Genomic DNA, 71,546 nt, shown 5'->3' on the forward strand with positions numbered 1-71,546 from the left:
GCCAGTAATGGAACAACAGCACATCACCAAATACCTGTACGTCGCGTTTGTTGATTAAGAAGCTGTGCAATGCTAGTACTACAGCACCGCACATCATATCAAAGGTATCCACACATGGTGAGATTTTCCAAATAATAAATTGTTTTACCTAAACTGAGACCACAAATTTACTATAGAGTACCTTGTGGGCACGCACGACTCTCACGCATCCCCCGGTGTTGTTTTCCCTGCACGGCTCTCGCGCCTCCTGTAATCAGGCTTCTCTGCATAGCTAAACGTCGGCGGTGTGGTTGCAGCATATTTAGGAGAGATGGCACGACTGTTGCGCTGCTAGCACCACCTAACGGAGTGGTTACTGGGGCACGAAAGGGAGTAGGCTATTCCTTTTTGTATTGAGGTCAGCCAGCGGCGCGGATGTCTCGCGCGCAAGCCCGCCGTTCGCAGGAACGTCCTGCGGCAGGCTTAGGAGCAGGACACCGGAATGGACGGGGATGATTGCTCGAAAGCGACACCGTTCGCGTGACTGAACCTGTGAACGATTAAGCGTTGGTGTCCAGCATGGGAGCAAACATAATTGCTCGCTATCCGGTCGCGGCGAGTCAGACCTCCTCGATTTGTCGCGGGCCCACTGGCATGTTCTACGTGTAGTAATTTGGCTAGCAAGCATTAGTGTATAAAAGGTGCAACGAATGCCCTTTTGATTGTTTGCACTACTGTGTTGTCGTTCCTTTGTCCCGAGAGCATGCTTGAGACCCCACAACGTAAAAAGCAGAGCATGCTTATGTAATGAATTTAATGACTGGAAACTACTGTACAGGAGTGATATCCATGCATTTGCTTGCAAACTGGTGCAAGCGGGCAACAACAATGGCTTTCCAGCAGTAGTGCAAGCTGAAATGTCCACTTCCATTGGTCCTTCTTCCTATGACAACAAATCCCCCTTATTTATATAGTATTATTTGAACAGAAATGTTCAACTTTGAATTGTGAATTGCTAAATAAAATATTCACACACCCTTTAACTTACAGAGAAAAATTCAACCAGACAATGACTTCAAGGGAAGTGTTTTGCTATGCACCTAACTAACTCTATCAGTGCTGCATAGTGGTTATCTTGCCTCTTGATGTACTAGTTGTATGCGCATGCTGATTTTGGGGCATGGTGTTCTGACAACAACATTGCAGAATAGGAGAGCTGCATGCCGTCTTAGATTGTGTTTTTATTAATACAAGACTGAAAACAGAGGTCTTGTTAGCCACTTCAAACCTTTGGAGCACCATATGCATCTGGCATTCTTTCAATGGAAAACCTGGAACAAAGGGGGAAAGGAAAAAAGCATTACAGTTGTTAAAACAAGGCTGAGGACAGACAGCAGCTGGACTGGTATAGCGTAATGATTAAGTTCACTCAATTCTGTTCCCTTATCATTCGCTGCTCAGGACAAGCTGATTCTGGTAATAATGTAGGGAGAGCGCCATTGTTACTCCTTACAGGATGTCAAAAGGACTAGAACCGGAATGTAACTGTAACGTTATCTCAGCCATGGTTGCTTTGAAACCTCGTGTTATATTTGTCTCACGAGTCCAGCGAGGTGTTTCCTAAAGATCGTAATTAGGCACACCAGACACACAAAAAGGGGTTTGCATTACATCTGTGTGAACACTATAATAAGTACACCGTACTCACCGCCTCTGGTAGATGTACATGATGGGCACACCGGGCACTTTGCGTATCCGCCGTTTCAGGTCTTTGTCGCACGTGGCCACGATGTAGCACTTGTGCTGTTGGAGGAGAAACCATGCCACTGATACCACTACAAATGTAACAGCATTCATAAAGAGGGCAGTGACATACAGGTCTCCCAAATATGATTGTAAGCTTCGTAAAGGTTTTCGGAACGTCCGCCCCCGACTTATTTTCTGCAGTCCATGTGCACACTTGGCATGTAGCGCATGGATTGGGACATGTTTGGTTGGGGTCAGATGAACGAGAAGTGGGGTTACGAGACGGCCTAGCCATGCAGCCCAAATTGTGCAGCTTCACAGAGGTACCTGCTTGTCGAACTACACAATTTGCAATATAGCTACGAAATGTGCGCCAAGACAGAGAGAAAACGAAGTTTTTCTTTTGACAGCAATTACCGTCATTAACTTTTGTCCCTGATTCTGCACGAGCTCCTGATGCAATGAGGGAAAACAATTTCACCGGGATTCCAAGTATGTGCTATGTGGTAGGGCTCAATTCTGGAAATACGGGTATGCACATTTTATGCACAAAATCTAAAATACGAGTTTCCTTCATTGAACCGTGGTTGCTGAGGAAGGGATAAAAAAAAACACACCTGTGTGATTCTTTCCACGAGGCAGTCATCGGCGTATGTACCCCGGTGAAGGCAAGGAAGTCGCACAAACCTTGGGTCCTTGGCTATCCTGTAAGGACGAGAATAAGAGAGGTCCCGGCAGACAACTCTGCTTCAACACATCTGGAGCAATCTTTACGTGAGTGTTCCCCTCAAGGAGGCAGCACAGATGAAGAATTCCGGACAACTAAGGTCGCTCATGGTGAGCTTTACTTGTCCCTGTCTTGCACAAGCTGACTCTGTCCTATGCCCGCAAATTTTCTAATGACATCACAACACTTAATCCTGAAGTTACCATTGATGGCAGCACCGCACCACATAATAGTACAACAAGAAATTTCAGTCGGAAATAGCTGTTGTAATGCAGCCAGCCAGTGTAGGCAAGCATTGTCCGATTGTGTTCTCCCATTTCTCATGCAGCTGCCTCACATAGTGGCCTGCCGAAAGCATGCATTCAATGTACGAAAAAAAAAAAAAAAGCCAGCTATGGTTATGTAGCACCAGAGTTCTAGCCTGCAGTTTTGCTCTCAGAGTTCAAACTGCAGCAATGCCTTGTGCAGCCAGCAACATGTCAAAGGCTCTTACTAGCAAAGCAGTAAATGCTTGTATAAATTGCACGCAGGTAAAAGGCATTTCTTCAGTAGAGTCGACTTCCATTCATTCGACTCCAGTTAATTCAATTCTGACCGGAGGTACCAGCCAGCGCCCATGCATTTCTATCGGCCAAACCTTCATTATTTAGAACCTAAAATTGGCATTCATCGGATAATTAGACCTTGGCCAGTCATGACGCATGCGGCTGACGCCTATAGGAAGCGTGCAACAAGACGGTAGCGCAGCCCTGGCGGCGCGCTATGGAAATGACTCGTATGCTAGCTACAGCGAACAACAGCAATCGACAGCAGCATGCGCGCCGTAACCAAGGCTCTCTTTCAAAGTTCCTGCACAAAACATGGAAATTATTGCAACAGCTAGTTCTGGCCTAAAGTTACAAAACCTTGATTGTTATTGCTGCAGTGACTCAAAAATGACTGAAAGCGAGATTGTGGGCACTGGGCTTTATTTTAGTTGAGAGCCACTTTCGCAGTGTCCAATTGCTTGCAACTCGATCGTTTATTGAATTGATTTGGGATGGGTTTAAATGTTGTGATTTCATGAGGACTAATTAAGTGTGTTTATGTTTTAACACTGAGCTAAAATACTTTTGGAAACACAAGCAAACAAAACTTGTATTTCATTATATCTTTTTCTGCACCCATGTGGTAAGGATAGAAACATATAAAGCTGCCGTGTTCAGATTAAGGCTGGAAAGGTTCAAGCAAATGACCCTTCCAAATATGTATCTTATTATGAGATAAAGGAAGGTCCTAAAATTATGGGAAATATAAGTTTAACAAAATTGTGCGGATCCCATGCACTGTGGGAATCGAAATTATCTGAAGCATATGGCCGGTGCTTGGCTATCCAGCATTGTTTGGCGTTCTGCAAACCGCTGCCAGATGAACCAACATCTTTAGTCTAAATTGAGTAGTTGTGCGAGTGGGTCGTGAGTGAACGCGTGGGTCATGTGATGACAGCAGCACAATGACGACCATGTCAAAAATGACTGTATGGCAGCAAAGACAAATCTACGCGGGCCATTCAATGCGAGCGAGCTGGTGATGTGATGATTGTTGGACTCTACATGGGTAGAGGACGAGAGTTAAGTGTGAGAAACATGCATTGTGATGCCATCAGTAACTGTGTCTTGCATAATTGTACGTACCCATGGCTATGTCACGTGGTGTATGCTAAAACGACAATGGCATTTGTACTCCGGCAAAGAAATGTTAAAACATGATTTGTGTGGTGTGTATTAAGATGATGGCATTTGTACTCCAGCGAAGAAATGTTAAATGATGATTTAATTGGGCGATCATGAAGTAGGTAAAATTTCACAGTTTCCACGCAGCGAAAACTGTGTGTGAAAAAGCACACTTGCAGGCTTTGCATATCTGTACAGGATGAAACCCAGCGTGGCGTGCATGACAGTAGACCCTGAACACAAATGCTTGCGACCTTTCCTCGTAGACTTGTACCACATACCTGAGAGCGACCCTGTACTTGCTGCCCAGCTTCTCAAGTTCACCAATGACACAGTCAGTCACGTATGGGATGCCTGTTAGGATGGACAACATTTAGCTACATTGCACTGTCCTTTGTAAATGTTATCCTTTGCAAGGAACTGACATTAAATGGACACTAAAGAAAAAGTTAGTTTAGACGGACAAAGTATCCATTCAAAACTTTATTGTCACTGATGTGATGGTAACAGGTTAATTACTATAAAACAGAATTAGGCCAAACTTAAAAAAAAAGAGAAGTGTGGCAATACGTGAGCACCGGTACGTCTGTGTTATGTCATGGATTTCAAAGTAGTACTACTCTCTTGTACTCGGGCTCTTGTGGAGCAGTGAACGTTCTCAAAACTTGCCAAGTTTAGTCTTAGCACAATTAGAATCCAATGTAGTCAATCCTTACTGATGAAAACGTTAACTAGGCCCCAGCAGATGCTGCGAAATTCCATGACATCACGGTGAGCTGGTGCATGATCTTCAAGGCAGCGTCACTGCTGGTCTTTTGTTCGTTGCATCTTTTCTGAAGTATCATTCGTCCCCTCAATTGTAAAAGTGTTTTTTTTATTGTATTATTTTTGTATTAATTTACTAACAGAGTTCAACTTATTTTGCTTTTTAGTGCCTCTTCAAAACAGTTAGAAGAAGGACTGACTGGTTATCGGTCACCTTTAACTATGCCGGCAAACAATTTTACTGCTTCAGCAGATTTTGCAGAACATCTAGCAGACTTTAAGGTTGTTACAATGAACAACTCTGTGTTGCAGGCTAGTTGCTAACTTACACTTGGCATAAAGGCAGTCCATCATTGACTGGATGACATCCAGCTTGTTTTTGATGGCAAAGTTGATGAAGTTTGTGTCAATCAGGATCCGGAATGGGGGCCCCAGCTGTGTGTTGTACTTGAAGAACAGCGCCGAGGAGTAGTGTGGCCTTCAGACACAAGAAACAAGGAAATGTATCAGGCGTGCAGTACACCTGTGCAAGCAATCCAATTATTTCGCCCTGAATATCGAACAGCGTAGCGCAGGACAGTGACAGAAAAAGATGTACACAGCATCGTATGTGTCCTAGTCTTGCATTACGCTGTTCAAAATTCAGGTTGATCAACCAACAAGCCCGAACTCTGACAATATTTCATTCTACTTTGTTTGCAGCAACTTTTCTTTACCTTTGGCACTTTGCTGCTTCAATTTCGTTTGTTTACACTGCAGCTGTCAGCAGCAATACGTGTACAATAGATGCAGAGCTCAATGCATTATATTGAATGCCGGCCATGGCGGCCGCATTTCGATGGGGGCGAAATGCGAAAACACCCGTGTACTTAGATGTAGGTGCACGTTAAAGAACCCCAGGTGGTCTAAATTTCCGGAGTCTTCCACTACGGCGTGCCTCATAATCAGAAAGTGGTTTTGGCACGTAAAACCCCATAATTTTTTTCAATGCATTATACCCTCACATAAGTTATGCAGACTACGTCACAGAAAGCATCTCACGATCGAGCTCAGATGGCACGTAAACAATGTCTACATGATGTCTCAATACACAGATTGGCAACCTGTACTTAATTTGATACAACTCCAAAAAATCCCTGCGAAGTGCTTCAAGCACTCTCCTATCAGATATGATACTACAAACACTGCTTTGTGGTCATTGAGAAACTATGCATGAAAGCTTTCACTATGAACAGCAGGTGATACTAGTTATAGAGGCACAACTATGCTAATGCACAGAACTGCAGTATACTGCACTGTTAGAAGCCTAAAATATCAACCCGGCAGTGCCACAGAATATTGCAGTCTTTTGTTCAGGTGCTGACGATGACAAACCTCTGTCTGACCCTCCAGGCCTTCCACAGTCTGCGCAAAGCGTGTTGTATGCTGCATTTTCTTGCTCAACAACAGACCTTTTTCATAATTGTAAAGCTAGCTTTGTGAGGCAGTTTATCCAACTAATGGCGGCATAGTCATTTTTGCACAGAACTTGCGCAAGCACAGTTTGCTTGTATCGTGACATGGAAAATGTAGACATGGTACTCATCATGAAACCATGCACAAGACACAAGCACCAGCACGCAGAGTTAACACTTCGTTTTTATTTGAACAATGTGCCGATTTTGCCACCAGTCGGGCAAATGTGCATCAGAGAGAAGTGCACTTGTGAATTATGAAAAGCGTCTATATAGTTACCCAACTTTCCTTTAGGTCAACTATGTTCACAAGTCCAAAGATGCCAGTGCTTATTAAATATACTCGATCTAACTCAATATAATTTTTTAGATGGTGTGGAAGTAAATTAATTGAAATCAACACGATCTGAAATCCCTGTCTCTGCTTCAGAAATGTATTTTGTGGCCCCATGGCTGACTAATGTGCAGCTTTCTTCTTTTTTCTTGTTTTATTTCGAACAAAGTTGAATGCAACATTTCTGCATTTCACACATGCTATTTTAGAGTTTCAGGCATAGGGGGAAAAAAAGGCTCTATTTGGCCAGAAAGGTGAGTCACCAATGTGCATATTTTTTCATGAATGCATGCTACAAAGCCTTCTTTCACGCTGCCCAAAGTGAAGCAGGTGCAATGTGTTTAAATAAGTAGTAAATTTCAAAGACTTTTAATGAACAATATACAATAGGCATTTAGAAAGGGTGTAGTTTCATGTAACCAGATTCCATCAATTACACAAATTCTGAAACTCTGCTTCAAACTGTATTTATCAATCTGCATGGTTTGGTTTTCTGACACACCACCAGTCAACAACAGAAACTTGACTTCAATATCTTGTCACATACCACCCACACAGGAGTGCTCAAATTTGAAAATAAAGGTTTCAAGTGAAGATGCTGTTTACATGGTTTTACTTACTGCACATTTGTATATCTACTTCCTTATTTATTATTGTGGCGAAAGTGGAACTTCGTGGTCAGTTTTATTGGCTTTGGGTAATGCTACAATCCCGTACCTGCCAACCTGTGAACTTCAAGGTTTGTAAAAATTTCTGTGGGCACGACACTGGATGGGGGAGGCGGGAATAGCACAATTTGCTTTTTGAAAGTTTGCCCTTGACACATACCTCTTGCAGGATACATACACACTTTATCAACAATGATTTACTTCTGGACGCAGCACACAACCAGCAATGAACTTGACACAGCAAATGTACTGACAAGTACCCCTCTGTTTTCAGATCACAGTGACTCTTTCAGTCACTTTACGGTAGCCAATGTCACCTACTTTAGGAAATGTCTGCTCAAAGCAGGTACACAATCGGAAGGAAAACTGTGAAGGGAATGGTCAGACTGGTGTGCTAACTCTTTTTCAAACAAAACTTATTTTTCCTAATACTTGATAAAACATTCATAAAATGATAGACCTAACCCGAATTTGTAAACTTCTCAGAAAATTGTGGAGAGTTGGGAGGTATGCAATCAACAGACTCTCATGCTTTTCGCCAATCACTGCACCCTAAATATGAAGCCTATGGTTAGTCGACAAACTGGTATGAACAATGGCCTTCGCTACTCAGAAGGGTTTGGGTGCGAGCTAGTTGCTACGGGCCATTCACACTTAAAACAGCGCCAAAAAACACGGACAAGGGAGGACACAGGACGAGCGCTGATTCGTATATACATGGTGTGTTCCATCGCATCAAGAAAGCCGCAGGCCGAGTCTGTGTAAAGGTGGTGTTTACCGCGCCTAACAAGTTGGGAAGGTTGTGCAAAAAAAGTCAACGAAAGCCGTAGAACACCTGGACTGTGCAATAAGCAACATGTTGCCAAGCCTGTAGATTGCAGTACCAAAAAATAGTGTATTCCATTCCCACCTCTTGCGGCTGCACTTACATAGGGCAAACAGGACGTTGTACCAATGATCGTTTGCGCGAGCATGTGCACTATGTCAAGATTAAGACTGGCAGTAATCTGGCTGTTCATTGTGCAAAGTGTGGCTGTTCACCACTCCTGGACGACACACGTGCGTTGAAAAGGTACAGCAATCAGATGGCGAGCAAAATCTTTGAGGCATTTTCAATGTGTCAGTTAGGAGCCACCTGTGTTAGTTTCCCTTCCATATCTCTTTGTGATAAAGAACTGAAGTTCCTTAGAAGTTAATCAGTTTGGCCGGTGTCCACTGTGTGTATGGTTACATTTGTACTGTTTCACGTTACTGACGCACGCGCAGCAGAAGTTGACCGACGATGACTCTCCTTCCCTTTCTTCTTTCACTCTCTTTACACCCGTTGCGAATTGTATATATTTGTGCAGGCTTCAATAAAGGTGTTGGGGACAGCACTCATCCTGTGTCCTCCCTTGTCCGTGTTTTTTTGGTGCTGTTTTAAATATGAATGAGCTTCGCTACAGTAACAAGGAGTACACAAGTGAAAAAGGTTAAACAATGAACAAGTCGTGCTGCCAGCTCACACATTGAATTACACATAGTGAGCGAGACTATTTAAATGAACAGGCTTTGTGCTTTAGCACGCTGTGAACGATCTGGATCACCAGATATCATTACACACACACAAACACATGTGCACACACACACAAAAAGAAAAGCCAACACTTACGCCTCTGAAACTTTGATGGCGTGAGGGTCTTCCTTTTTCTTCTTTTTTGGTGGCAGACGATCCTTTGCTTTCCTGCAAGAGTAAAAGCAAAGCAAGCGGCCAAACTGGTGAAATGATGAGAATTGAGCATGCCTTCAAAAAGTCATGCAACATTCCTTCTTAGAAACTAAGTTTAACTGCACAAGGACAAAATTGAAAACTCCATACACAAGAGAAATAAGCAAGTGCAACAAGGGGCATGAAGGAACAAGCATCAGCCAATACAATGCAACAGATCCTTTCACTCCATTCTATTGCATTCTTTATGCCTACTAGACAAGCATAAAGCAATGGTTCCTTTAACTCGGGAACATAAAGAATTGGGGTAGTCAGTTTTCCATGACTTAAAAAAACTACACCGCCAAGGACAGGGCAGATGAGGGCAAAGATGGGTGATGAAGAAGCAATGCGGTCTGTTACACCCATCTTGATCCTTATCTGCTTGTGCGCTGTAGTCCAAGTTATTTCACTTGGTTCCATTTTATTGTATCCACCACATGTGACTGGCCCATTCTGGCAATAACGAAGTTGGGATGATAGTCGAGCCAATGGTGATTCACAAAAAAGAATACCCATCAATCAAAATTTTATTCGTCTGAAGAAGAGAAAGGGGGTGGTGGGAAAAAGCCGCTTAACTGCAGCTTGACTAAGCCTGTTGCCCTGTTCTAAAATAAAATCACTGTGTTACTCTGGCCCTGGCACTTTTCTATGCTGATTTAACGAGCACAGTGTTACCAGTGGCAATTATCAGGCGGGCTGCCTTCGCCATGCGTGCACAGAAAACGTGCAAACAGCTCGGTGTGCGAGGTAGTGTTGGCGGATGGACGGATGCTATGAACGACTCATTTGGAACCGGAGAGTGACTGTGGCTTGTACATTTTATTCATTTAGAATTGTTCATTTTCACAATTTTTGTTCCCACCCTTTATTAAACTACGCCTCATGCCTGACAAAAGCGCCTCACGTCTGACAGAAGGAGGCACGGAAGCACACCTACCTGTGTAACAGGCATTTACTTTAAAGGCGATGCGGAAAAGTTCGTCCCAAAAGGATCGATGACACGCCTTCCTACTCGCCTGGCGGATTCGCAACTTTCGACGCAGAATTTATTGTGCGCGCAATAAATAAGACAACTGTGAGCTAAGCTGCTCGGTTGATGCCCGTATGCACTGGAATATGTTTCGCCTGATGATCGAATGTTGGCATCAGCGAGAACTACGTAACGCTACTGCCTACCCGTTCAAATAGCGTCATTATTTGCTACAACGCGAACTCAATGTCACAAATCAGCATTCTGCGACCTCAAATAGTTTCGAGTAATAGTGAATGCCGATGAGAGAGAGGTGCCTCTAAATGTGTCAGAATGACAGCTGACGCGCGCCACCACTGACAGTCGCCACTCACAGCCTTTGGTCTCGCAGGCTGATCATCCGCTTCATTTTGGCGGCCTTCTGCGTCGCCTTCACCTTTGCCTGCGCACAAGAAAAAGTAGTGATAGACACACGCACCATCACAAACCTACGTTGCAAGAGCGACGGCCTCCACTTTTGGATTGTACGACTACCCCGCTGAGGATAGTTACAGATTAAAACGTCTCTACCCCAGTTTTACTGCTGTTGTAGTTATGAATTACTCAGACTGGAGCGCTTATGAACAACATACCATATTCTTGGTTTAAGTGATGGATTGAGAACACGGCACACCTGCACACTAAGAACTCTTTCTTACACGTGCCAGAGAAAACACACGCCGCAAAAGCGAAAACAGAAGCACACTGTTGGTAGACAGTGAGTGTGACCCGCACAACTCGCGCCAAAACAAGGCAATGTTGTTTCCTTTTACACATTTGTTGTCAGCTCAAAAGTAAAAACAGTCTTTATATCGGCTTTCAAAATTGCGTATACAATTTTCGCGTAGTAATTTGCTGAAAATATGACCAGAGCGAGTGTTTTTTGGTTTTGGCGTGCGCAATCTGGAGTCTCGGAGGCTCGCCGGAATCGTTAGTTTCCGCGCCTGAAAGACGTTGCGACGTGCATTGTGTGCCGAAGTGGGAAGCTTTAAAACCAGTTCAGCCCGTTCGCCACTGCGAGCAGTTTGCATAGACGTCCGGTTCGAAATACAGGCCGTGGTTTGAATTAAGAGAGTTCAGTGGACCGACTGTAAAGCCATGGTGCTATTCCAGCAGCTGACGGAGGCGTCGCAGCTCCCGACGCCGGGCCGCAGCGACATGCACAACCGTGAGGCCGTCAACCGAAGCCCGATGTCGACGGCCACCCAATGCGCAAGCAAGCTGCAAGCGCTCTTGACCGGCCACAGAAATGCACCGAGCGAGGAGCTGAGGGCTCTGTTAAGGTGTGCGACGCTGTGCGTGCATGCGACGTTTTTGACTGTGACGCAGTTAGCTTGCGACAAGGGAGGCTTTGGTTTCGAAGGAGAGGGCGTGGCCCATTTAGGTGATGCGGCTTCTGCGCGACCCGTGCTGCTTACTACTTGGCGGTACCGATGCTTGTAATGAGCAAGACGTACTTGGTTATAAGTGTACACTTCTAAGGGTTTTCATGGGCACGAATGAGCATCAACCGGTGGCTTGCTGGGTGGAGAAGCGGCATTGTAGGCGTGGGTGGTTGGGAGCCGCGTTACCGTTGGCTAAAAAACATTCAGTGATGTATCTTGCATGGCATTATGCTTCAAGGCGCTGTACGAAGTACTGGCAGTACGGGCAGATGGACTAGGGCTAGTATGACTACTTTATGATAGCGTTATATGTATGAGGAAACGAAATTAGCCTCCCTGCAGTGCACCACTGGCTTAAATATGGATGGTTTGCACATGACATAGCAGATGCCATAATTCTGAGAACCTTCTGAAGCGTAACAAAAAAGACGAGACACAGAGAAACGACAGGACAAGGCACTTTCTTTGTGTCTCATCTTTTCGCTGTGCCCCAAAAAACTCCTCAAGATGAACGTCGAACAACCACCCCGTTTGCCCACCTTACTGACATAATGCTGAATCATGGACAGTTGCCACTACAATGCTAATGTCAACTGAAGAATTAACATGCAGCTTATTAGCAGTTTCCTGGTGTACTGCCTGCATACAGATGTTCATGCAAGACACATCGTGCCTTCCACTTGTGTGCTGCTGCAACAGGATCGTCCTCCTGGCATTGGACTCAACCTGTGTACTATTGGATATTGTGCATTGATACATATAGTACAGCCTCCAGCACACTTGTGTAGAGCACTAGAGAGATGTGCTTCGGTGTGTGTCAGCTCCTTGTACTGCAGGCACCGCTCATTCGAGGCTACTTTGTGCATGCACTGCCAAATGAGCTGACTCTGCATGTTTGATGGTCGTAGTGATAGGTGACAGGGAAAATCAGGTGACCAGGCCCTGATTGTCTATTCTTGTGTGGATGCCCAGTTGTTGCTAGGTCTCCTTTTCTGTAGAGCAGACTAACTCTTAAGGTGTTGCTAGGTCTCCTTTTCTGTAGAGCAGACTAACTCTTAAGGTTGAGTTTTGTACAGCAATGAAATGCAAGTAGCAGAGGCTAGCCCACTAGGTAGCACATGTTCTGCACCAGCATGCTAGATTACGGTAAAAAAGGATTAGCTTGCTCCATTTGTGGGCTCTAACCGGAGGGCTGTGCATAAAAAACAGCCTGAATGTGGCGCTTAACCACCCGAGACCTCTTGTACAGTGCCCAGCATTTGAAGTGCGATACTTGGCCTGCATGGCAGCTGGCATAATTTTTATCTCACCATGGAGCACCTGAGACACTAAACTGGTGCATTATGGTATGCGATAAGAGCTAGGGTCCTTGTGATGCATTGCGAATGCGTTTGGCACCCCAGTGATCACCCAGTGCTTATTGGTTGCACAAAATGCACCAGCCACCATGAAGGTCGAGTATCACATTAATATCACTGAGCATTATCAGGAAATTAACTTTATCCAATTCAAATTGAAATTGGAAGTGAAAGCAAATAATATTCTACCCAGATTTGAAGCCAGATGGATGTGGAATCAAATTCCTGTGGTTTAATCATATTCTTGGTAACAGCACTCAAGAAAATTTGTACTAATGTGTGCTGTAGTCACTAATTCAGGATCGTCAACACACCAGCATGCTGCACAATGTTGCATCTTCACGTTTATGTTTGGGTAGACAGTATCGGTTCTACTGTGAAAAACTTCAGGAGGAGGTCATTTTATTCACACACATGGGAATGCTGCTTTCAGCATGTAACCATGGCTTTTGAACAAAACATGTGGTTGTCACATTCGTAACATACCAATAGGTAATAACAACCAAACTTCAAATGCTGTTGTGCCCTTGAGGCTGTCTTTGGGTGTCGGGAAGTCAAAGTGGCTTAGTAACTAAGGTGTTCTGCCACTATAAGGAATGCAGGACACAAATTCTAATGTATGTCGCCAGCAATTAGTTGTACAAATTTCTGCATAAAAAAGGCACTGTTTGCATTGTAAGGAGCGACGGGAGTGTCAGCATTTAGCTAGTACCACTCAAGTAACCTTATTGTTGCATTTAGCTTTTGAGCCTAAAGTGTCACTGAAAGTTCTTGTGGGCATTGTACACTTCCTTTGTACTTGTGTAGCCTTGGCATGGTGTTTACTGATGTTTTGTTCAACTTTATTCAGCACATTTAGTCACACGCTCGAAGCAAGCATCTCGAAGACTGTAAGCTCAATGAGCGGCACGTTCTGCGCTGCTTACGTGCAGGTAAATTGATGGCTTCAACATTCTCTTGCATGCCAAGTTCTCTGCACAATCATCTGCAAGCAGAAATGGCATTATCATTTTACTGTGTTAGTGTAGTAAAAGTTGCACATACAGTTTTGTGGTCTGTAGCAGAGCATACACACATTCTTAAAGAATGAAGGTAAGCTATCTGTAAAAATGCACGATGCATATTGTGTGTGCCCAGGGGCATACACGAATGATATCTCTCAGTGCGTAAGGGTATCGTTTTTTTCTGATTTTTCCAGCAGCTGTGATATCTGTCTGCATGGAGGGACAGCTGGACCACTCGGTCTTTATAGTTGATGTTTTTTCTGTTTGTTTAGTTACCTCGAAAACATAATCAATGAAAAGTGTACTCCACAGACGAATGCACAGGGTGACACTTTCTTGTGACTGCACTCCCAGTGCACCTTCCACAGTGCATTGCACGCATTTTGCGAGAAGAAAAAGGGAAACTGAGGGGGTTCAACTTTTGTTCATCACAACTGCATGAAGCCAACAAAGAATGAACACTAGAAAAGCATTGAGAAAAGTAACTGGACTTTCTTAGTTGAAATGGGGAAATATAAATAAAAAAGAAACCAATGGGGCCAATTCACTCTGTGAAAGTGTAATGACAGCGAAGCTGTACTTGTGCTCCCAAATCCGCCCCCAATCCATGGTGTGAACGTAGTTGGACAGCAGAGCCAAACGATGCGTGAAGCAAAACACGATTGATCGAGGCACAGTCCAAAGGAGTGAACGAAACAAAAAATGTTTGTAATTTGCGATTGAGGATACTTCTTAGTTAATTAGCTTAATGGAACTTGGAAGGGCTAGAGTTTTCTCTTAGCAGACAAACATAGGGTTGTCTGTTTCTCTTCCATAGAAGCCCATGGATGGAGGCGAAATGCGAAAACACCCGTGTACTTAGATTTAGGTGCACGTTAAAGATCCCCAGGTGGTCGAAATTTCCGGAGTCCTCCACTATGGCGTGCCTCATAATCAGAAAGTGGTTTTGGCACATAAAACCCCATAATTAAAATTAATTAATAGAAGCCCATGTATTGACAGCAGGGGGGAATTCCACAACTTTTACAACTTCATTGTGAACTACCTAATTATGAAAAGCAAATGGAACTCGGCATAATGATAGTCGTCTTAGCAGCCATTTGTCACGTATTTTGGGGGGGATAGTTTTGATAAAGCAAGAGTGATGATAGGTGTGCTCGCACATTCTCGTATCACCTCTCTTATTAAATGCGTAAGCATCTCTGTGGCTACCCAATTGAGAAATTTGCCCGTCACATGAGGCAATGAAGGCTCATACACCTTTAAGCAATGGCTCATACCCCCGTAAGTAAGCAAAAAATATTATGTACCTGATAGTCTACTGATCTGGAAAATGGTGCCTATTGATAACTAAGCTACTGAAACTGCATATCCAAGTGATGAGACGTATAAGCTTTTGCATAGAATGAAGTGATCTTGTGTCAAATTCGGGAGCTGAATTTCTGCACACGCAGATTTGTTGATGGACACGAAAGATCCACGGAACCCTAGCCATAAGCAGCTTCACTGTAATATATATGCAAAAGTGGGCAAAATGATGACATGCTGCGGTCGTTGTCCCATAAACTATTCTTGGGCATTTGTACTAGATGAAGCCCTGGGTGTGTTAGCAGAACTCACTGTAGCATTGCCGGGAGCGATGGTGGCTAACACTTCTGCTTTCTGACAGGACTGAATGACTTTACCTAACTGTTGTTCGCCAATACCCCATAATGGGTACGCACTATTTCTAGAGGGAAACCAAACGAAACTTCACTACAAAGCATGCAGTGTGGTGCATTTTTGTGTCCACATTATTTATATAGCTTCCACATGAAATGAAGGTTTATAGGTTTCCCTATGGCCTTTGTTAGGTTAAACCTGATGCCAGAGAAGCCATGCAACTTTTTTTACATGCATATTACAATCAAACCTGGCCATGGTGAAGTCAGATCCGACATGAAAATGCCTTTGTTAGATTTGACATTTGCCTCAAGCATCCACACCAATATCTGCAAACAAAGAAAAATGCGATTGGGCCTCTGACAGACCACCAAAGAGGCTCCTTTCTATTTTGATGATCCGGCAGCGGCTTGCCATGTAGTTGGCCATGTAATCAGCACTGAATTACACCACTTTGCATTACTAAATTAGTGCTTTGCACCGTGAATAAACAACGATGCGATTGGTGAGATCACAAAGAATTGACCATATTCACTTGCTGGCTGTGAAGCGAGCCAAGCCAAGCAATTGGTGAAAACGTGCATGTACATCCGGAATGTGCTGTTTTGAGTTTCTCTTGCCAAGTATTTGACATTTTTTTGCTACCAGAATACATACTACTTTGAGCTGCCGGGTGAATTAATATTTGATTTGCAGTTACTGATATTGTCTCGGACCTTGAATTTTTGGTTTTGCTACAGCAGTAGAACACTTCTCGAAATCAAGCATGGCCGACCGCACTTTAACTTCACTTTGTTGTATTTGGTAATTCATTACATCCATTTTATGAGTTCTGACTGTGTAGTCGAGCCCACATTTAATGCTCCCATTTAGAACAAACTTTTGGCAACGAAGATCAGCTTCTATACACCCGAAATGCTTTTCAAGGAATCTGTGGGAGAGCTGTCCACTTCTAACGACCAGGTACCCTGCTCAGTTCTGTTGCAACGACTGGAATCTCAATGCTCAATGCATCAGCAAAGCAGCTCAAAGCATCTCAGCAAGCCAAGGGAGGGGAGAAAGGTGCTTGGGGCCTCTACAGTGTGAGCTATGCGAAACGGCCAATCAGTACAGTGTCGTGTCCGAGTTTTTGTTCTCGTTTGTTTATTTACTTGTTTACTTAAGGACTGGGCGATTGATTAAGTAACCTTTCAATCAATCTATTAAAACTTTAATTGCAACTATTTTTTTTTTTATCGCGATTAATCGGTTAAGCTCTTATGACGAAAGTCGGGCAAGGGCAGGCATTGACTGCAAGGAATTGAAAGTGAGTTCCAGCTGCGCGTGTGCATTGCACTTACAGCAAAGTCTTTTGAAATATTTAGTTTTCTTTAATTCCTCTTTGTGTGCTCTAGCACACGTGTTTTCTTAGCCAGAAGAAGTGGAGGTAAAAAGAGGCCTCTTACCTTCCTTCGGTGCGTTGGATTGAGTTGGACATGCTTGAATGGCCATTTACGCAATGTATTGTTCAATTAATGGTAAAGGCAGCTGTCGATTAAAAACTAAAAATTACATTTTGGGCTATTACATGCCAAAACCATGATATAGTTATGAGGCACGGCATAGCGAGGAACTCCAGATTAACTTGCACAATGCGCAGTACACTTGAATTTTTCCATGAAACGGTCAAATATTGCAGTTTCTGTCTTTCTTCAAAGTGTATTTATCGTAACAAATCACTGGCGTTGATTTTTTTTTGCTTAGGTATGTAAATCTATAAATCCGTTAGTTAATAGATTAAAATGTACCGAATAATTCAGCTAAACCTTTAATTCGTGCCAGCCCTAATCACTTACATTGTCTTCTCTCTATGTGCATGCGCTGCTGCATTCATGATGTCGCACACACAGTCGCGGCTGTGCGTCCTCATTCAAGCATCTCGTACATACGAGGGGGCTTGACCTAAAGCGAAGCACACAGCTTGTCAGACTCGAGAGCGCCGTTATTGGGTCAACACACCTCAGTCACCAATTTTTTGCCAGTGCCCCGCAGCACACATGAAATTTGGGAACACAGCATCTGTTCCGTGCCTCGCTGTGTTCTTTATCGGTAGTTTGGAGGGAAAGTCCAGTTACAACGTAGTTCTGGTGTGTAGCGAAGGCGTTTCATGCAATGAAGGCGTTAGTTATAGCTGGGCTTGGCTGCGCTAGATTTGTGACAACTGCACCTTGTGCATGTTCCCTACAGCAACTGCACCCTTTCCTTCCAGAACTTGCTTGAGCAGCAAGGCAGAGCGGATGCCAACCTTGCTCGCAGACAGCTTCAGATGGGCGAGATGTTGTTCTACAAGGCTCTGGAGAGCATAGTCCTTGAAATGAAGCAGCAAAAGCCACACACTGACCTCTCGGTTAGTGCACCCCTGTTTGTTGGCCCCAAATAGCGCTTTTGCTTTTTGGGTTGTAATGCCTGTTTGGGGAATCATGTGGGATAATGATTGTGCATATTTTTTTTTTTGCTCTTTCACTGCTACCGGTCCTTGTCACTTAGTCATAGAGCCACTTACGGAAATGTGTATACTAAACAACTGCAATACATGTAAAATAGAAGAGACTACGGGAAGATTGTGTGAACATACAAGAGCTGAATTAACATGTCTGATTATATATATGTTTCATTTTATATATGTTCAGTCGAATATTGCTACTGAAAGAAGTCCGCGATCCTTTGAATATATTGTATGCTGTGGAAAGTGCCTTACGAAGGATTAAGCGTGTTCGTTGCAGTATTCTTCCTTTTCATTCATGAGCGTGTACATTTGTCAATGATGTTTGATTTTGTAGTCATGGGAAGCTTCATATTTGTGCTTTTATGGTTGTTTTGACCACTAGTGATGTTGACGTTAGCAGCATCACTATATAACCAATATATATGGGTTTGTTTTTCCTGTTTTTCGCTTGTCGTATGACAAGTACACATATTTGTGAATATCGTTTTTATGGACATTTAGCATGTCACGCTTACATCTACTGTTTGTTTAGTTCCTTTCATGACATGACCATCATTCATGTAACCAATGCATCCTCCCTGCAGTAATGCCTTCAGGCCATACCTTGGTACAGACAAACTTCATAGTTCTTGCCTGCTTTGCCATGTTGGTAGTTATTCGAGATGGTGGACATGCATTCAGACCATTGCTGACATATGGGGCAGAGACTTGGAGACTGACAAAGAAGCTTGAGAACAAGAGAAGGACCGCGCAAAGAGTGACGGAACGAAAAGTGCTTGGCATAACGTTAAGAGACAGAAAGAGAGCGGTTTGGTTCAGAGATCAAATGGGTATTGCCGATATTCTAATTGACATTAAGAGAAAAAAATGGCACTGGGCAGGTCATGTAATGCGCAGATTAGATAACCGTTGGACTATTAGGGTGACAGAATGGGTACCAAGAGAAGAGCAGTAGAGGATGGCAGAAGACTATGTGGTGCGACGAAATTAGGAAATTTGTGGGTGCTTGTTGGAATTGGTTGGCGCAGGACAGGGGTAATTGGAGATCGCAAGGAGAGGTCTCTGTCCTGCAGCGAACATAAAATAGGCTGATGATGATGATGATGACACTCACCAGTTTTGTGATGTGCACCATATACAGTCGATTTCCATTAATTCAATCCTGGTGGTACTAACAAAATTGGTAAAATTGTCTGGTGGGTGACCAAAAGCTGTATGCGATGTACACTACAAATTATTGCATTAAGCATTGTGAGCCCAAGTAATTCTGTTTAACTCTTGTGTCTTGTGTTGTGCTGTTAATTTGATCTCAATTGTGGTCTTATTTGACATCTTGGTACAGGTATGTTACAACACGACTGGGTGTTAGAAAGGAAAGAAGTGGAAAAAGCAATGCAAAACAATTGCAATATACAAGCAGTGAAGCTTGTATAGGCCCAAATGTGCTATCATGGACGAGCAAAATATAAACGTTAAGTTGTAAAGTAGAATACCACTTACGAATAGTAACAAAAGAGTGGAATTTTGTACCACTACTTTTCTGTCACCACCAGTGGTGGCATGAGCCTCAAACTGTGCGTACTAGCTGAAATCATGCTGACATCATGCAGAAGACTTGAAAGCCGAAACGAAATAATGCCCACTAGTTGGCCCAGATTTTCTTGCATTTCATTTTCCCGTGATAGTGCAGTGAGGGAGAACTTGGGCAGGCAACAAAAACACGGCACAGATAGCGAACAGGATGTACATGTACACTCAAACTTAGAAAGTATGGATTAAGTGCACTGGCAGCCCCATTTCATTATATATATGACTGATAGTGGTGACTGATAACCCCTTAACCATCATAACAAATTTTGAAAAAAAAGAAGTTTAAAAGTGCATAATTTTTTTTTGAGCTGCATATTTCGCACCATTTCTTTTTTCTAAGGAATATACCAGGAATGTATATTGCATTTTTAGCAAGATAAAAATGAATAAAACTGACATGTATGTTATCTCGCTTGCATTGAAGGTTTACCTCAGCAACAGTGCTTTCCAGAGGTCACTGTTTGCGTGCTGCCTAGAGATTGTAATGTTCTGCTACAACTCACAACGGTAATTATTTCCTTTTCTTGTATCTTTGCAGAATAGTAGTGACGTGGTTGATGTGCTTGGTGATGCTGTTATGATGATTAGAATTTCAGTATGAGGGAAGTGTTTGTGGATTGAAAAATGGTATTTGCTATGGGCATACTTGGGCTTGCATACTTTTGAGAAATGATCCGGCAGAGTAGAGGTTATTTTTTTCCTGACTCGTAGTTCTTTTTTAAAGCATTACAAATTGTATAATGGTCACTTAGTGACTGTTTAGCAAGTTGAAATTCACTGACATTTCAGATAATAAATTTAGTAGACAAGTTCCAATTTCGAAACGGATGCGCATGTGGTCATAGCAGGAATACTGAGACTACCGCTACTTGTGAAGTATTTCTCCCCGATATCTGTCACAGGATATCATACCAGTCTTTCACATGGTTGAAAGGACTCTTTGCAAGGCTGGTTGGTTTATGTGAAGGGAAGGTGTAACAGGGCAAAATGAGATGTTATTCATACCGAAAACACATGCGCAAGGATGTGCTCTACTCTCAACTGAAGAGTAGTGGAACTGTTTGCTGGTGCCCTCTCTTTCACACTGTTTTGCTCTGCTGTGTATTAGGAAGGCCTTTCGAAAATACAGCGAGTGCAGTACAGGTTGCTGCAAGCCTGTAGATGGATATGTCGAAGCTTAGTTTTTAATATACTAGTACAAAACTATGCATTCTGACTACCACTTCTCAGAATGAACCGCCATGCTTAGAACTAAGTACACAAAACTGGTTAACACTGGGAAACAACAAAAGTAAATTCAAAAACGAAACTTGTGAACGAGTCAGCAACTACAAGCAACTCGCAGCTACTACAAGCTGAATGTAACGTGCACTGCAAAGTCATAGCAATGTGTGGCTTCCACAGCAGCAGTGGACGATGACTCTTGACATTGCGGTATGTATGTAACAGCCTAGCTTGCCTGTCTTTTCAGTGATATATTCAATTGCCTCATCTGAAATTTGCTTCTATTTAGCCATGAAAAACTACAGTAATGTCGTATAAATGCAGCAACAAGTAGAGTTGCAAAGTTGTGGTCAAGAGGCACGTGCAACTGTTGCTTGTACCGACCATATTGAAAAGATATTGCGAGAAACAGAAGGGAATTGTATGCGGTAAGCAGCATACTAAATTGCAAACATAGACTTGTATAACATGCAGCAGAAACCGCAAGACTATAGGAGTAGGAAAGAACATGACAGCAGAGGTTCTAGCTCCTCCTTGACCTCGATTGTACACGCTGTGCTAATATGAAAGGGAGCGCTTGGTCTGTGTTCAAACTGCAATTTCTGTCAACACGTACGCCAGAAAGTGACTCATTGCTATTTGCTATAGAGCTGTTACATTGAAGAATCCCCCTTCTGAAACTTATTTACGGCAGAAACTAGGGAAAATTGCTGGCTTTGAACGCAAATCTTGTATCCCCTGTCACATTCATGTGTATGTCTCTAGGGAAGATTGTTCTCCTGAATGGTTTTCTCTCAAATTGGAATATCTGAGCAGTGGTGTCCTGCACTGTTTGTGTGTGTGTGTGTGTGTGTGCGTGTGTGCTCGCGTGCGTGCGTGCGTGCAATCTTTAAACTTCCTCATGAATCAAGTCATTTTTGCTCTGTGCATTGCGCGCATCATGTCTTAAACGTAATCTCGTACTGAGTGCCATTGGAGACGTTCCCGCCCCTTGCAGGAAATGTATGTATGCAATGTGTACAAGAATTGCTTTCTCCTTCTTGCTATTAACTGTGGCTTCTGTTTTGCCAGTTTGTTATTTGCTAAGCTATTTATCTATGGTCGAATTCACAGCGTGCTTCAGTGCTTGCAGCAAAAAAGCATATACTGGTCGTAAAGGTTTGGTACAGTAAATAGTGTGCGCCAAATCTGTGACCTTGGCATCGAAGTGGTCTGATGCAGTGCCTTTTTTTAAAAACCACTTTTCTGCAAGTGCACTGTCTATGCTGCCCACTGCTGTTGCAATGTGTGAATTCGTTTGGATTTGCAGAGAATTTCCCTGGATCTTGGAGGTGTTCTGTCTGAAGCCTTACAATTTCTACAAGATCACTGAGCCTTTGATCCGTGCCGAGAAAGGCTTGTGGCGAGAAGTCATCAAGCACCTCAATCAAGTGAGGATAATCTTTGACGGCACACATTGAACTATTCTATTGCTTCTGATAGCAGGATAGCAGTTGGTGTTTACACTGGCTAGTGAGGCTTCTTGTCTGAAGTCTCTTGTGTATCATTGTGCTTCTGAGACGTGTAATCACATAAAATGTTACTTGCGACAGCAAATTATACTTAGTGTTTGTATTTATTTATGTCGCTTTGTCAGAAGCCTCTTGTATGTCATATGTCTGATCACACACACAAAAGCAAGGTGGCACAACCAGTAAATAGACCCCACTACTTCTGAAGGGTGTAAGAACTTGCTTATACGGCTTTGCTGTTTTTGATGTATCAGTCGTTCAGTTTGGCATACATCTTCGAATAATTTTTTTCTCCTGGGTGCTAACAGCAAGTTTTCTGTGCAGATTGAGGAGCAGATTCTGGAGTCTCTCGCTTGGAAAGATGACTCTCCGCTGTGGGATGTGATGAGCCGCTCCCATCAGATGGTGCCCCAGTGCAAAGAGGTGCGTCTGTCTGTGCTTGCCTTCTTGACATCATTTCACTGCGATCTAAGAGTAACTTTGGTTTTGCCTCATTAAAGAGCACCCATCGTTGATGTCTAGTTAAAGGTCACGCTATTGTTGATAGATTGCAATGACTACTGTCCCTCGCTTAGTCAGAACCACATTTGTGTCATTTTGTCATGAGTTTACAGACAAAATTTGTTTTACCACATTGAAAAGCAGCTGTCCTTAATGGGCATCTTACTGTTGCCATTACTGTTGTCATATTGTGTTACGCTTGCCTTATGACAGAGAGATCTGCATTGAGCTGGGTTACCTAATTTTTTTGTATAAGCAAATAACAAATTTGTTTTTGCCATAGTGGAAAATTGGGTTTCCTGTTATGGAAAAAAAAATTATATTGCTCTTGTCACACAGAAAAAGGTCTTGTTTTGAGCTCTGTTATTTCATCTTCTGTGAGCTGGCACAAAGTTCGGTTTCACAGTGTTGCATTCTCCCTTTCCTGAAGTGGTTACTTATCACACTACTAAAGTTGCATTGCTTATTTAGAAGATGTCGAGTAATCGATCACGGAATCGCACTTTAAGCCAACCTTTTCGTCAAGGAGACACTTTTCTTTGTCAGGGCGGCAACTGCTTTTCTTGGCAGCATTTCTTAGCCATGCCCTTGCCCATTCTCCTCCTCCCCACCCATTGAGGGTGGGGGAGAGTGAGTTACGTGTGTATAAATCTGCTGCCATGGAAAACAGCTGCTGCTGCCCTGACCAAGACAAGTCCCCCTGCCGAAGCGTTGGCTTAAAGCGACATTCCGTGTTCAACTAATCCACATCATTTGAAGTTTGAACCTTCGTTTGAACTTCTGTCTCGTTTGGATTGCTTGGTTAGGTGTTTCCTCAGTGGCGAATTGAAATGTTCCAAGAATCTGACAAGAATGGCCACAATGGAACTCTCTCTCCTGGGGCACACCTTTCGCCAAGCAGTTCAGGAAGTGACGAGAGGCAGTTCAGTTTGAACGAAACTGGTAAGTCTCCACAAACATATTTGAAAATCACATGATTTATGAGCACAGAAAAATATACAGTAGAACCTCGTTAAACCGTATCCGCTTAAACAGTAGTTTCGTTTTAAAGGTAGTATAATGTCAAATCCCCGACTCAGCGGCCATTGAACATAATGTGTTTTGTACCCGCATAAACCGTACCAGCTTATTGCGTACGTATCGGTTAACATGTAGTGTTTCCACTTTTCATCATGCAAACACGGCGGTGCGTCGTCTCCATCGGGCGGTCTGGCAGAACAACAAGCCTCAGAGATCAGCACAACGGCCTCCAAGCGCCCTGTGAATTTGCACGTGAAGCCACATCAACATCAAGATCATTTGGGCGCCGTGCCAGAGAGCGTTGTCAGTAGCCGCATTTACATGAATGTGACAGTGGCGCATCACATCGCATTTATAGCGCATCACATTCATGTAAACAGCGGTAATGCGCTAGGAAGGCGCATTGCATTAATGCGTCAGGCGAGGGTAGATTTACGGGCGCGAGTCGACTCACCCGTGTGGCACGGCGTTCTCGCGAGAGTTAATGCGCTACATGTAAACGGCGTCGCATCGCCTTTCTTAAATGCGCTTGGAAATGCGATGCGCTGCTGTCGCATTCATGTAAATGCGGCTAGTGGGTTCTTTATTCTATGGAATTGTGGCGTTGTGGCGTCGTGCAAGCGAGAACTCGCGTCATGCCTAAACTGTGATAAAAAGACGCCAGGTGCTTAGCATAGAAGAAAAATTAGACATTGTTCGTGTTGTCGAATGTGATGCGAAATGACGGCGCTGGCATGCGACGTGGGTCTACTGTTGACTACGGTGTGTGGCAATTGGAATGCGAAGAAGTTGCTTGGCAGTGCTGCTGTGACCGCGAAGAGATGTCGGCTACGAGAGACTTTTCACCATCGTTGCCTCTGTTGTGGCCGAAGTGTCACCTAGCGAATGTGATAAGGACGACACGGAAAGCGACAGCACGGGCGATTCAGGCGCGAAAGTGGCAGAAGCTGCGTATTACTTCAGCCTCATGAATGCAGTCGTCATGACGAGAACAGCACCACGCAATTAAAAGGTGCTCCGTCACTTCGGCAACGCTACCACGCCTGTGCATGGCGAATATGCAACGCCAACGAGGAATCTGCCATGCGAGTGTTTGCTGAGAAAACGGGGCTGGCTGAAACGCTGGCTCACAGCTTCAGCAAGTTTGAGGCCGCTGTCGTCGCTGCTAGGCCACGGCGGCATCAAACGGAAATAGCATGTTTGTCGCATAAAGTAAATAAATACTGCATGTTTTTTCCCCTTTCATCACACTCTTTCCCGAGTTCCATTTTTGACAGGTAAGTGGGCGATCTCATACTATCTCGGTTAAGCAGTACTACCGTTTAGTACATACTTTTTCCAAGCTCCGGCCAACTATGGTTTAATGAGGTTTCACTGTATATACATAGCACAAAAGAAAAGGGGAGACACAAGCGCTACTGTCAACTGTGTTTTGTGTCAATAAAGGTGCTCATCCTGTGCCTACCCTTTTCTTTCGTGCCGCGTCTTTTTTCTTTTTTTGCTCTTAAATCGTGTCATATATGCACCAACTAGGCCCTCAGAAAGTCCTTTTGAGTCGTATTTGAATATGTCATTGGCCACTTGTCAGGGATGGTTTAAAATGAAACATCTGAGTCTGCTTTTCAAAAATATAGAGGGTTGTTTTCTCTGTCCGTCATGTCTCTGTCAGTTTTACGCAGCCTGTAGCCATGGGTCCTTATAACATCGAAGCGTGATCACAGTACTTGTTAGTGCTGCAGGTAAACCTTCTGTTGCCATCAAATTAGAAATAAAACGTAACGAAACCATTAACATGACATGCTCAGTGAACTTTATACGTGAAGAAAGCATGGTGCAGTTGCAGCCTGCCAGGACGTATGAGAGAAATCGATGAAGGTATGCCACAATTTGAGTAGGCCGATATCTGCAGATATCTGCAAGGCTGAATAAGTTTCATGAACGAGAAAGTTGGTTTCCACCTCAGTGTAGCATTAAACCTCTGGGTGCCATATGTTCCTCCAAAGTGCAACAAATTAAATTTGCATCTAAGCAACTCATTCGCAGGTATTAAATTCAAATGATACTTATTGGTGATACATTGCTGAACATGCTACAAAATTTTCAATCTTAAAAATCAAACAAAAGTTAAGACTTATGTTATTTAATGACTTTATTAGGATAATTAGTGTTCCTCTGGAAACATGGCATCTTTGCAGCTGTCATTGCCCCTTGGAAATGCCTCACAAACTTCATTGAAGCCTTCTGAATGATAGTTCATAAGAAGCTCTTGAATTTATGCATCATTTATAAAATGTGCGGGGATACAAGATATGCGAGCAACGTCGACACTTGATAAGCTTTGTCACGCCAACTGTCGCATAAAAACGAAACTTAGCATCAAACAGCAGTGTAACGAACTTCTGAGCAGATGGCACCACAGGTCTACGTATGTTTCATGCTCTTGAGTTATCTCAGGCTTGGCCGGTAGCGTGTGCCACCAGCCAGACAAGACTTTATTTATTTATTTATTTATGCATACTTCAGCCCTTTGGCCTTTAGTGGAATTGGATAAGAAATATAAAAACACACACACACAATGTGAATCCTAATGATGTGAAAGTAACCACACTGTGTACAAAATTATTACAAAATTAGACTTCAGGACAACGAAACAAACTTGGACGAGGACAATGTCATATGGGTAAGATGCTTAGTTATGCATTTGCTATACTATGCTAGAGCATTCAGGAACTCGGACAATGAAAATGGCCGAGTTGTATCGGGCAGTGAATTACAGTGATCGATTGCGCATGGAATAAAACTGTATTTAAGTGTGTCTGTACCTGCGTAGAAAGGTGTGATATTTAGGGCATGGTGACTTGGAGTGAAAGAATGGTTGGCAAAGTTATTGGAGAGATACTGTAATGAATTTATAAAGCAATAGAAAAACTTCAGTGACTCATCCTTCCACCACGCTGAAAATGGTTGTAGGTCAGATGTGCAAACGTGGCTATATTGCGGGCTAGTTGAGAAGAGCACTTAAAAACAATTAAGTGACAAAGGTAGCCCACACTGGTTCTTGACAAAAAAAGCTTTGCAGATTAGAAAAACATTTAATGTGGTTCAGGGATTGAAACTTGTGCTGGTACCTTTCCGGGGCACTCGCTCTGGCATGTGAGCTAATTAGGAGGCCAACAGGCGATAGGAGGTGTTCTGTGGAGAAAATGTTAATGAAAGAGTAAGTCGGGCGGCACACTGAAAAGTGGCACAGAGCTTACAAGGCGAGCCTGCAAAAATAATTACCGGTGAAAAGAAATAAAAAAAGGAAATTGTTGGGGTTTAGAGATTCAACTTGGCACTGGCTCCCTTTGCAGCTTGGTGCCATTGTCATGGGGATTCAAGTTTTTCCCATATTGGTACTGATTCAGTTGCAGGTTCAGATGTGTGCTTCGTCGACATGTGTGTGCATACTCGCGTAATCGCACACTAGTACCTATCCTCATCACCACTCCTCATACCCTCCTCCTTTTCTCATCTTCCCTCTGAGGAAAGTAGGAGGTGAGAGGAAGTTACCTCAGGGCAACCTCTCTGTATTTGTTCAATTGCCTCTCTCTCTCACGACTCCATAGCTGTGCTGGAACGCGACCATACTTTTTAAGGAGCCATTAGCACTAACTGGACAGCGCCAGCATAGAACTATTTATGGCTTACAGATGTTAGAATGTAGCTGCCAAGGCTGCTAAACATGCTGAATGACCACAGCATTGAACTTGGTAAACATTGGTTCTAATGAGCCATGTCATTATTTCTCTATGTCCTGACTTTTAAGTGAAGCTTGAATTTATCATTTCCTTGTTCATGACTTAAATGGACTTGAATTTGGCCTAGGCGGTTTTGATCTCACGTGGCAAAGTGCCATGTTGTCTTATTTGTCTCTTCTCTGTGTTTGCACATTTTGTGCTCAACATGCCTGTCTTTCAAGACCTTGTCATTGAGGGCTTTATAAAAAATAGTCTTTCTTTTTTTTTTCCCCCTTAAGAGTACTTCTTTTTGTGTCAGTTTGTGTGCGCCTAGATTGTTGCATCTGCATGTATTCTACAAGCAGTGCTTGTGCCAGAAACTCTATAACATCTGAGTATAATTTTTTGCAATTTGTGAATTTTATGTAGCCTGGGTTTGTGAATGCTGCAAAGCTGCCGTGTGGGGTCCAGTAACTTTGTCAAGCTGTCCATCTGACAGCTTTTCCTGCTGGCTTCACCAGCATCATGTGTTTATTACTATATTACTAAGTGTAATGTCTCATTTCCTTATTTTCTATCTCTCCAAGGGAGCTCTGCCGGTAGCTGTCACAGTGAAAGTGCAGCATGCGTTACTGCCAGCCCTGCACCATCATCGCCCGAGGCAACCAAAGATAACAAACCTCCACGTTGCGACTCCCTGGCACTTTTTTTCCGAAAGGTGTGGATGGTTGAAGTGTTTTTGGTAAATGCTAAGCTACGATCGGCCGGAATTTTGCTCTCTCCAAACTTGCAGTGGGTCCAGTCCCATCTGAGTATTCTCAGTTCACCTTGTTTGCATGTTTTCACTTTTGCATTGCACACGTTAAAGGACCCCAAGGTGCTAAAAATTAATCTGGAGTCCTCCACTACGGCATGCCTCATAATCATATTGTAGTTCTGGCAAGCAAAACCCCAACATTTAAATTTCTTTTAATCATCACCCTATGTCTAAGTGTAAATTAGAGGGGAAAATGATCTTACAGTTAGACCATGGTCTCGAACATAATGCAAGGGGCTTTCCTCAGGTTGGAAGTTCTGAAAAAGAAAGAAGAAGAAACTTATATTTGTGCAAGTATGGTACATTTCATCGTTTGAAAGGAAGTTGCATTTTTGTCAAGCTCTTCTTGTATTGACTGCGCTTTGTAACACACGGTGCCTACTACAATCTCAAACAGGTGTACCACTTGGCGGCCGTGCGCTTCTTGGACATGTGCGAGAGACTGGGCATTCAGAAGGACATCCAGCACAAGATCTGGACCTGCTTTGAGCACTCCCTCGTGGCACACATCGACCTGATGAGGGACCGGCACCTGGATCAACTTCTCTTGTGCGCGCTGTATGTCGGTGCCAAGGTGAGGCTGTGTGCTTTCATGCTACCTTCGAAAAGCCTTCAATTGGAATTGCAATGCCTCGTTATTATGAGGCACTGTTATGGCACACAGCTGCTCTCGTATCAGATGCCTTTTCGCTTAAATCCTTCCTAAAAACCACGTAATTAAATGTGATTCTGTTAGCCAAGAGTGTTATGTCTCGCTGTGGCGGCATCGTATTCTGGCAAAGCCCACCGACTCGATTTTGTTTTGCAAACGCTGTAAAAACAACAATGTGCGTCTCGGGATGCTCAGGCCTCACCAACTCGATGTGTGTCGGCATACAACAATTTGCGCAACGCTTCTCATTACATAGGTGTCAACTACAGTTGAATCTGCCAATTTTTTTAATCACTTCGGAGCATATGTTTCCCAGTTAGTAAGTTCTTTTCTTAAATTTTTTTCTAAAACATATGAACGAAGTTCTATTGTATATGTAGGTGCACTTGCACAAAGTCGAGTTTCTTGTAGGGGGCATTTGTCAAGGCTGTAAAGGGCTTTTCGTTTATGTCCCTGTAATCTGGAATAGTTAAATGAAGTTTTTATCTGTCAATTCGTCCATCTGTTAGCCTGTTTATTTGCTTCTGTGTGGGGGCCTACTGTGAACAACAGGTGGAGATATGAGGATCAAGATTGTTAATTATGCCCATATGTTGTAAAGAATTTGCATGGTTTTCTGAGAAAGCTTGGAGTGCAAAGTGTAAGTACTGAATTCTCGTGCACATGCTGCTAAAGCAGGATGTATATTGCAGAAATAGTAGCTGATTATTCATTATGTGAATTGAGCAAGACCTAGTGCTATAGGTCACGTGAAGTACCGGGAGCTATCGCTGAGACTCACAGATGTATATGCAAGAGAATTGACAGTTTTATGTGGCTTGGTTATTGTTCTTATCTGGCCTTTTATGCCCATAAGTGTGTTGTAGACTGTCTGCGGTGCCAAAGGCTGAGAATCGAGCTCTGTAAAAGCATGGTGAAACATTTTCAGTAACGTCTCTCGCAACGAGCACATTAGCAGGGGTTATGTGCCTTTAAGCTTTCCAGAGGATTACTGGAGTGACTGTTACTGCCTTAGTTGGCTTGCTGTGTTTAGCAATGGGCTATACTGTCGGTTTTCCCTCCGTGGCCACAGTTCATCACCCTTCTGACCCTCCGTCCCACGGTGTAGCCGCTGGCGACAACTATGCGCATCTCCTCGAAGAGCTCACGTGGCAAGTAGCCCGACTGACAGCTGAGGTCGCTGCCATCCAAAAACACGCTGGCCGCATTCTTTTTAATGACCTCGCCGCCCCAGCCCTGGTCAGTCTGGACGCTGTTCTCCTCCTCCGGTTCAAGGCATTTCCTGTCACGCTCTACTGCCCCGGATTCTCCAGGCACACAAGGTCGTTCCCGACACTTGGTCAGCCGTCCTTGTCGAGTTTCCAGACGTCTTCTGACCCCCCCTCCTTTCAGTCCTCGGTCGCTCGCAGTGTGACACGTCATATCGTCATGACTGGCCCTCCCCTGTTTGCTCAGGCTTGTTGCCTCGCGCCAGATCGTCTAGCTGTTGCCAAAGAGGAGTTTGAATGCATGCTTGACCTTGGCTTCATTCGCTCCTCCTCCAGGCCTTGGGCCTCGCCACTCTATATGGTGCCCCAGAAGACCGGTGACTGGTGCCCCTACAGTGATTACTGTGCTCTCAACAAGACCACTGTCCCAGACCGGTACCCAATGCCTCACATTCAGGACTTAACGTCGGCACTGCACAGATGCACCATTTTTACCAAGGTCAACCTGGTGAAAGCCTACCACCAGATTCCCGTGGAATCCTCAGATATTCCAAAGTCCGGGTCACCAATTTGTGGGTGAAGAAAAACCAGACATGCTGGTGTCTGGTGTCCACAAATTATATTTCTAGCTGGGCCCGCTCAATCAGGTGGAAGCCTGATTCTGCCAATTTCACTGCTCGTGCAATGTCAGCATGCTGGGCATGTCCTCGTTGTCTTTTGTGACGAGACCACTGTGGCACGTAGTATTGCAGTACAATATCACCCTTCTGACCCTCCGTCCCATGGTGTAGCTGCTGGCAACAACTATGCGCATCTCCTCGAAGAGCTCACGTGGCAAGTAGCCCGACTGACAGCTGAGGTCGCTGCCATCCAAACTCACTCTAAAAACATTGATAGGACTTGTGTTCACTGGTTTGATTTGCATAAAAAAGTAAAATAATGTTTACTAGTGTTAGCCGCTGTTCAGTAGTGCTACACAAGCTTGCTACATGGAAAAAAATTATTTCTGAGAAAAATAATTTTGTGACGAGTGTAAGGAAAGGTTATATAGTGGTTGTACTTTATTTATTCACTTGCTGTATATTCTCATGACCTTACGAGTGCTCATAGATATGCTACAAGTAATATTATTTATCTGTTACTTTGTTCATCCAAGACAACAGTGTTTGTTTCTGTGTGTGAGAGGGGGAGATAGGGAGAGAGAGAGAGCCTGGTGATAGTTTTACTTACACAGAAATTGAATTTGTTGCACATTGGATTCCGGGACCTAAAAGGTTGACTAGCCGTTATTTTTGATAGCACAGAAGATGTCAGCGTGAAGTGCTCAATGGAATGCAGTAAACTTGTAAGGAAAAAATTGTATAAAAAAGCAGTCTTTGCATGGCAGTCTAACATTTTCTGTTGCTTCCTAGGTAACCAAATTTGCCACCAATTTCGAGACCATTCTAAACTGCTACAGGGAGCAGTCTCACAAGAAAAGCCACGTGAGTAAGACTTTCACAGATGAGCGCATCCGCATAATTTTTGGTGTGCCACTCGGACGTGGACTATGTCTCTTCCTTTTTCTTGTCTGTACCCTGCAGGTGTACCGCAGCGTTTACCTGGGACGGAATGCAGGGCATGGTGAGGTTCGCTTTGTCACTATATAATACATCCATTATTGCACAGCTGTAGTGTTCTCACATAACAGATATTGCACTACGCAGTTGTGAACTTGGGGTCTTTGGCACTCAAGTGCAGGCTCATTGTTGCATTCACACTACAGCGGGTCAGTGACTAGCTAATGGACTGTAGCAGAGAATGGTGACGCGAGTGCTAAGCAAAAGTTGTGACAATCGACTCGGCACAGCTGATGCACCTGTTGATTGCTTTTACAAATAAACTGGTAAAAAAAGGTTGCAGAGTTCACGATGTCATCTTGTCGCTCACTGTCGGCAATGCATGAAACTGGCTTTTCTTTTTATTTCAGAGGAACGGGGTGACATCATCAAGTTCTACAATAATGTAAGCATCATCTGAATTTTATTTTATTTTTACGCTCCTGTAAGAAAGCGTTTTGGTCATTTTATTAGGCATGGCTCAGTACAAAACAACTGCAGGTTTTATTTCATATTCGCATGAAATTACTGACATACGCAGCAGTTCTAATTGACCTGAATGTGCATGAAGACTAGAAAATTGAATCGAAAGTGAAAAATGCCATGGAGGGTCGTCAGGCGCCACAAGAAGTGATTTGTTCACAATGTGCAACAAGTTCTTTTGGTGATCTGGAAGTTGTGGGATTACTTTTTCCAAGAAACATTTGCATTGAATGTACCCTCTGGAATGAGGGTCGCAGCCTGTGCCACCAAAACTGTCATTAGTGTAGTATCTTGAATTTCTAAGTGCAGAATAAATTGGTTGCCATGAAGCAGCCACAGTTGTCTCCTTTTTAGACTCTTGCCTCTCAAGCTGGTGAAGCGATCACACACTTGAGAAGCTTTATTTACCATGGGGCCAAAACTCATTCATCCAGTGCTTTGCTTTTTTTGACGGAAGAAACAAGATCAATAGAACATCACTTGTGGTAGCTAACATGTAACCATATTCTTCATTTAGTAAGAGTGTTAGTGTTGCTGTTCCATCCATGTGCATAGTTTTTGACTCTGCAGATTCTGGGATGCAGATCCATAAACAGAACCTTTTATTCACTCATAACCAGAGAAAAGAAAAATATCAAAATGATATTCACTTTGGAAGGAAGCAGTTACCAGAAGGTGAAACAGCTTGCACAGAACTTCATTTTCTCGTGGTATCACGTTAGTTCTGGGGATTGCCTAACCCTGTTATTCGTGCAAACAACATGTGGCATTTATTTGAATAGGTTGCTTATAATTTTAGATCCTTATATATCAGAGTTGCTAGTCATGAAGATGAGAAGTGAAATCACATAATTTGCAGGTCTACGTAAGCAGGATGACTACATTTGTCAAGAGCTTCTGTTCAGGTACAAAGATGGTGAGTTTTCTTTATTTTTGTACTGATCATTTGTATGCCAACTAAGACTTCGTTATTTGTACAATACTTTGTTAGTCTGAAGATCTTGAAGTAAACTGCAGGTCTTGTCAGTACTATGGCTGACCTAAGAATATTGGTGCAAGCAGACTATCACCGCAAGATCTTATTTAAGTTTGTGCTTGAAGTTGGGTTGCAGCCTCTTATATAATACTGCTTCATATTACTACACCTTATGGCAGCTCTTCCAAAATAACAGTGAAAAGGTGGGGGAGGGGGAGGAGCTGCTTGAGTTGTCTGATATCGACATAGCTTTAAGGAACTAACCATTTGTTGCAGAATGAGATTGTTTGCCTGACCCCCCTGCCACGTGCAAAATACATGCTCAACTCACCGAAACGCCAGGTTTCACCCAACATAAAGGTCTTTGTGTCGCCACTGAAGGCTGACCACTTTGCGACACCCGAGCGCCACACTTACCACTTCAACCAAAGCCCAGCCAAGGTGAGCATATATTTACAGTGGTAGCTGCTGTGGGTCCTTTCATCTCTCCATGCTTTAATGTGCATATCAGCAGGTGTGTAACCTAACCTAACCCTATGCAATCTTTGCAACTGCCTTGGGTACCCACGTGGCCACTGTTCAAATGTTTCTGCATCGTGTGTATCAGCAATGAAGTACTTAAAGGGCTCTTCACCAGGCCACATAGAAAATGTCAGTTATCCACTACAAGTTGTTACGTGCCCTCTGGGGAGTGTTCTACTGCAATAATTTTTCAGTCTGGTTCATCAATAGCAGAGGCAAAGATATTTGGACTGCCGTGAACCCATGATTTGAGGAGGTGAGCTTCACGGCCAGCATAGACACACTCTCCATTTTCCCCTGTCTAGCACCTGCAAGCGAGATTCCTTCCCTGCATTCTCCCATACCGGAGCTGGAGGATCGCGTGATGCATACGTTGTGGGCCCCGCCTTCTTCTTCTTTTTTTTTCTCTTGCATTTTTGCTCCACTGCTCACTTCCAGTGATCGTCTCAGACATGAGCTGTTGTCTTTGTCTTGTTTTGCGCACCGTACGATTTTGTGCGCTGTGCACAAGAGCAGCTGACCAACGGTGTAAGTCAGTGTCTCGGCAGACACAAGTGGATCAAAGAGCAGGATCGCACACTGGAACCCGGTAGAGAATGGCAGATAGTTTCGTTTTCTGCGTGTGTGACTACACGACATGGGAACAAGCAGACGAAATGGAAGTACGGCACTCTTGTTACGGCATGGAGTCAAACAAAGACTCTCAGACATTCAGTTTGTAGCTTTTATTTTTATAAACTATATATTGTCTAGTGAAGCCACAGATCAAACAAATAACTGCTGCGACGTCGTATGTCGTGGTGAGTGACGTTTCAGCAATGCAAATTATATAGGCGCACTTGTGCATCTGACTTCCACTCTCCAGCTAGGAGCACGGCTCCCTCGAGAAGAACGGCGTGCGGCATTTGGTTTGAAACTTCAGCTGTTTTCACGGTGCGCAGCAGTGTAATACTTTACAGACGCAATGTTCAGTGCGCATTGTATAGACTACTCGTATATGTTTAAAGTGACCAAACCTGGTGAGGGGCCCTTTAAGTAGTGACATAGAGTTGTAATGCAAGCTTATTTCCTTTAACCTAATATTGCCGTAACCATAAAACCGAGTTCTATGTTGGATATTGCAAGGAGGATTAACAGAAGCAAGTTTAACAGAAGCAAATTTGTATGTCCACCTTTTTTAACAAGGCGGCAGTGCTACATCATTTAAAGCCATTATATATGAAAAAGAACACTTATAAAGGGTCATAAGAGCATAAAAGATTGAAGCAGAATCTTGCACCACCATTTAACAGCAAAAGTTGCTTCCCTGCCTTGCTTCAAGCTAGAGTTGAGGTTAGCTTAGCCATTAAGTGTCGTAAGAACTCTCAGCAGCGAGTCAGAAAAAGCAACATTTTTCAAAAAACCAAGCGGGTGCATAGCTACCGCTCTTAGTAGGCTTAAACAATTAACAAGCAGTGGGCCACGCATGCACAGCAAACATAAACACATTGCACTCTATGAACTCGGACACTTACTGCCAGAACGCTGGTGTGAGGAAAAGCGGCAGCAGCAGCGAGCGAATTGACCTTCGTGCGGCCTCTCCCTTCAACGCGAACTAAGCGGCGAGAAAACAACGCATACGAAGCTATCAACCCTCGGCGCACATAGACTCTGTACTCATTGCAGATCGCTTTCAAGATAGGGCCAGTGCGGCCGCGCTCAGCCATGCCATGCGCAGCTGCTAGCAGAGTAGAACATCCATGTAATATGTACAACATAGAATGCACAGTATAACAATGTTATATACATTACAACATTTCTGAGGGAATCAAAATTGGTGCCTCTGTCTGTGGCATGGACACAGTCTGAATTAAAAGCACTGCAGTCAGACAAGACGAAAGCATGCCATACTAAAGAAGACACTCTTGAGTCAACAAAACTGCTTTTGAGCCCTTGCGCTTACCAGACACTTTCGTATGTTATTCAACTCCTGGGCCATTCGCAAAGAGAAAGAGTACCTGTAACAGTCTTCAGGAAAGACCTTACCTCTTTTGCATACCGTATAAACCCATGTATGGGCCACCCCAACTTAGCAGGGAAAAGAAAGAAAGAAAAAAAAACGAGAATCGATTGTGTTCAGTGGACTGATGCCACACACACATCAGCAAATTTTTGTGCACCGCTGCCAGATGGCAAGAGCTGCGCTTTGACCTCTGACGTCAGGGGTGCCGCCATGACCAGCTCCTCCGTGGTGGCAAGCAAGTTGCTTTTCTTCTTTATGCGGTTAGTTTTCGCAGCCAGCTCATCTTTCAGCTGCCAGAAGTCTACAACAGAGAGGAAGAATTTGATGAAGTAGGCCGCTGCGTTTTAAACTTTAAGTTGTTGCTATGTCGAGGACCATGGCAAGTGAGGAGCTGGCCGTAACTTCGGCTTCGGTGGTGTGTGGTATCGGAAGCAATTGTTAAGAGCATTAAAATACCAGAGATCTCCAACGGCATGGATGGCACAGATGACTTCATCGACGAATGTGCTGGCGAACTGAGCATAAGCAGCAGTACTAGCAGAAGCGAAGGCTAGTAGCCAAGTGCATGGTGTGCATGATTGAATGAGGGAATTCATTATGAAAAGGATAGGCTTCACTTTTGTCGTGGTTGCTGATCACAGAAGGTTATGGCAGATTTCATACTCGTCGCAAAAATTCGACCAAATGGCTTGGTCTCTTGTAAGTGCCGCACCTCGTCAAAATCTTGCAAAAAAAAACAAAACGCACATCTTATACGAGTTTGTAAGGTAACTGCTACGTTTATTCCTTGTTAACTGTGACATAGTCTCTTTTATATAACAATGCTTGTTTACTAGCACAAGTTTCTTTACGGTGCTGTAAAAGAGACTCAACCCTTCCTTTCTTCATTAATTGCAGGATCTCCTGAGGATCAATGAAACAATTAAGACATGCGCAGATGTGGCGAGGAAGCGTATCTTTCTCGACGGTGATGCCTTGGAGGACAGGCCGCCCACCAAGAAGCCGGCGTTCTCTAAGAAAATTGAGGCATTTGTGAGGGATCAGCAAGACGTCCAAAATGGAGGTTGCAGCTCGGAAATGTAGATGGTTAGGGAGCAGGAGGGGCTAGCCTTCGAATGTCTAACCTTAAAATTGTTGCTTCTGAGCCAGGGCTGATGCGGATACCCTTGTTACGAGCATTGTGCAACAGGCCTTTTTTTGTTTCTTATGTGCAGCCTTTGTCAAAAGTTTTGAGGATCTATTGTCGTGTCACATACTGGTGCCTCCTGAAGAACAGTTATTACTCAGAAACCTCAGAGATTGACAGCCAAAGTGCTACTCACACTCATGAGATTGCTCAAAGCAACAAACGTCACAGGAATTTGGCAACAAATTCTGCCACTTATGCAACGATCTTGGAACCTTTGACAAGGACTGTACCAGGAGCACTACAACACGTGCATGGCAGGACCAGCGTGTGGATGACCCTGCTGGATGTAGGGATGTTTTTGTTGGCTCTGTAACGAGGGCATGACGAGCATTCGTGTGGCACGCAGAAACCTTTGAGCTATATTTTTATTTTTTGAGTGAGGATCTTTGATATGTACAAGGTAAGCCAAGTGTCGTGTGTGCATTTGTAAGTTTGGAGTTAGATGTACTGTCCGGTGTCTTTTTTGTTTGCTGTCCAATTTTTTTTTTTACTTCAGATTCAGGATCTGATAAGTATTGATCTCACTTGCGTGGTGTAGGGTATACAGCTGTCTATTAAAGGGAACACCTAATTGGTATTCAAATCCATGTACTGGAACATGTCTTCAACTTCATAGGAAAAAGGTACTTGATATGGTGCACTAGGTAGATGTATATTGGTAAAAAATTACTGCCAAGCCCTTCATGTAATAACTGAGACTTCATTCTTAGGCGATTCCTTATGGAGATAGGTCAAAGCATACAGCTCACAGTGCTCTTGCTACTGTGTGAAGAAAGCGAGCTGGGCGCAGTGCCGGAAACGCTGTCAGTCCTATACACGGATGCATTTGGTGCTGAATCGTGAAATCTCTTGAAGCGGAAGCTATCTCTGAATGTTATCACCCGAAAGTACTGCCCTAGAGCTGTAACCAGTCCCAGAATACAAATTTGGTGTTCGCTTTGACAATTCACTTCACTTTTACTGTGCATCACAGCCTGTGTGCAAATATGTGTGTGTGTGCGTGTATGTGTGTTTGCATGCTGTATCTCTCCAATGAGGACTCTTGCAGTTTTTTGTGTTTCCAGTACTGTTGCTGAGAGGCCAAAGGAAAGATCTTTCTTTTTTCTTTTTTTTGTGACCTGAGATGGTGAAAAAACTAGAAAGCAGTGTCGCCTGAAATGCAGTTGCACTGCTGGCTCTTGAAGTGTTAATACAGTGCATTTGTTCCACTGTGCAAGCACACAAAACTTTTGTTTTTACCAGTGTGCACAGGGCTGCTGTTTGACATTGATCTCTTGGCATTTGCAATATGTGCTCGTAGTGCAATGTTACCTTCTTCCTGGCAGGGCAGTCGTTTGCTGTGTTATTTGGCGAATCTTCAAAAGATGTTGCCGTCGACGACCATTTCAACATGCACAGTTTTTATCATAAAAACTATGTGATGGAAATGCGATCTTTGCGAGCTCCCCCTTCCCCCCACTTTTTTTTCTGATGTTTAGTACCCTGAAGGTTTTCTTGTGCATGCAGCCTTTTTATGCATGCAGAAAAATATGGAGTGGTACAGCAGCAGATTTTGCTACATACTTTAGCCTGTATTTCTTGAGGCTCGTGCCTGGCACAGAGCTTCAGAAAATGGTTATGCTTAATGGACAGGCAGACTTCAATCCTGCTGTTCAATTTATCCAAGTGAAACTCGGGTAATTTATGATTGTGTTGTCAATTACTAATGATTATGATTGCTAAGAAACTCAGTCAGAAAAATTATCATTTTGTCTCGAATTGTCAGTTTTTAGCAATCAGACACGGTTGTCTCCAAAATGCCCAGCATACATACAAGACCGTTCTGAAGCATGTAGGATTGGAGTCGGCTATTGGCGTGTTCGAATAGGTGCAATCACTTTCATGGCGTATCATTTTGTGATGCAGCTTACAGGCTGGTGCATTTTTGTGTGAAAGACACTTGATCAATGCATTTCAAAGGCATGTAGAATTTTGTTTTGCATGCTGCCATGTTCTGCTGAGCTGTAATGACTAATTTTGGGCAACTTGCTTTGAATGGTTTAGTTTGTCTTTCTGATCACATACTATTGTCCTAGTCATTCCTGCATCATCATGTACACCTTCGATTCACTCTGTTTCACCTTCTTCCTCAGTGTGGACTAACAGAGCACAGAAATAACTGTGTGGACAACCTGTCTGCCTTTGTTTTGATCATGTATAGTTTTCTAAAAACGTCACCCTGTGTGAGTTTACGCTGCAAGTGATTGGCTCTTATGCACCTCTTGAAAGTGCTTGAATTGAGCTGCAGTACGAGGATATAGCAAATGTTTGCAACATTCCAAAATGCATGTCCAAACAGTGTGAGTTGTACAAACAGTGCGAAAGTACGCATATCTGTGTCACAATTTTTAAGTGTGAGGAGGAGGAGTACAAAGGCAGGTGGGTTCGTGCAAGGTGCTTTTGTGTTTCGAGCTTGGCCGTGGATATAGCATTTGTTGCATTTGTGCTGCATGCGACTCTTTTGCCCAACTACAACAAAACTTTTGCTAGTGTGAAAAGCCTAGCTTTAGGTAGTGTAGGTATAGAGCAACCTCCATGACTTTAGGTTTGAAATATGAGTGGATGTGTCCAGAAATACTGGGAGAAACGAAAAGTCGCCATTATTGTTTGGCAGGAGTGATGCTTGGCTCGGAATGTTGAGAACCAATGTGGCTCCTCAGTATGACTTTCCTACTGAGATTGGGTGGTGGCCACAGCGCACTAAATATTCTTTGAGGCAACATGCTGGAGGTTTATGTGATGTCCGCTAACCGCCAGGTGCATTTGTCATTTGCTTAAAGACTATTTTAACACTGCAAATAAATTTCGAGAATTACGAGTCTTTCCGCTTTGCCAAGATTGCTTCAGTACTGTATATACTATTCATAATTAATTTATCCAAAGTACAATTTCATTGTAGTGTGCCTTTAAGACAGCGGTGGCAGTTACTGCCAGGGGGGGCCGGCAGTTTCCTCATGGGCAAAAAAGTTTGATGTTTGCTTGTTTGGCACAGCTTTATGGTGTGTGGTCTACAGAGTTCCAATTTGCTTTGCAAACAGTTAGCAGCCTGTTTCCATTAGGTGCTTTGTCATCATTCTGTGGCAATGTGTGTTGTTTTTCTGCTGTGAATAAAGGAGTAGATAATGTGCTCTGCCTTGTCGGCATGTCTAAATACATGTGCTAGCTATCCATCCATAGAGGAAAGGTGTGATGCAAATATTCTTTTCCTTTGAATATGGCATATAAGTTCTGTGGAAGCTTCAAAGGTAAAGCAAGAGTTCACGAAAGGGAAAATTGTCAATTTTTCATGAATCTACAAAGGAACTGACGGGCTTCTCAAAAAGGAAAGCTTTGCCGTCGAAAAATTCGTCCCGTTTCAAGGATTGAACCCAGCACCCTGCCCGGGGCGAATTTTTAACTGATGACGTGTCCCATGATTACGCACCTCATCGCACAGCATTGCATTCTAATGGATGCAAATTACATTCCATTTTTAATTTTATTCACTGCCTTTATGGGTGACTGTTCACAAAACAATAAACAGTACTCAGAAACATATGTGCAAACTTTTTATTACACCTACTAATACCTCGCAAGGTTACACAAACATTTTTCAATATCGCACAAATATTTGGTGTTACCATAGTGCACAGAGCCAATTAATTTGACTTTGCCAGAGGCTAAAGAATACCTTGAAATGCTGTGGTGTGTTGCCCCACATTTAACAGACCTCAAGCTGCACTTGACACAATAAATGAGGGCCACATGAACATATCTGTTGAAGGTGTTTATTGCATCAAACATCCGTGGCAGGATTGCGAACAAATTTGTAGCATTGGACAAATGTTTTCCTTGCAGTGACCTAGAAACATCGCATAATTCCTTGCATACTTTTAGGGGTAACTAACCTTCACTGTCTTTCGTAAATGACGTGATACAGCTAAACTAATGTGATGAAAATTTTCATGAAAAGGCATAAATTGCACAAAAGGTACACTATACTTCATATACGTATTAAGTCAAAAGCAAACTCGCAAGAACGGTTGCAAAAGATACGAATTAAGCGCAGCCTATGCTGATGGAATACCTAGCAGGGTACCATGCAACCCTCTGAATTATACGCTGTCTTTGATAATAGCTTATTTAAAGTTTGGAAGTTGCATCGTATGCCATCCTTGCTAGCTCCTTCGATCGCATGCGTCTGTGTCGATGCTTGCAAAATGTCTGCAAGCGTATTGGGGTACCGAGTCCAACCATACTGAAAGCCACTAATAATGCGCCGGTTGGCACAGAGGTTTCGAAAGCGCGATTACCGCCGACGATAAGGCGGCCGCGAGGGGAAGGCGCAGGTCTGTGTACGAAGTGGTGATACGGCTGTCTTTTATCAAGGATTCTATCGTGCGTTATTCATAAGCGGCGCGCCGCGTCCGTCGCGTGGCGCTTCGATCGAAGCGCGCGGCGGGCACTCAGCGCCATCTGGCGGTGCCGGACCGCGCCGAGAGGCGCCGGCCCCGCCGCGAGATGGTGCGCGTCCGGTACTCGGGCTCGGCGGAGAACATCTCGCCCGGCATGTTCTGCCAGTCCAGCTCGGTGGGCAGTCGGTACCGGTGCTTGCACAGAAGCAGCAGCACGGGCAGGGGACGCGTGGCGGGGTTGCCCTGCGGCGGGAGCCGGCGCGGCAGTTATTTTTAGCAACAAACGCCACATGTTCGGTCGAGATAAGGCGAGAGATGACTGCTCCGAGGCGTCCGTAACAGACACATTTGCCGACCTTTCGCATGCGAGAAAACTACCTAAATGCACGTGACAACTGTCGATAATATTAATTGCGTCGCATTTTAGCGCAAAAGGAAACACAACCTTAGAGAGGAATTGGCTAAAGCTCTCTGTTCACACGACTATCTGCACTAGAGCTGTAATGCACACTATCTGCGGACACGTGTGGATCCCTGTGCGTGTGTGTGGGCTCCTGATGACGATGAATGTGGCTGCAGGATCCTTATTGTCCAATCACGGGGCCCAAAACACGTCGGACGCTACAGACACAAAGCTTCGTGCAATGGGCTACTTTTAACCCATGAAATCGCCGACCGCGGCATCGAAAGCCGTCCGGCTACACAAGGAAAGCTCCGCGTTTAAAAGCCGCCGCCGAATGCTCTCACCTCTATGTCGAGGCAGCGCACGTTCTCAGGCACGAACTGCGGCCCGAAGAACACCCGCCGGCCCTTGTCCAGCGTGCTCATGGTGCCCTGCACGAGCACGGCGCAGTCCACGTCTTCCTCCAACACGACGCTGCGGGTGCGACCGAGGTACGGCAGCCGGCCGTCCTCGACGTAGCGCCGCAGGGCGTCCGGGTCCACGCCCTGCAGCACGCGCACGAAAGGAGTCTTTGTTTTGCGTTGCTGCGACGCTGCTTATATTTGGAAAGATTGGTTGCGCTTTGTAGGCAGTCACAAGTAAGAAGACAGGACAGGTGTCCTGTCTTCTTACTCGTGACCGTCTACAAAGCGCAACCAATCTTTCCAAATACAATGGACCAACTTGCCCAACAACGCATTCTGCTAGACGCTGCTTATATTTGTGCAATAGACGGCGCGCGTTAATTACGAACGGTCTCTGAGCGTCGGTCAGTGATCCCTGGAGCACGTGCGTCGTTTTCACAAGCGCTCTAACTTGGTGTTGCTTCGCGCGGTAGAAACACCTCGCATGAGGAACCACCGGGCTCCGCATTCTATTCAACGCGAAAAAAAAAGAGAGACTGCGCCATCTATACTGCGATCAATTTGATAATTTCGGCGACTCGCAGTGACCCTCTCAGGTAAGCGTATACCCAAGACATTGTTAAGAAAATGAATGATTCACCTAGCTAATATAAACTAGTCATGAAAACAGTACTATCCCAAGTTTCGCAAGGTGTCCAAGAGGCAATAGTAGAGCTAAAGTTAATCTGGGACAATAAATGTTTCTCCCCCTACTAGTGACTGAAAATAAGTTAAATTATGGGGTATCACGTGCCAAAACTACTGTCTCATTATGAGGCACGCCGTGTTGGGAGACTCCGGAAACACCCGTGTACCTAAATCTAAGTACACGGGTGTTTTCGCATTTCGCCCCCATCTAAATGCGGCCGTAGTGGCCGTGATTCCACCCCGCGACCTCGTGCTTAGCTGGAAATAAGTGTGGAACGTCATGCATAACAGACGTGCAACGATGGGTAGGGCTGTCCGCGTATTTCGCACATTACGAGGCCTCGTTACATGCAAGATCACCCTTCACAACCGGGGTGGTCACACACTGGGAAAGGTTATCCATCAGAGTAGCGCCATAGTAGCACTCTCTTCCGTGACGCTTTCTCTTCCTGCTTACTTTCGCTGAAGTGTTCTAGAACACTTTACCTTCGCTGTGTAACGCTTACAGCCGCCATTCCTCTCGAACGGTTCGCCGCTGGGAGCTCCCGTGAAGGGACAATCGCCAGTTTCAACCTCAACGAAGGTTACCAATCTCGAAAAGAGCTGTTTAAAGCTCCCGAGAATTTACTACCCCGGCCCTGTATATATATATATATATATATATATATATATATATATATATATATATATATATATATATATATATATATATATATATATATATATATATATATATACCGCTTTTGAACCGAAATTAACGAATGAGGCACTGCGCTTACATTTCATATCATGATAATCATCATCACAACCATGATCATCATTGCCATCATTCTAATTTAGGCCGTTTCCAGTTATATCCAGTGACACCTGTTTATTTCGTCAGCTGACCATACTATAAGGGTATCTACCGGGGAGGCATTTGTCCCCCCCCTCCCCACTCTCAAGACTGGGGGAGGGGGGCAAGTAGCCCCCCCCCCCCCTTCACTATTGAAAGCCGGGAATACGGCATCTGGCTTCCCTACCAAGACCACTCGGGTCTACAGAGAGCCGCTTGAAGCACTGATAATGGGGTCTGGCCTCTCCGCCAGCTGCACGCTGAGTATCGGCCACATTGGCTCTTCAGGGCACTGATTAGTGCCCTCAATAGTGCAATTGAGGTTCCCAGTACTTTCAAGACTGCTTTCATTTACTTGGCCGTGAAAGGTGTTCTTGCGGTGAAACTGAGGAAGCACGAAGCTTTCGCTTCTCGCTGCCAGCGCTCTTCATCACGCCGGCGTTGTTACAGCGAGTGGTCGTGGTCCTCGAGTGAGATATGGTAATAGCAGCCTGTGCGTGCGTAACACCGTGCCGGCGCGTCATCTGCTGGGAGTCTCTACCGGTGGGGTGGGGGTGGGGGAGACGCCCCCCCCCCCCCTCCTACACACACACAGTCAGAAGTGAAAGGGAAAAGTAGGCCGTTTGCCCCCCCACAGTGCCTCCTTTCACACACTTGTGAAAGGAGGCACTGTCGACTGCACACTGCATAAGTACAGCAAAAGAACAGTTGAGGCCAAGCTTTCCCTCAGAATTGCGCCCACATAGGTACGATTTATTTATTACGTTTACCCTGCGTGGGCAGTTAGGATTGTCTTTCGGACCTCGCCGCCACGTGCTGTAGCAAATGACGCTCGGCCCGGTGGCTCGGCCAGCCGAATTAAGCGTTGTTCCGTATTTTGCGGTGCGAGACGCCTGCGGGACGTGCCTTGCAAACCTGCATTGCTGAGAAAGCTGTCGCTAGGCTGTCCAAAATAACTTTAATCTACCATCACTTGCGTTATCCCGTGTTTGTTGGGGCCGTCTGACCTAACCACCTTTGAAAACACAAAGTCAAGTTTGCTTTCATAATTTGCCGGTATTTAATCAGTGTGGCCATTTTCGCGATTTTGACGCTAGATTTAGTGACTTCTTTGCCTGTTTATGGCAAGCTTTGTTATTCAGCAATCGGCGACTTTTTTTAGTGACTTGAATGAACAGTTGGCGATATTTTACCGACGCAGTTAAAAAGTCAGAAAGGTTGCTTGCAAGATGGCCTTCTAGAACACAGTTTAATATTCAAAAGTTAGATGCAAGTGGCCGAAACTCGCTGGACGATGCATAGGCTCCGTGACCATGATGAACCAACGGCTGCCTTCCCGTTGGTAGCCTTCACGTTGTGATTGCGCTTCAAAACATAGTGATCATAGCCTTCACATTGTGTTCACACACTTGAAGTTTATTATTGCTATAGCAATTATATGGACATTCGACGCGCATTTCTACCGTCGCCGTCGCCGTGAGGTTCCGTATGAGTGAAAGCGTGTGAGGGTGAGCTGGCGAACGTGGTTTACTGCGTGCGCGAGCTAGGAACGCGGCCCGGATGCGTGCCGTCTCCTGTCGCGCGCGAGGCAGAGGGGTCAGGCGAGGGAGGAGGGGCGTTCTTCTCCGGCGGCTGCTAGAGTGCCTCGATGTCCTCCTCGCCCGCCGTTCCGCACAGAGTGGAGACAACCGCGGCGTCTACTGCGGCGTTGGGCACACGAATCGCGGACGCCGTAGTAGACGCCTTTGGCGGACACCATAGGGACGCGTTGCCGCGCTCGTCTGTCTTGAAAGCGGTCTGGGACGTGGCTAAAGTGCGCGCCCGCGCGGGCCTCATCTTCAAAGCGATCTGCGATGTTTGCAGAGCGCGCGTGTTTTTCCCTAATATCTTGGCGTTATCCCCCTCCCCCCCCCCCCCCCAAGAAAGAGAAATAAACTTGACTTCAAGACACCACTTGGAATCCCTCCTAATCCAAACGACAGATATCACCCTCAACCGGAATGACGGAACCCCCCGCCCCATCTACACGCGCTGCTTACGCCACATTTTAAAGCCATATAAACATTGTATCGCACGTGCTTGGTTTCATCGTGGACAAGGCTCCCGTCAGGGGAGCCGAAACGTCTTGTATTCTTTCAGTTGTCGGTGTGCTTCTTTATACACTTCTTCACCTACGTTCTTAAAATGCACTTCACAGTTATAGCGAGAATTTTAGCGACTTTTTCATCTTGCTTGAGCGACACGCTTCCGAAGATATAGGAACACTAGACTGTAATATTCCATAATGTGCGATTGAAAATCAGATCTGCCCATGACAAAGATAACTTTCACTCACGCATTTTTTGGCCTTTTTTATAGCTATGGCAATCGGGCAATCCGCAAGGGAGGCGACCTTTACAGTACGTGCCACCATGAACATAAAATTCCGTATAACCTCTAACGAATGTTTTACAACAAATCAAGATGTCATTAACACATTAAATAAAAGAACGCGTCATTGTTCATTGGTCTGCGACCGCGGCATCTACCTAACCTCCATCCGACGCGCGCTGCGCGCTGGCTCGCTCCGATCCCATTGGCAGGAGTCCTCCGTGTCGGGCTTTGCGGTAAAGCATACGATTGAGGAACACGTACTGCAGAGAAGTCAAAGGGGAAATTATGTACAGGTTTACAGTAGAGGGGGGGGGGGAGGGGGGGTGCTGCTTCCGTTGTTGGCGTGGCGTCAATGCCGACAGAGCACAGCGGCAGAGCTATCCCAAGTGGCACGTACTGCAAATACCACTGCCTATTGTGTGTGTGTCTCTCTCTCTGTCTCTCTCTCTCTCTCTCTCTCTATATATATATATATATATATATATATGGAGGGAGAGAGATGGCGTGCCCCCCCCCACCACACTCATATATATATATATATATATATATATATATATAAATATATATATGGAGAGAGAGAGATGGCGTGCCCCCTCCCCACCACTCGAAGAATGGTACGCCACTGCATGCAGCTGACTTCGCTTTATGCCTGCAAATTGATTCCATCGCATCATCTAACCCTCTTCCACCTCGACTTCGGTTTCCTTCCATTGGAACCCGTTCTGTACACTGGTCGTCATGTCTACATTCAGTGGTGCCAAATTTAAAATTAGATTGTGGGGTCTCCTATAATTTCCTAAACTGCGCACTGAGGGACACATTGGAGGACGGCTCCGCATTAACGGTGAGCTGGAGTTATTTAGCGTGCACTTAGATCGAAAAGAATGCTAGCGTTTTTTTTTATTGCATTTCTCCCCCACCGGAATGCGGCCGCCGTGGAGGGCAATGGGCGAAATTTTCAGCCGACCTTGTGCAGGATAATCGGACTCGCGGTTCCGCGTCTTCCCTAACCAGCTGTGAGCATTTCAAGAGAAAGACGGCCGTCAACGAAACAAACCGCGAACAAAATCAACTGTCATCCCTTTACAAATGGCGCGACAGAGCTTGCCAACGGATTTATCGAGCGACCCGCCGTGGTTGCTTAGTAACTGTATGGTGTTGGGCTGCTAAGCACGAGGTCGCGGGACCGAATCCCGGCCACGGCGGCCGCATATCGATGGGGGCGAAATGCGAAAACATCCGCGTACTTAGATTTAGGTGCACGTTAAGAAAACCCCAGGTGGTCCAAATTTCCGTAGTCCCCCACTACGGCGTGCCTCATAATCAGGAAGTGGCTTTGGCGCGTAAAATACCATATTTTTTTTTCTTTAATTTACCGAGTGCACTATACGCACCTCGAACTCCTCTCGCCCCTGCAGCAAGTCGAGGGCGATGCGCACGGCGACCCACTGCCACATGCGGTAAATGATGCACGGCGAGGACGCGTCCCGGGCCACCAGCTTGTTCATCAGCGACATCGGGATCACGCACGCCTGGCGAAGAGAGAGAGAAAGTAATTTATTACTGGACGCTTAGGAACATCTCAACAGCAACACCTAATCGTTTTAGACTGGTTAAGTAGTCTTTCGGCATTCATTATAGGATGCACGTCTAGATACGGTGGCGACTCCCGCTTGCAGGAAATCGTCGCCGCTTGGCGACGAAAACGAGGGCGACGATGGTAGCGAGGCCATTGCAAAGCGCGTAGCAGACGAACTAGGAACACGAAGCTCGCGAGCGCAGCGTGCGCGGTGCGCGTCAGAGCATACGTCAGAGGTTTTTGAGATCACGTGCCCAGCTGTGTTTACGTTCCTTCTCTGGCCCATCTCGTTGCTCTCTGAAACCGAAACTTTGACAGGTCGCTACAAACAAGACTTCAAATAGTTACCTGTCGCGCTCTCAAGTAGTTGAGGTTCCGTGCCGTGATTACTGGGTCATTAGCTACTTATTAAAGCAGAAAAAAAAGAACAGATATAAATTTTTGTGTCAGTACTCCTTTAAGATCGACCCCTGTTGCCAGCTGTCGGCGCAACTGGGCTGCCTATCTGACGACGGGCAGTATTTCGTGCAATTATTAATAGAGGGAACTCTGGCGCTCCTATCGTTCTTTATAGTCTTTATAGCCTTTAAATAGTAGCTTGGAAGTGGCAAGACTAATAGCTATTAGTGGTTTTACTTTGTGTGTGTTGGTAGGAAAGTGAAAGCGTGGCCGCGGTGGTTGTACACGTGCGCATTGATTGCTTTTAAATGGTTGGTGAGAATTACTTTGCGACATTTTGAGGATTTAGATCCTGTGCATATCAGTTTTTGCTAGAAAGCACGTGCTGTGCATTATTACTGTAATATAGTATTATAGTAGTTGCAGTAGAAAAAGCCGGGCATTACATGGGAAGAAAGCCGGGAAAGCAGGCACTGCGCGGGGGGTCCCTCAAGGCAGATGAGGGGAAGGATGAGAACGGAGAGGAAACCGAGTCAATCGGCACGCACTGTGATGTCGATGATAAGCTGAAGAAAATGGAGGCTTTCCAGAAAGAACTTGTCAAACAGGTTGAAGAGCTCAAAAATGAGCTAAATAGGGGGCATGATGCACGGAAGGTAGTGGGAAAAAGACTTGAAGCAGCCGAGGAAATGCTGAACAGGGCCGACATTGTGAACGAGAATGGTCGTGACAATGGAACGCTGTCCCCCGACGTGACAGGGGAGGGAGTGCCAGCAAAATACGTGGAATGCGTACAACGTCGTGAGGGGTTAGCTGGAAAGAGCGGCACCTACCTTGAGGCCGCCACGCTGAAAATGCAGGAGCGCATGGGTCAATTCCCCTTGTAAAGTCCGAATCATACGGAAAAGGACAAAGGGAAGCAGGGAGAGGTAGGAGAGAGAGTGAAATGGTGATTATCGCCGGCGACTCAAACCTGGGTAGGTGCTCAGAAGCAATTGTGGAGAGAGTGCAAGGCGATAAAAGAGTGCATCATGTAACCGCGCAAACGACAATGGACTTCCTGGAAACACTGGAAGAAAACCGAAGAGAAAATTCCTAAGCGCACAGCCCCAGGGCTAGACGAGGTTCCCGTTAGGCTGATTAATGAACTAGGACCAAAAAGTAAGGAAGCTCTGGTGAAAGCAGTGGAAAAAACTTTAAAAGATAGACGAATACTAGATAGTTGGCGACAAAGTAGAATGAATGTAATTTATAAAGGTAAGGGGCGAAAGATAGAAATTACTCGTATAGACCGCTGACCATTACATCGGTAATGGGCTAGCAATGCAGGTAATCAAACTAAAGCTGCAAGCATGGGCAGAGAATACTGGCATTTTGGAAGTACTTCAGAATGGCTTCAGAATAGGTAGACGTTTGGATGATAAGTTATTCGTTAATTTTAATTATGGGGTTTTACGTGCCAAAACCACTTTCTGATTATGAGGCATGCCGTAGTGGAGGACTCCGGAAATTTAGACCACGTGGGGTTCTTTAACGTGCACATAAATCTAAGTACACGGGTATTTTCGCATTTCGCCCCTATCGAAATGCTGCCGCCGTGGCCAGGATTCGATCCCGCGACCTTGTGCTCAGCAGCCTAACACCATAGCCACTGAGCAACCATGGCGGGTAAACTTATTCGGTCTTACTCAGTGTATTGAAATATCAAAAGTAGAAAGCAGACCGTTATATCTGGCCTTTTTAGACATTACAGGAGCCTATGACAACACAGACCGCAACATTTTGTGGGATATTCTGGAAGGGGAAGGCTTAGGTAATGATTGTCTACAGCTTTTGAGAGAGATTTACCTAGAAAATACCGTTTGCGTTGAATTGGAAGGGATGAGGAGCGAGGAGAAAGTTCATATCAACAAGAGACTGAGGAAGGGGTGCCCTTTATCTTCATTGCTGTTTATGATGTACGTTGTGAATATGGAGATGGCATTAGAAGGAAGTAATATCGGGTTTAATCTCTCATACAAACAAGCGGGTACAGTAGTAGAGCAGCAGCTTCCAAGTTTATTTTATGCGGACAACATTGTGTTGCTAGCTAACAAGCAAAGGGATTTGCAACGTCTGGCTAATATCTGCGGACAGGAAGGCAAGAATTTAGGTTTGAAATTTAGTGTTAGAAAATCAGGTGTTATGGTACTCAATGAAAACAGTGAACAGACAGTGGCAATACAAGGCCAGGAAATACCTCGGGTAAGAGGATATAAATACCTTTGTATATGGATAAACGAAGGCAATAGATATATGGGAACACAGGAAAAAGCAATAACAGTGAAGGGTAAGAGAAATGCAGCCATAATGAAGCACAGAGCGCTATGGGGTACAATAGGTACGAGGTGCTCCGGGGTATGTGGCAAGGTGTAATGGTTCCAGGACTTACTTTTGGACATGCGGTTGTTTGCTTTAAATCAGGGGTACAATCAGGACTCGATGGGAACCAAAGGTCAGTGGGACGCCTCGCATTGGGCGCTCACGGGAAGACTACAATTGAAGTGCAGGGTGATATGGGCTGGACTAATTCTGAAGTGAGGGGAGCTCACAGTAAAATTGATTATGAATGACGACTGAGGAATATGGAAGAAAGTAAATGGGCTGGGAGAGTGTTGAGGTATCTGTACAGGAAAAACAATGATTCACAGTGTAGGAAAAGAACTAGGAAGCTTACCAACAGGTATGCGGCCTGTAGGGTGGGCAACACAGCAACAAAGAGCGTCAAGCAGAAAGTCAGAGAGGCTGAAATCTCATGGGTGGTGGCAGTAGAAAAGAAGCCTGCCATGAGTAACTACTTAAGAGGAAAAAAACGAAATCAGGAAAGAAACAATTTATGATAACTCAAGGGGAAGCTCATTACTTTTCTAAGCGAGATGGGGATGCTTTAGAACACGCACCTATAAAGCGAGATATAAGAAGGAAGAATAAGCATGTGCTTGCTGCGGTAAAGCTAGGGAATCGATGGAGCATGTTTTATTACAATGTGAAGACGTCTGCCCAGCGGTCGATTTAGGCACCACTGGCCTTCTTGAAGCCCTTGGGCTCAGCGAGAGCAGGGAAAAAGTAAACATGTCCGCAATAGAGATTAGTAAGAGGCGAGAGGAAGATTGGTGGAAGTAGGGAAACGACACAAAATGGAGGTGTACAAAAGCAATGTTCGCAATAGGGGATCAGAAAGTTTGGCTATGGGAGTTCATAGGTTATTTTTCTTTTTTAACCTAGGTAGGACATTAGGCAGTATAATAGCAAGAGCTTGGTGGCGCAACCCACCGCCCCGTTCCAACGTGGATGCTCATAACATCCATCCATCCATCCATCCATCCATCAATCCATCCGTCCGTCCGTCCGTCCATGCATACATACATACATACATACATACATACATACATACATACATACATACATACATACATACATACATACATACATACATACATACATACATCAATCAATCAATCAATCAATCAATCAATCAATCAATCAATCAATCAATCAATCAATCAATCAATCAATCAATCAATCAATCAATCAATCAATCAATCAAACATTCATTCAATCAATCAATCCGTTCAGTCACCATGCGAACGATGGGAAGTACATGGATTTGTCTGATCTTCATACTTGTGGATTCAGACGTTCTTGGGGCTTTGTTTATTACGCGCTATCTGTCCCTAAATTTCAAAGCGACCTACACTTTTCCAAGTGCAGAATACTCTGCGAACACGCAGATCCGCTACTAATTGCAGCGGCTCAACCTCTCGAGGTGGCGGCCAAATTGAAACCAGTGTTGCGGAGTTACCATTCCGGAATTGCAGTGACTCCGGTATCATTCGACAATTTCGCGATCCCGGAATGGAATGGGAATGGAATGGCGACAACGCTTGGAGGAATGGAATGGAATATAACGGAGATGGAATTAAGCGCCTTTTGCCCGGAATGAATGATAATGGAATTACGCCTATTTCCGAAAATATATAGAGCGCTTTTTCGTCAGCGCTCTGTCTTTTGTCAAAATTCGCCGAAGAATCAACCAGCCGATGTTCAAACATTAGTAAGCCAGAGCCTGGAATTTAACAACAAAGCAGTATTTTTAGAATGGCTTGGCTGATTACAAGCACGGTACATTTACAAGCAACGCGCCTACTACAATTCTGTCCTTATAGACTGAGTTGCTCCGAAGTTTTCTCGATTCTTCGCGTAACCGCAGCGCTATGCCTTTGGCATCCGTCATGCGGAATTTTATTTGTGGAATATTTATGTGTGGAATTTAAATTTTGGAATTACCCGCGAAGAAAACAAACTGAACGCTGCAAGCTTTGTTCCGAAACTATACATGATGTCGTTTCATCTAATTTGATCCGGCACCTAAAAAGAAAGCACGAACGTGAGCAGACGCAACAAGAGAAACGGGCTGGCAAGCCAGCCGAAGATAACGTCGGCTTTCACCGCTGGGTGCAGCTCTGTGCCTGTTGATCGAAAGGCTGCTCTTGACGATGCCGTAATCAACATGATTTGCGCTGACATGAACCCTTTCATGCTGTCGAGAGGAATCGGACTCAATTCTTAACGGTAAGCTTGGCAGTATTATAAGTCGCCTTTTATCAATGTAACTGCTCTGTATTCTTTCAGATTCAGGTCGCCGTTCCGGGCTACAAGTTGCCATCGCGGGGTGACCTCAGAGAAAAGTTCTTACCCGGGAAAGTATCAGTACTGCAAGCCAAATTATCATCGTCTTTGGCGGGAGCGGAGTACGTCTGTATCGCACTAGACGTGTGGACGTAGCGGTCTACGGAGGGCTTCCTGGCTGTAGAAGCAACATTCGTGGATAGCGACTTCCCGGCTCATACGTACCTCCTCAGTTTCATTCGCCTGGCGGGAAGCCACAAAGCTGCTCGGATCCGCTCGGAGTATGACGCAGCGTGGCTGCAGTGAAACATCGCTGGCAAGGTGAAATATGTATTATCGTAAAATTTCGCCTCCGCAAACTGTTTTTATTTCACTTTGCAGGTCCTTCGCGTGGTGACACATAACGCTTCAACAATGATAAAGACATTTGCATTTACCGGGTGGGAGACTGAAGAGGAGGATAATGATGTCAATTTCGACGACTGCCCGGAACGCTTAACGAAGGAGCTTTTAAGCGAGTTCTATCAGTTGGAGAAATATCGATTTGGCTGCGCCGCCCACAGCCTGAAGGTTGCCGTAAAAGATGCCATTTGGCAGGTATGCGCTAATAAATAACGTATTGGTTTCATCTCATGTGCATTGATACGTCGTTCATTTATTACTATTTTGACGAGCAATTGTTTGGGCCAAGCATTGTTAAACAATTTGCCATGAATGCATGGACAAAGAATGTATGAATATAATAATTGCAGTTTGAAAAGTAAGGGCAGACAACGGTGCTTATTACAGTTTCGGTGCTTTAAGGCTTTATTATGCAACTACCCCTAGCTGATGTTTAGCCGAATTTTCGAGCGCGCTTGACTTTTTCATCTTGGGGATTCGTGGTGCATTTGCTGCCATGGCCGGTGTCACGAACTCTACTTCCCATCAAATAATGGCTGCAGATCAATTTTCTGCCGCAGACCAGGCACCAAGCTTACGCGACTTCGAGGTCTGCTCTCACCACGTCAATCACCCGTTCTGAAATGCCTCTAAAGACAAACAAAAACAAAACTGGCACATCATGTAAAGAACGCCCACGGTGTCCCGAAGTTACATTTTAAAAGATTTGAATTTAGTTTATTCCTTGTTCAAGCTATTTTTGTCTAATTGCATTTTGTGCTCCTTGCTGTTTTTCTGCTTTCGTGATCTCCCTCTCCTTTCTTTATTTTATTACACCTCCCTCGCCCGGCCCGGGAATATGAAATCCTGCGTACGTCACTCCCAGTACAAATCGCTTTGCCCGTAAACACAGTTGCCTGGCATATAAGACCAGTGAGCCAGGCGGCAGTCTGCAGCTGGTATGTTTATTTGAAATACGAAGCCCATTTCATTAAGATAATACCAGCCATAGTGCCGTAGCCATGACATTATGTGCACGACATTCATTCCTAAAGAACAGGAAGGTGCAGCCTATGCATTAATGTGCACTCAGTTTATCCTAGGGCTGGAGAAAACGGCTGTGTCTGTCCCAACTTTATTTTGTCTAAAGCAGTCTTCAAGAGTGTCAGTGTGTCGTCGGGTGCAATACCGTACGATCACATATGTCATCATTTTCTTTCTGAAACTCTACTGCGTTGCATATTTGCCGGTTGCGCTACCTGTACTTGCAGTGGCAATATACACTAATTGTCGTCCTCGCTTTATTTTAGGACGTCGTTTAGGAGGAAGTCGTACAAAAATGTGATGCCATCGTTGCATCTACACGCATGAGCACCGCCGACAAGGAGGAAGTGTTGCATGTGGCCGGTCTGCATTCGGAACCTCACAACGCGACGAGGTGGAACTCGCAGCTGCGAATGACGAGAAAGCTCGTTACCACTTTTTCGAGTCATCCAGGCCTGGCAGAAATTCTTCACACGTGCAAGAAGGCAAAACTGTCTAAATATGAACTGAAGCTGGTGACAGATTTGACTGAGCTTCGCTCCCCTGCAGAGGAAGCCGCGGAGTTGCTGCAGAAAAGGCACGAGGTAGCCGGGCTTTTGCTTGCCGCGTTGCGAAATATCGAAGTTTCACTTGCGGAAATCTTAAGCAAAGACACACTTCTTAGCAAAGAGGCGGCTAAAGGCCTACATCGTAGCCTGGAGATGCAGTTCGCAAGCACTTGGACTGATTCCGTTTTCTTTATGGGTGCCCTCCTGGACCCACGGTTTAAGTCTTCTTGATGTTCAGCTGCAACAGCGGAGTAGATCCGTTCTGTTGTGCTGAGGAGGGGGCCTCGTTTGCTAAAGCAGGACAGCGCCAACACCGTAGCGAATGCAGACTATGAAGCAGAACCAAGCAGACGGATGTTTACAAACATGATACGAAACATCATACAGACATCATACATCATACCACTGCAGGGGAAATTTCTCTTTACCTTACGGAGGGAGCTTCTGAAGACATGGTTAAGCCCCTGACCTATTGGAAAGCGAACGCTAGCCGCTTTCTCTTGCTTTCCCGCCTCGCGATTGAGGGCAGTTTTCACTGTGAACGCGACGTCAGCTGACGTGGAACGCGTGTTTTCAACGGCATCCCTGATAATGACAGTGAAGCGAAATCGACTGTCAAGAACCTCTTTCAAACAGCTCATGTTTGTGAAGCGCACCGCGTAGGTAGGAGGCGACTGTTCTATCTCACTTTTTTGTTAGAACTATCCGTTAAAGCAACCGTCATTCACACATCGGGTTTTCAAAACTAAACGGCGACGCGCCCATTTGGCTCATGACATTTTGTTGCAAAATTTCGACGAATAAAACCAAATTAAAGCTTCTTTTTGCACATTGCGCTGCTTGCGACCTTTATAGTAGCATTTAAAATATCACGAGGACACTTATGCAAAAATACGCAATGTCGTCATTTTAGCATTAACACCTTTAAGCTTAAACAATATGAAAGCTTCACAAGCCGTTAAAACATGCTGATCATGCAACTATACAGGTAGCGCGAGAACTGCCCCTATATGGGAATTAGTAGGGTGGTTGTACTGCACGACATACGTCACAAAGCTACTATCCATCGACCTTGGTAGCGTGTTTTGCGTATTTTTGCCGTTCTTAATGCGTCTGATGACATCAGCTTTATGGTGCGTTCACCGGTAACTCGATAAAACTACCAAGATGCGTTTCCCACGTTGAGGAATTACAGGGATGGAATTGAACTTCCCGGCCATTCCCGGAGTGGGAACGGGCTAAGTTTTTTTCATTCCGAGAAATTGAAAGGTACGGAACTGCGGCAAGTTCTAATTCTGCGGAATGGAATTGGAATGGGGGCGCCCATTCCGCAGCACTGATTTAAACGCGCCAAGCGTCTCAACACGCTGGCTTGCCCGCAAGAAATTCTTAAGAGCGTTCTATGCCACTTCTCAATACATGCGTCCGCTGCGTGATGGTTTCCATATCGGGCTTATGTGCTTATAGTACTCCTGCGTTGGAATCCTCCCGCCGGACAAATTTAACAATCATTATTTATTTATTTACTTATTACGCAGTACTTTGCTGAAAATGACGAATTTACAAAGTCGCGGAGCAGTTTAAAGCAAGGAAGACTAAAGTTTCGGCAAATCAATTTACTTCCCTTAATTCCCATGCTAACTGAACTGCCCCGATTGCAGCTCCCCTAGTCACCAGCGCCGGAGTTATCTCTAGTGAATATTGTGTGAAACTCTATGGACCACAAAGCCATAGCGAGCGAACACTATAGAGGTAAGCATATGTGATAAGCGCAGAACGGGCTGGGCGTTATCGTGATTTCCATTTCGTCCAATCCGCCTCTTGCTTCCCGCTGTCCCCGGCAGAAGATGGCTGTCCCCTAAATGTACTGAAAATTCTTATCTATACTTCCATTTATTTGGCGAGGACTATATAGACTATTACTTGGGGGAAATGAAAGCGGAGCATGCACTTCTTTAATTTAGCGTAAAAAATCCCGACACCCCAGTTTTAGCGTGCCAGATTTGGAAGTATTTTTCAAGTATCTGGGCACAGGGGAAGAAATCTCGAAATCAAAATGCGATATCGTCCTCCTTTACCGATAAACAATTACCGACGCAGGATAACGGCGAAAAATGTATGACGTCAAGGCAGGCTGGTGCTGGCACTTCAACCGTCTTCCGTTTTTGAGTTTTCTTGCTTGACAAGCCTCCTGTCATAGTTAAGAGTTGCACTTCGTCTATCTCAGAAGTTCAATTCACTCATGCACCTTGACGTAATGTTTCCGATAACATGTCCATTAAAGCGAAGTCTCAAGTACCCATTAAGCAATTTTTACACGATCGTCTACGGTAATTACTTGTAGTCATATGGTAATGACGGAGAACACAGCGAGCAAACCGCGAAAATGATACCGGACCTGCCGAACGCAATGCTGCTTATGCTTCATATTTCGTAGGTTTGACTCAAGTCCGCAGAATCTTGCGTGACGATAATTAGAAGCGTTGCGAAGCCTATCCACTGGCTGCCATGGCACCCACCCTTTCAACCAATCCTCATTGCCATTTTGGTAAATAATCCCAGCTCTTGCCGTTTTGCCACATGCTATTTAGTGCCTTCAGACCTATGTATATACGCGCAAGGTAAGCTCAGTTTCCTCCAAGGTTTCACAATCGACTTGTCTTCTGTCTACCGTGGTTATCGTCTGAAACTCGCATCCAAGCTTCTGCTTCACGAGTGAGGCAAGCAAACGTGATAAGAACAGGCTGGAAGTTATCGTGGTTTCCCTTTCGTTCAGTCAGCCCTCCTGCTGTCCCTGGCAAAAGATGGCTGCCCTTTAAAAGCATCGATATACAGTAGCTGACGCCGCAAGAATATCTTGCGCTGCAAAGACGGAACTTATGATCCTCTACAAAGATTAAAAAAAAAAAAAAAGGAAAACGGGCAGACGTGTTCGCTTGTCCGTGCACTTTTTGTCTCCGTAGGCAACATTTTCCATCAACATCATTTAAGTATGTTCCAACCAGTCTGCATTCAGCTGCTGTGAACGCAGCCCGTGTCCCTGCACACATGATACCACGTGACCCGGGCGCTGCGTAATGGTGATGACGGTCTTCGCTCGCATACCCTATGGTTCACGGCGAAAAAAAAAAAAAAAGACGAAAAAGAATGACGTGTCCACAAGCGCTAATCGAAAATTTAGTTCAGAAGGACAGTGAACCACGTTTTTTTTTCTGCACTGTTATAACTTTTAAGATATTATAACACTTGAGTCTTGTGTCATTTTGGTGGTGACTTTGGGTTTACGCGGGGGGGGAAGGGGAGCAGGCGCCATGTCATGCTTTTTGTCTTTTCGCCGGTCCCCCAGGCACCTGTACATTTTTCTTTTCTGTTTGCCTGAAATGAACTTCAACTTTCAACGAATTAGCAAAAAAAAAAAAAAAAAGTAAAAGAAAATGAGAGTGAGAGAGAGCCAACCTCCGCGCGCATGCTCAAACCAAAGCATTTGTAAACAAATCAATCATCTCGCACTCCAGAAGCGATATGAAGAGAACGACACATACGCAACCATCAAGATATTTTTTTTTTTCCGATGCGGAACTCCTACATACAAGCTCACATGCTTTCCGATTGCCATGTCTTATTAACGCGAGAGCGTAAGAAGCCCGTGCCGCAGAAAGTCCGGCGTCCCGCGTCGTCCGGCGTTGGACGTCGCCTCGGCGAAAAGGAATTTCGTACCGAATTCCGAACCACGCATACTGAACCCCTTCTCTACCGCCAAAGTTGCTCATACCTTGTCTTTCATTCTTTACAAAGTTATTCCTCGGAATCTTGAGAATGGCAGCCCACAAAGGAATGTAATGAAAAAAAAAAAACAACGACATCGACAGCGCATGTCCTTTATGTTAGCTCTTCTCAGACTGAAATATTAAAAGTGCGAAACAATAGCAGGAAATCGACCCACGCAAGAGGCCGCGTTTCTACCAGAAAGCTCGCCTTTGTGCATAGCGCTCGCAGCCAGCGTTTCCCGGTAAACGTTACGGTTACATAAGCTGCAGTTGCCGGGAAGCGTGAGAAGCAGTACAGGGGCTTTGAACGCTGTCGCGTTCCACTCTTAAAGGCGAAGCTTAAGCGTCCTCCAAGTTTTTAATTGCGCATGTGCGCTTAAATATAAAAAAAAGTTTTCAGCCACATGACCTACCATTGTGCAGACAGATGTGAGCAAGGAGCACCTTTCAAGTTGTCATTGTGCTGTCGCGACCGTTCAAACCAAACTCTTTTTTTTTTTTGTTTTTCACATTTGCTATAACACGGTTGATGAGTTGCACACTTCTTCATGCGCCATGCCTGAATGTTGTTTATGTTATCGTGTGCTTTAAACGATGTACCATATTTCTTCTCGTTATTTCCGCATTCCTTAGTCTCCTCTTCTTTACTGCTATTATGTGCACAAATTATATTTACCATGTATTGTACTTTTTTCCGTTTCATCTGGTTGTGTATGCACTGTTGGGATTTTTCGGCCCACCTTACACAATGCCCTACGGGCCTGTAAGGTACTTCAAATAAATAATATCGCGACCGCCAGATGGCGCCTTAGTACGGCGAGAAGATGTGCCTTCACCTGACACCTGATTACAGCATTCGCCAGCAGCGCAGTTGAAGTGTGAATGAGGTCAGAATATGGCGTCCATGACGTCACGTCAAAGCTATATGTGGACGCACAAGAAGCGGGTGTTAGGATACACAACCAAGGGGGACAACAAAAACGACAAACGCATTTCGGTGCTTGACCGCGCTTCAGCCGACCGCAAAAGTTATCGCAGCACAGATTTTGATGAAATATTGCATGTTGTCACATTTTCGCCATCGAACTTCTGTAATTCAGCGGTTTCGTGTTGTGGAGGTCGCACGGGTAAGCAGACGATATCCTTCGGGTTTCTGGAAGATACGTTAACTTTCTTGCTTCGCCCGTCCCGTGCTCGGCGAACTCTTGCGGTTGAGGATACACATGTCTCCCTTCCGTGCTGCACACGTGTGCAGGCTACGTGAGTTGCCCTGCCAAATCGGACAATGGAACCCGCCCGGCCCTTGTGGTTGGTCTCAGCCTATACCTTTCCTCTTCCCACGACATGCACTGCCTGGGCTGCACTGAGCCCTGTCCTCCTCTTCCCACCTGGCTATTTTTTTTTTTATTTTTTGTACATAGTTCTCGCCCCTCGACCACAGCTCTTGACGTGCTCATGGCCAACCAGTCCGACCCGTTAGCGATACTCGCGATTGCTACCTTCTAGCCTCGGCGGGAGACGTTGAAAAAAAGAAAAGAAACTTCTCTGCTGTGTAAGCAATAGGAATCCTGACCTGCTCGCTCAGATCTCTCAACTGCGGGTACGTACCTCTATGTCGGTCTCGCAAATGACGTCACAGACGGAGTTGGTCTTGTTGAGGAAGCCGACGATGCCGAGGGAGCCAGGCGCCACCAGGAAGTCGGTGAAGGAGCCTTCGGACGAGAAGTACTGGATCGAGTCGGCGTTGGCCAGTACCGGCAGCCGTGGGGGCGTAGTCTGTCGTGTGCCCTCGATCTGCAAAAGCATGCATGCATCGCGATGAGGACGTCAAGGGGAGGTCTACGCTGCAGGCTTGACTGGTACCACTAGTGTACCGGTGTTGATTAGGGGAGCGACCGATTTACACTCACAGTGGTGACGGCAACCCTCGGCGCTCTCCCGCCGTACTCTGGTTCGAGGCAACCTTGACTGGAAGGTCGATGCCAATTACTTTGGTGAATTTTAGGGGGAAGTTGATCGGTGCACCTCCTCAATCTCACTACTATAGCAGGAATGTTTTTGAAGTGCGAAGCATTTCGTGGCAAACATTTGCCACTTTGATACTATCTATCTGGCCGCCTACGTCTTGGTGCTGCCATGGTCGTTTCGTTAACTTGGTATGTACCGATTGGGATATTATGACAAGAGTGTATGACATTAATTACACATAACATAGATTATCGGTCATGACATTGAATATGAATATGACATGCGTGTCATGTAGGTCATGAAACAACCGCCTACGCCTTGGTATGTAGCAAAATTGGCATAGTATGGCAAGTGTGTATGACGAACATAAATGATAGGTCATGACATGAATATCACGACATGTCTGTCACGTAGGTCATGAGACAGCCGCCTCAGTATTGGTGCTCTTATGGTCGTTTCGTTAAGTTGATAGGCTCCCGGCACACCGCTTCGCATAACATCGGTTCCCAGAGGGTGCGGGATCTGCCGTCTTTTCTTGTCCCTGACCTTTAACCTCGTGGGCTTAATGGGTTTATCGTAGTACCGACACACAGCATGCTTCTTAGCGCAGTTGCCCTTCAGGCCGCCAAGGACATCTACACTGCCAGCGCGCTTTTGCAGCAGCGGCGGCGCAGTGGCGACAGTCGCTAGCGTCGAGATTCAGAAGAGACCGTCAGACTTATTTCATTTCATTTAATTTTATTTGTGCCCATTTACAAGCAAATGGAGGGGGCCAAGGTAAAAGCTGCTTATTGGCAGCTTGAGTGGTCCCTGGCCCCCTTTACATATTGGCAGACCGGTGGCAAAGAACACTTTCAGAAATGAAAAAATAAAGAACAGTGGGTTACATCAAATAAATTACATTTCTTTCATTGAATACATGTGGTTTTACTGAACCATGGCGATTTAAATCGTAGTTTTCGCCAGACAGATGAGCTCCGATGGTGTCAAAGCATGGATGTCAATGCCGGCTTCTAGATAAGAATTTAGTAGCCGTGGCAAGGTATTTGCGACCATTTGGTCGCAAGTACGCACACGTCCTTGTTAAACAGTGATATTAAAAATAATAGTAAATCGATTTAGGCCGTAATTCTTTACAAAGCACGTTTTCTTCTGTTTGCACGGAAAATATTTGTGAAAAAAATGAGAGCAATATTACCGTGCTTGATTATCGCACCGAAACCTTATTGCCGGTATGTCGCAATGACACTGCGAATTTCAAAGTTATGTTTCATATTTAGGCTGTTCTGGCGAAGGAGGCGTTCTAGACGCTTGCTGGGCTAATCCGGTTAATGGCAAGGTAGTCCTTTATCAACTAACAATGAACGCCAAGAAAAGCGCACACGTTGAAAGTTCATGCAACACTCAAATGAACGAAAAGTACAGTTTAGTAACGTCTGTTGTCGGGCTAGTTGGTACGTGGCTATAAATTGTTTTAGGCGCAAAAGAGGACCCAGACAAAGAATAGACACGGACAGGTGTTTGCGCCTGTCCGTGGATATCTTTTAGTTGTTATGAGCTGTCTCATTCACAACAACTAAAGGCAGCTGCCCCCCCCCCCCCTCTCTCTCTCAAAAAAAAAGAAAAAAAAAAAAGAAAGAACTGTACGAGCTTTGTAGGGTGGCAATGCCGCGCATGTTATTGTGGAAATGCAACCACCAGTACCACGTGATCGAGCGAAAGTGGCCGCGCGGTCGCTATGACGGGACGCTGAGCAGCGGAACAGCTGGAACAATACTACGTGTGACAACAACCGCCTAGTACCGCCTGTAGTAATGTTACCGCAGTGTGGGCGGATGAAAAATTGTAAATAGTGCGAATTATTCCATTTTTAATTCGAGTAAGTTCATCGATGAGTGAACATTTCCCCATACGAGAAAACGTATGACGTTCTCGGCGTAAAATAAAGAACGAAAGTGAGGCCTTCACATTCTCATGTACATTAATGTAAAAAGAAAAAATTTCCCGCCAAATGAATGAATATGGAGTCTTGAGCTAACATTTTTCCAGTCTGAAGAGATTTAATGTAGCTATTCAAGTGTTTGCTGGGACGGTACGCACCTTGACTATTCCAGAGAAGACGATGTGGATGGCCTGGTGCTTCTTCCCGGAAGACACAAGCTGCATGCCCTTGTTGTACTTCCAGCAGTAAAGCTGCGGGATGTGAGAAAATCAAGAATTAACGACAAATATCGCGCCTTGCTGACACAAGAGCTTATTTTGCTCAAAATATTACCTCCTGAGATAGCGCATCAAATATTCCTTCAACCCAAAATTTCACGGAGTTGAGCACCATTGTCTGCAATGTAGGTGCGTAGAATCTGTGTCGGGGAGCATGTAATTGAAATAGTTTAACTGTGTGCAATACTGGATGAGCAACAGAATGGGCTCAGACCAGGCAGACGCTTACGATAATATGTTTGTACTAACTCGGCGCATAGAGATTTCAGTAGCTCAGAATAGACGTCTAGGATAGCACGTCTCGATATTAAGGAAGCCTAAGACAACGCATACCGGGAATCGTTATGAGACATTATCAAGCACGAATGCATAGACAACGATTTCACGGAGTTGCTGAGGGAGATATATAGAGAAAATTGACCGAGTACCAATTGTACAGAAAGGCCGGAAATGTATGCTGAGGCGGTGGAAGTTCCCCAAGGACTGAAGCAAGGATGTCCTCTGTCTCCATTGTTGTTCACGTTTGTATTAAGGGCTTAGAAAAGCGACTGGAAAACAGTGAATTAGGATTTGATTTATCCCCACATGCGTAATGGCAAAGGGTACGACAGAAGGTCCCCGGACTGATGTATGCGGACGACATAGTTCTACTCAGGCACGTACCCAGGATTTTTTTTCGGGAGGGGGGGGGGGGGGGGCAACCCAAGGTAACTTTTCTATGCAAATGGAGGGAGGGGCGGGTACCTTTACTAGTACAAATATTAATAACGCCCGCCATTCGCCATGAGAGTGCGTAAACCCGCAAAAGAGAAATGAAATAAGGTGTAACTCACAGGTACGCCTGTGAGATACACCTCTCCTTTACTAGGCAAACAAGGAACCACATCAAATGGACTCGCGCAGAAAAGAAGCGCAGGGCGAACACTGCCAAGAACAAATAAAAAAGCGAAAGTGTAAAATAAAGATTTCTTTGGTAGCACACAACTTGGAAAAAAAAAGCAGCATTTGACAACCAAGGCACACGGTCCACACGGGGTTGTGTTACTCCGCCAAGACAATCACAGAAGCAAACAAAATCGTCGTCATGCGGCCTTTTCAAAATGAAATCGTACCGGAGCGTCTGCTGTTCTTGAAGAGTATTTTCATCGACGGAAGCAACGAGCTGTGCAACAGACGTGGACAAAGTGCATGGGGTCTGAGCATTTCACTCTTAAAAAGTCTGCCTGCCATGGTTGCTTAGTGGCTACGATGTTGGGGCTGCGAAGCACAAGGTCGCGGGATCGACTTCGGATCCCGGCCACGGCGGCCGCATTCAATTGGGGCGAAATGCGAAAACACCCATGTACTTAGATTTAGGTGTACGTTAAAGAACGCCAGGTGATCAGGAGTCCCCTCTATACGGCATGCCTCATGGTTTCTGCACGTATAACTCCATAATTAATCAAATCTTCAAAAGTCTGCGGTACATTTCATTTCACTGCTACGCCCATTTTACTCGTGAAACTTGACTGCCAACTGAGCTGCAAATTGACAATATACTGCATTGTTTCAGCGAAGCAAGCATTTTATTTCAGTTCAATAAAGAATTAGGTATTCGCCATTCCACTATTATAGGCGAGGGAGAACGTATAAATTTACGCACTAATAATTTTATTTTTGTGGTTACCGCCTGATTTGGGTAACAGGAAACGTTTGAAGTACGAATTATTCGCAGCCTCGCGGAGGAACAGTGGCTGGCAGTTATGAAGGCGTGTACGGGGCTTCACCGTAGACTTGACGTGTATCCGACTATAGCACCATTCTTTAATTAGATCTGGAAGAATTATAGAGGAATATGCATTTGCGGAACAATCACAGTTCTGTTGGATCCCTCGTTTACTGCTCTACCAAGTTAAGTGCCACAACCGACTCGCATTGTTATTTAGGAAGTTGCGTAACGATGCGTGGTCGACAGCCCCGTATTACCGGGTAGAGCGCAGGACGCCGCCGTTATAGACGTACTGCACCCACCGCGGAAGGTTAGAAAAACACCTATACATAAGCACAGCAGAGAAGTGCCTACGTCAGGCAGCTCGACTGATAACTGTAGAAGCGTCATTCAAAACACACGGCGGCGTTTTCTCTACTTCCTTTTTAAATAAAGAGATGTTGACCCATAGATTTTCGTAAACAACGGTGAAAATTGTTAATATTCGCTTTTTCTTCCTGTTTCGCTGTTGCCTTGGCTGTCTCCCTCAGTAGGTCACTTAATTTCTCAACTACTTGCGACTCTTGTTTCCAACTGCCAATTTTGCTCGAAAAGTGCTGTACAATTAGGGAAAACCCAGACGAGGTAACGGGTGACAGTCATATTGCGTATGGGTTTAAGAGGGAGCTTTGGCGCGGGTGCAACTATCTAAACACATGTAAAAGGAGAATTCGCTGTTCTCGCCAAGCATGACACCAAATTTGACGAGGTTTGTTGCATTTAAAAGACAAACTTAAGATCTAGTGACTACTGGTGTCCAGTTGTTGATTTACATTGTCAATGTTTTATTAAAAAATTGGAAGAAATATTTTCAGAACACGAAACTGTGAAGTTTACAACTCTCTAACTCAGCAAGCGAAAAATAATATCACAATTCTGTGAATTGCATCTGATGTTGCATATAAAGGGGACAACATTTATACGTTACACATGAATCTAAAAAAAAAATTGTAATATTGAAATACAGCTTTTGCTGAACCCTTGTACACAACTCAACCAATTCACGTAAGATACAAATTGACGTATCAAATTTGTCCTCTTTGAATGATCTAATGGTTGCCGTTTACTGCAGTATCTGTTTTTCATGCAGATCTATTAATTTATAAACTTCGTGTGTATTTCTTTTTCGAACTTTGGAATTTTTGAAAATATTTTTCACAAAATTCGGGCCATAAATCGAAATTCCGCTTCCAACATGCGTTTTACATGTATTTGAATAGGCCGCGTCGGAGTTGGGCCCGAGCTAGACTTCCTGCTTCGCATTATTTTTATTTTTCCCCTTATCTAACCCATATCGCGGCATATGCTTCCGAGGCTCTGCCACCGTTGCGGCGAGCCGTCAGTCGAGGAAATAATGAAGCAAAAGGACAAGTTAAACGCAACTGGCGCTTTCTCCGGCCGCAACTCGTTTCTCGTGCATACACACCAGCTGGCTACGAACCGAATCCCTTTCCTGGTCCCTGGATCAGTCTAAATAAAGAAGGTTTACCTAACGAAGCAACAGCAATGCGCGTGACCGTTGAAAAGGTGGTGACAACTGAACGCACCTCGAGTTAATCGCGCGGGCACCGAATCTATGAGAAAACTGGCCTTCACAGCCCAGTATAATTACCGCCATCCAAAAGGAATGAATAAGGCAGCAAAACGTTGACCGTCCAATAGCTGTGAAGTCTCAACATTGATTTGGCGGTGCTTTAGGAATCTGCGTGAGGAGTGGTGGCGTGGGCGGGGAGAGGGGAGGGGGGTATGCCGCTTAATTTCAGGGGGGGGGCCCGGGAGGGCCCCCCCCCCGGGCCCCTCCTTGGGTACGTACCTGGTTCTACTAGCGGACAATGCAAGAGATTTACGAGACTTGAGAATACGTGTGTCAACGCAGTGACAAGCCCGGTCTTAAGTTTAGCGCAGAGAAATCTGGAATTATGATCTTTAATGAAAAGACGAGTAATTACGTGGTATCAATTCAACAGCAAGTCACACCCGTAGTCAAGTAATGTAAATACCTCGGCGCACACGCAAACGAAGGAAAGACTTACTCAAGCGCCCAGAAAGATAATCTGAAAATAAAGGTGAAGTGGAATGCAGCAATAATAATATACGTAGCACTTTGGGGCCACAATGAATATGAAGTAGTGCGTGGCATCTGGAAACGAGTAATGGTGCCAGCGCTAACATTTGCGGATTCAGTTCTGTGCTCAAAGTCGGATATCTTGTCCTGGTTGGAAGTTAAGCAAAGATCGGTAGGCCGGTTGGCTTGGGGAGCCCACGGGAAAACCACAAATAAAGCAGTGTAGGGTGGCATGGGGTGGACCTCTTTTGAAGTCGGAGAAGCGCAGAGCAATATTACTTTTGAAGAAAGACTCAGCAGCATGGAACAAAATAAATGGGTGGTTAATATGCATAAGTATCTGTACCTTAAACGCGTGGACACAGAATGGAGGAAGATGTCAAGAAAGTTGACAACCAAGTACAGGGTGATCGTAAGTGTAAGTAGACAACCAGGAGTAACGAGAAAGAAACTGAGAGAAACGGAGAAAGCAATGGGAAATAACGGAAACAAAAAAAGACCGTGGAGGATTGCAAGAATTGGAAGAAAGAATTTACAAGGGGACATCTGCGATAACACGAAGGGAAGCGCCTCACTATTTGTTGCTCGAGCTTGCTGCGTAAGGACGATAACACACCGGAGCAAATATTCGCAACAAGATGAGGCACGTGTATGCCGCAGCAAAATTCCGGAGACCGCTGAGCGCGCCCTAACGGAATGCGAAGAAACTCACCCACTGAGACCCGTAGGTAACGTACACCTACCAGAAGCGATTGGATTTAAAGTGCATGGAAGCATCAACCGGTCAGCAGTCGATATAAGCAAGAGGCATTTATAGTATCGGCAGAAAAAAATCCGTTACAGGCATGGATAGCGGTACAAGATACATATAGAGAAGTTTTGACAAAGAGAAAAAAGAGTGTGCAGATGTGTACAAAAATGCTAGGTATAAAAGCATGTATAGCATACCTGATTAATTGACTATTCGTCAGCGCCCCGTTTCAAAGGGCACGCCAATAAATCGTCATCATCATCATTATCATCACATATAGGCCTCCATGAATGGTAAGAGGTTCGCAAACTACAACGCTCTAATGTCTATTTAAAATTACGTGTATCACTGCGCGCGTGTTTCAGGCGTAAACAATCAGTGGCACGGCACATTGTTGCAAGGTCGGCGTCCATCATTACCCACTATGCATTTTCGGGACTTCAAGACAGATAAAGAGAGAGAGAGAGACAGACAGACGCTATGGATAGATGAATGGAGGCACCTTCTTGAGGCGGGGGACGCTCTCAGCGGGCAGCCAGGGCACGCTCAGCAGGAAGCTGACGGTGGTCTCGGGCACCGACACCGAGCTCGGAAGCCGGTTCAGGTCGCGGATCAGCTGCTCCAGGCACTGGAAATGCAAGCGCGGTGCGAGTGGCACTTCGTGATACGGCTGGGAACGCTGTGCAGTTCACGACTGGCGACAGCACTACGAAAATGCGGAGTGCTAGATAAACGCAGTGGTTCTTAAGTTTATACTACGTTTTGTGGTCTTGTGTGCCAAGACCACGACATGATTGAGGCGCACGCCGTAGTGGAGGACTTTAATTTCGAGCAACTGGGGGGGGGGGGGGGGGGGGGGGGTTCCTTGACGCGCACCTAAATAGAAGTACACGGGCGTTCTTCTCTTCTTTTTTGACATTTCGCTCCTAGTCAAATGCGGCTGCCGCGGTCGGGTCCGAACCCGCGACTACGAGCTCGGAAGTGCAGGGCCACATGTATAATAGGCAGCCGTTCTGCAGCTCCAGCTGTTAATCACACGTGATCGAAGGAATAGTACTAGTAAGTATATATAACCGTGAGTGAAGATAGGTTGTTATGATTCGGGGACCCGCCGTGGTTGCTCAGTGGCTATGGTGTTAGGCTGCTGAGCACGAGGTCGCGGGATCGAATCCCGGCCACGACGGCCGCATTTCGATGGGGGCGAAATGCGAAAACACCCGTGTACTTAGATTTAGGTGCACGGTAAAGAACCCCAGGTGCTCGAAATTTCCGGAGTCCTCCACTACGGCGTGCCTCATAATCAGAAAGTGGTTTTGGCACGTTAAACCCCATAATTAAATTTTTTTTTTAATGATTCGGGGAGCAAGGAAAATGCCGGACTTAGCAAGCCAAAAAAAAAAAAAAGAAAAGAAACAGAAAGAAAGACGAGAAACAAAAGAGGGATAGTGTTGGTGCCTTGAAGTTATCTTACTACTCAACTCTTCATGATGTCATGTTATATTGATGACGACATGTTGGGGACCAGTTTAACAGTTTATCGACGAACGAGATTCGCGCTGCATGCTACAGAAACCAAGGTCTGAACCTATAGCGATCTTTGACAGCTTCTGTGCAATAACAGCGCGCGAACAGGTGAAAAATTTAGTGAATGCAGGGTGTAACGACGACGCATTGATATTTACCGGCGTCGCGGTTTGGGCTTGAAATCAAAGAAGGAAAGCTGTGGTCTTCATTTCTTTTCCCGTTAGTAAAATGCAAGGCCTTTCTTTTTCATCATATATTACAGGTGTGCGAATGGTAATTTTTGAGACAGGATCGTGTAATGCCACAATCGAATGGAATATCGAATGCTTTCCGAATAGCTTTCGAAGTGACGAACAGCTGTTTTCACAATTATAAAACGATGTTCAGACATCCCAGTGTTCCCAACTTCGTCAAGTTTCTGTCATCACAAAGCACGTGCGTTATGAACCGTTGTTTAATATAAGCACGAATGGACCATTTGAAACAAATAAGCAGTTTGTTCGTATGCACAGCACTCTTCGGAGAGTGCGAAGGACCGCTGTATATACTCGGTAAATTCCGGTACCCTGAGAGACGTAGCCTGCTTCTCTACGCAAGTTGTCCTTGTTTATATGCCACGTGGATGACATTTTTGTCCTAGTTATGCCCCTTTTTTATTTTTATTTGCGCACGGTTGACGCTATCAAGTATTTAAAAAAACTATTAGAAAGGTATTCGTACTCAGTTGGAAGACTAAATTAAATACGACATTATTCCATTCGTCATTTGGAAGTACCGGATATTGGCACACCCTGCTGGCATATATATCGAAACAGCGCGTTTAGAGAATACCTAACTAATCTAAACTGACTTAACGTTGCTCATTAGTCACGCTTCCTTTAAGAGCGCATCCTCATCCTTCCTGTTAAGTCTCGGTGCCGCGTGCGAGATAAATCTTCAATGAACATATATATATATATATATATATATACTGGGCAAACGTTACCTTCGTTCCGTGCCGTCACGTGTGGGACATGACATAATGTGATACTCAATACGTGCCACGTGAAAGTTGTTTCCAAGATTGAAAGGGAAACCACAAAACACACACACACAAAAAACGAAAGTGCTGCAAGACTAAGTCGCGCGGCACTTCTTTTTCAGTCTTGGAAAAACAGTTTTGTGTAGCACGTATTCAGAAACAGAAAGCTGGATCGGACATTTCGCAGGATGCTCTACTACATTTCTATTCACACTCTTGCTCTGATTATTAATTACGCAGTTCGGCGAAATACAAAAAAAAAAAGAGCAGTCTGACTTGCTCCAACCGACGGCAAACGTTACCTTGGTTCTGTCCGGCTACGTGATACTTGCATATATAAAAGTTTGGCCCAGCGTTTTTGGGACGCATGGTATAAAGGCAGTGCTCACTACAAAAATATGAACTTTCTTTTTAGATGTAAACGAAACCCCGGACCTAAACATCATTGCGAGGAGCAGATGTGTAAGCGATCACATATTCGCAAAAGGTGTGTAGAACAATCATGCACAGGGCACCACAATCGCTATAAACGTCGTAGATGCAGTCAAGTTAACATATGCAAACTTCGTGAATGAATCGTGACTTCATGCTATCGCATTTTCAGCCATCACGGATGACTTCTCCAACAACTTCGTACATGTTCTTCATGTTATCCTTGCGGAACATTTAAGAAGTCAGTCTAAATATGCACATTTAATAACAATACGATTGTAGTAGCTTCGACGGGGCGGCCGGACGGACGACCTACGGCACGAGGCCTAAACGGCCGGGGCACGCAGCGCCGAAGAAAAAAAGCCGGACTGCTCAAGTCGGGGACCAGACCAAGAATCATTTTATTATAGCGAGGGGAAACGCAGCAGGCAACTTACAGCGTTTGGCGCTGAGTGGCGCCCTGACGTAAACGACCCAAAACTGAAACCGGAATCCAACAAGGGATGCCACAACGATAATTCGGCAGGGTTACGCATTCCTTCTCACAGTTATCAGGCACGTCTTCCACAACGGTTTCCCGCACGTTCTCACTGTCATTCTTGCGGAACCTACATGAATTCAGCGTAAGCCTGCCCATTTAATAACACTACGGTCAGGTTCTCGCGGAACCTGTATCAATTCATCGTAAGCCTGACACATTTAATGACAGTACGGTGAGGATTCGACAGGGCTGGACATTCGTTCTCACAGTCGTCGGGCATGACCTCCGCAACGATTCGGCAACGTTTTCACTGCCATTATTCCGGAACCTACATGAATTCAGCGCAAAGGCCTGCAACATTTAATAGCAGTACGACGAGGTTTCGGCAGGGCCGCGCATCCCCCCCCCCTCTCTTTCTCGCCGCGTACCGTTACGAGCTCGGTGTAGTGGTCCTGCTCGACGAGGCCGCTCTGTTCCAGGTCGCTGAGGGCGGACAGGCAGGAGTTGAGGATGCGCCGCGCGATGAGACGCGAGCGGGCCACACACTCGAGCTGCGGGTACCGCTGCTGGATGCTGATTATCTCCTTCAGCAGCTGCGCCGTATTGCGTGCGGAAAAAAGACGCCACTGCAGTCGCCGATAACTGAAGCATTAAGCATTTCCAGAAAATGGAAATGCACCTATACCTGCACTTTACCTCTGGAAAAGAACTGTACATTCGGCCCACATCTCAGCGACTTCGCTCTGCTAATTGAACTACGTGATAG

General features: G+C 44.9%; 4 protein-coding genes across 4 annotated transcripts in view; 1 reads left to right on the forward strand and 3 right to left on the reverse strand.

Annotated features, from left to right (window-relative positions):
* Window positions 1–1,202: 1,202 nt before the first annotated feature.
* On the reverse strand, window positions 1,203–10,853 carry Bka (FCF1 rRNA-processing protein Bka). Its single transcript, XM_050180963.3, has 8 exons — window positions 10,738–10,853; window positions 10,480–10,547; window positions 9,037–9,108; window positions 5,259–5,407; window positions 4,446–4,518; window positions 2,343–2,430; window positions 1,688–1,782; window positions 1,203–1,310 (listed from the first exon to the last, which is right to left on the reverse strand). The coding sequence occupies exons 1-8, from the start codon at window positions 10,738–10,740 to the stop codon at window positions 1,262–1,264; spliced, it is 597 nt and encodes a 198-aa protein (XP_050036920.1). The 5' UTR covers window positions 10,741–10,853; the 3' UTR covers window positions 1,203–1,261.
* Window positions 10,854–11,049: 196 nt separating this feature from the next.
* On the forward strand, window positions 11,050–40,216 carry LOC126533770 (retinoblastoma-like protein 1). Its single transcript, XM_050180962.2, has 15 exons — window positions 11,050–11,427; window positions 13,738–13,819; window positions 17,802–17,939; window positions 20,053–20,135; window positions 22,162–22,282; window positions 22,688–22,786; window positions 23,671–23,806; window positions 28,191–28,321; window positions 28,818–28,994; window positions 31,693–31,764; window positions 31,864–31,903; window positions 32,250–32,284; window positions 33,221–33,277; window positions 33,614–33,778; window positions 36,759–40,216. Exons 1-15 carry the CDS (start codon window positions 11,243–11,245, stop codon window positions 36,942–36,944), a joined length of 1,707 nt encoding a protein of 568 aa, XP_050036919.1. The 5' UTR covers window positions 11,050–11,242; the 3' UTR covers window positions 36,945–40,216.
* On the reverse strand, window positions 39,435–47,713 carry LOC129385597 (uncharacterized). The gene is made up of 3 exons (XM_055072323.1): window positions 47,580–47,713; window positions 42,231–42,431; window positions 39,435–41,726 (listed from the first exon to the last, which is right to left on the reverse strand). The coding sequence occupies exons 1-3, from the start codon at window positions 47,700–47,702 to the stop codon at window positions 41,535–41,537; spliced, it is 516 nt and encodes a 171-aa protein (XP_054928298.1). The 5' UTR covers window positions 47,703–47,713; the 3' UTR covers window positions 39,435–41,534.
* Window positions 47,714–67,800: 20,087 nt separating this feature from the next.
* The window catches only part of LOC126534503 (sperm-specific sodium:proton exchanger-like), a 50,619-nt gene continuing 46,873 nt past the window's right edge, over window positions 67,801–71,546 (reverse strand). Inside the window, exons 18-19 of the mRNA XM_055072171.1 lie at window positions 71,209–71,373; window positions 67,801–67,950 (exon numbers count right to left, since the gene is read on the reverse strand). Coding sequence (XP_054928146.1) covers window positions 67,801–67,950; window positions 71,209–71,373 — 315 coding nt within the window. The remainder of the gene's footprint in view (window positions 67,951–71,208; window positions 71,374–71,546) is intronic.

Source organism: Dermacentor andersoni, chromosome 7 (assembly GCF_023375885.2).
Source record: "Dermacentor andersoni chromosome 7, qqDerAnde1_hic_scaffold, whole genome shotgun sequence".
In the NCBI taxonomy this organism is placed as follows: domain Eukaryota; kingdom Metazoa; phylum Arthropoda; class Arachnida; order Ixodida; family Ixodidae; genus Dermacentor; species Dermacentor andersoni.

Bases quoted from the DNA above. Each gene is read 5' to 3' on its own strand.
- Bka (XM_050180963.3), bottom strand. The intron at 9,109-10,479 runs GTGAGTGGCGAC...TTACTCTTGCAG, and splicing joins AGCCTGCGAGACCAAAGGCT to GAAAGCAAAGGATCGTCTGC. The intron at 1,783-2,342 runs GTGTGTTTTTTT...CTCCTCCAACAG, and splicing joins TCGTGGAAAGAATCACACAG to CACAAGTGCTACATCGTGGC.
- LOC126533770 (XM_050180962.2), top strand. From the start codon at position 11,243: ATGGTGCTATTCCAGCAGCTGACGGAGGCGTCGCAGCTCCCGACGCCG. The intron at 22,787-23,670 runs GTGCGTCTGTCT...TTGCTTGGTTAG, and splicing joins TGGTGCCCCAGTGCAAAGAG to GTGTTTCCTCAGTGGCGAAT. The intron at 28,322-28,817 runs GTGTGGATGGTT...AATCTCAAACAG, and splicing joins TGGCACTTTTTTTCCGAAAG to GTGTACCACTTGGCGGCCGT.
- LOC129385597 (XM_055072323.1), bottom strand. From the start codon at position 47,702: ATGTCGCTGATGAACAAGCTGGTGGCCCGGGACGCGTCCTCGCCGTGC. The intron at 42,432-47,579 runs GTGCGTATAGTG...CGCGTGCTGCAG, and splicing joins AGGGGCGAGAGGAGTTCGAG to GGCGTGGACCCGGACGCCCT. The intron at 41,727-42,230 runs GTGAGAGCATTC...CTCCCGCCGCAG, and splicing joins TGCGCTGCCTCGACATAGAG to GGCAACCCCGCCACGCGTCC.